The sequence below is a fragment of the Pyrus communis genome, chromosome 12 (assembly GCF_041283825.1).
Source record: "Pyrus communis isolate YQ-2024b chromosome 12, ASM4128382v1, whole genome shotgun sequence".
NCBI lineage: Eukaryota > Viridiplantae > Streptophyta > Magnoliopsida > Rosales > Rosaceae > Pyrus > Pyrus communis.
Window position 1 is genome coordinate 17,012,066 of NC_142576.1, and position 72,089 is coordinate 17,084,154.

The window sequence follows — 72,089 nt, forward strand, 5'->3', positions numbered from 1 at the left end:
GAGTAACTGTTATCAAGAATGATGAGAATGAGCTCGTGCCTACACGCATTCAGACTGGATGGCGGGTATGTATCGATTACCGGAAGCTAAATGCCATGACTAGGAAAGATCACTTTCCTTTGCCATTCATCGACCAGATGCTCGAAAGGTTAGCCGGTCATGCTTTTTACTGTTTTCTTGATGGATACTCTGGATATAACCAAATTGTGATAGCCCCGGATGATCAAGAGAAGACCACATTCACATGTCCCTTTGGAACATTTGCTTATCGTCGCATGCCATTTGGCTTATGCAACGCACCAGCCACTTTCCAAAGGTGTATGGTAAGTATATTTTCCGATTTTGTTGAAAAGATCATTGAGGTTTTCATGGATGATTTCAGTGTATTTGGGAGTTCATTTGATAATTGCTTGGATAATCTGACCTTAATTTTGAAACGATGTGTTGAAACTAACCTTGTCTTGAATTGGGAGAAATGTCACTTTATGGTGAAACAAGGTATAGTTTTAGGACATATTGTTTCAGAAAAAGGAATTGCAGTAGATAAATCGAAAATAGACCTTGTACGTCACTTACCCTCTCCTACTTCGGTTAGAGAGGTACGTTCGTTTCTTGGCCATGCAGGGTTCTATAGGCGTTTTATCAAGGACTTCTCCAAGATGTCCAACCCTCTTTGCCGATTGCTTCAAAAAGATGTGCCATTCAAGTTTGATGAAGAGTGTAATTCGGCATTTAACCAACTCAAGGAGAAGCTAGTCTCGGCCCCCATTATTGTACCTCCAGATTGGAGCCTTCCGTTCGAGCTCATGTGCGATGCATCCGACTATGCATTAGGAGCTGTTCTAGGACAAAGAAGAGACAAGCGGCCGCATGTCATATACTATGCCTCTCGGACTCTCAATGATGCCCAATTGAACTACTCCACGACGGAAAAAGAACTTCTAGCTGTGGTTTTTGCTTTAGATAAATTCCGTTCATATTTAATTGGTACTAAAGTAATCGTTTATTCTGATCATGCAGCTTTGAGGTACTTGCTCACGAAAAAGGAAGCAAAGCCGAGGCTTATCCGTTGGATTCTTCTTCTTCAAGAATTTGATATTGAAATCCGGGATAAGAAAGGAAGCGAGAATGTAGTGGCTGACCATTTAAGCCGAATGATCCACGAGGAGCATGAACATGCCGTACCTATCCCTGAAACTTTTCCCGATGAGCAGCTACTTTCCATTGAGGTAAGTGAACCATGGTATGCAGATTTAGTGAATTACTTGGTGGCTAAACAAATTCCAAATGAACTAAACAAGCACCAACGTGATAAGCTTAAAAATGATGCACGTTTCTATGTTTGGGATGACCCTTATTTGTGGAAGTATTGCTCAGATCAAATTATACGTAGATGTGTGCATGATTCTGAATTTCACTCAATTCTAAGCTTTTGTCACACATATGCATGTGGTGGTCATTTTGGCACACAACGCACTGCCCTCAAGGTTTTAGAGTGTGGTTTTTATTGGCCGACTATATTTAGGGATGCTAGAACCTTTTGTATGTCTTGTGATCGTTGCCAACGAATGGGTAACATAGGTACCAAGGACCAAATGCCGCAAACCCCTGTCTTTAATGTTGAAATTTTTGATGTTTGGGGCATTGATTTCATGGGCCCTTTCCCTCCATCTTATGGTTTCACTTATATCTTGCTTGCCGTTGATTATGTTTCTAAATGGGTGGAAGCAAAAGCCACCCGTACTAACGATTCTAAGGTGGTTGCAGATTTCGTGAAAACTAACATTTTTGCTAGGTTTGGAATGCCGAGAGTAATCATAAGTGATGGAGGGTCTCACTTTTGCAATCGGACCATTGAGGCGTTGCTAAGAAAGTACCATGTCAACCATAAGGTCTCCACACCTTACCATCCTCAAACAAATGGCCAAGCCGAGGTGTCTAACCGAGAAATCAAACAAATTTTGGAGAAGACTGTTGGACCAACAAGGAGGGATTGGAGCTTACGTTTAGATGATGCACTGTGGGCATATCGTACGGCATACAAAACACCCATTGGGATGTCACCTTTTCGGCTCGTCTATGGTAAGCCATGTCATTTGCCCGTAGAGTTAGAGCACAAGGCACATTGGGCCGTGAAGATTTTCAACATGGACATAGATGCAGCGGGAGTTCATAGGAAGCTCCAATTGAATGAACTTGAGGAGATTCGGAATGAAGCCTATGAGAATGCCCGGATGTACAAAGCCAAGACCAAAGCATTCCATGATAAAATGATTCGAACCAAGACCTTCACAGTTGGGCAGAAAGTGTTACTTTTCAACTCTCGCCTACGTTTGTTTCCTGGTAAGTTGCGTTCTAAATGGATTGGCCCGTTTGTTGTTACTAATGTTTTCCCTCATGGTGCAGTGCAAATCAAAAGTTTAAGGACGCAGCAAGAATTCAAAGTGAATGGGCATCGATTGAAGCCCTATTACGAGATGTTTGAGGAGCATGTCGTGGAGGAGGTACCCCTCCATGCCGTGGAACCTAGTCAAGCTTAAACGGAGGTACCGTCCGGCTGCAAGACGTAAAAGAAAGCGCTTCGTGGGAGGCAACCCATGCATCCGAATAGAGAAGAACTTGGAAACCCCTTTAAGAGACTTATTTTTATTCCTTTCTTTTTCTTTACTGCCTTTACTTTGCTTTCTTTCTCGTATTTGTTTATTTGCTTGCTCTGTTGTGACTTTCTGCTTAAAACATTGAGGACAAAGTTTGATTTAAGTGTGGGGGGGTAAACAATTTGTATTTGCATGAATTTCGTGGGATTTATTCACCTATCACTTAGAATGTTGTTTCTTGCTGTTTTAAGCGTTTTTAGAGTGTTTTATAGTGTCTTGGTATAAAACTTCGAAAATTTGATAAAAATTAAAAAAAAAAAAAAAAAAAAAAAAAAAAAAAAAACTCTTCTCTTTGTTGCTATTTCGTTTCTGCCTTGTTAGGTTGTTTAGTTGTTATTGTTTGTTTGTTTATTAATTGTGTGAGTCTATGATTGTAACATTGAGAAAATGTTTGATTTATTGATAGGCACTGCTAAACAAAGAAAGATGGTGCTTCACAAAGGTTGTTTGCTTGAGGCCCCACTACGTGGCTTTACTCTTGAAGCGGAAGGTGTAGGAACAGAAGGCATCGGAGCGGAAGGCGTAGGAACAGAAGGCATCGGAGCGGAAGGCGTAGGAGCAGAAGGCATCGGAGCAGGAGGCATCGAAGATAGAGCATTCCAGGCCTCAATACTTGGCCAAGCGCTGGATGAGCCAGGAAAAAGGTGCCTCTGGAGGAAAGACGAAAACCTTTGACGGTCACTGTGAATCCGACCTTCAGACTCTTGCAGCTCATCAAGCTTCCTCTTCATGCCCGACGAATAGTTATTTGCAAGCACATGCAAACTTCTATTCTCATACTTCAGCTGCTGGATCTCCTGCTTGAGACTTTCCACCTCTGCCATCAATGATTCCACCTGACGGGAGCGGGCAAGCAGGCGTTGGCCCATGTTGGACACAGAACTCGCACACTGAACACTAAGTGCGAGGGACTCTTGAACGGCCAACTCATCGGACCGTCCTGACAGCAGCCTACTATCTTTTGGTGTGAGGAGGTTCCTAGCTACTATTGTAGCTGTTGTGGCGTCCTGCATCACAGAGTCTTCACCTGAAAGAGGACCGTTAGAAGAAAAGAAAGAAGGACGCCATACGTTACCTTGACGCGGCGCGCCCGTATCACTGCTAAGGCTCAATTCCAAGCTAAGGTTCGATGAGTTTGCCATTTTTCAAAAGTGTTCAAAGAGAAGGGATGGAGTTAAATTTCAAAGGGCCGGAGTCGATTTTCTTCAGAGTGTGTTTGTTGTGGTGATCGATAGCTCAATAAAAAAGCCAAGGCGACGCGTCCACCAATTCAAAAAGCCGGAATTTCCGGCGTAAGTTCGGCGACGCTTTCTCGGCTTTTCAGAAGGCGCGTTCAACTTTGTCAAAAGATTTCTTCTTTTCAGACAACACGTGGAGGCCATCACCGCAACTACACATCTTTAGCCGACAAGCGCAAAGTTCGGCGACGCTTTCTCTGCTTTTCAGAAGACGCGTGCAGCTTTGTCAAAAGGAGCCGCATCTGCACTACCACGTGTCGTTCAGAAAGCGAAGGGGCGCCTGCTCAGAAATCGAAGAGGTGTGTTCAGAAATCGAAGAGGTGTGTTCAGAAATCGAAGAGGCGTGTTCAGAGATCGAAGAGGCGCCACTATTTCAAAAAGCCAGATTTGCGGGATCAAAACGTTTGTCGACAAAGGTAAAAAGTACCACCACTTGATATTATCTCTATATATGTCGACCTTCGTCTTTTATGGCAGGGCAAACCTGAAGAAAAATGCCCAACTCTCCCTTACCTCTGAGGGCGTACTCCCAGCAAAGCCTTTCGAAAGACTCAATTCTTTCTTCTTCCCCAAAGATGATACCAGATGCTTGGAGTACATATGACCCAGGAGGAAACAACACAACAAATACATGTGCTGATTCATTCACCGCTTCTTCAAAAGCAAAGGTATCTCATATCATCAAGGTCAAAAGCAAAAGTATCTCATATCATGCTCTTTCCCTGTCTTTTTCTTTGTCCTTGTTCTTACTCGCATGGCAAAGTAAAACAAGCAATCAGCCGGCACTTGGAGTCAGTCTTCCGATCTGGAGCCAACTGCCTGGAATCTATTCCTGATTGCTTACCTAGCGTTGCTCTCGAGTAGTCATCTTCAACGGTTGATACACTTCCGGAGAAGGGACCACTTCTGCAAAGGGGAGCGAGTAAGGCAAGTGAAAATGATACATTGAAGCATGTGGAGACAAACATAGGCTGAGTTATCCTCCAACCCTTTTCAATACGAATTGGAAAGATTGAACAAAGAAACAGACCAAAGGGGTAGGCTCAGACCTTCGGGGGAGACCAAAAGAACCATCCTGCTGCCCAGTTCAAGAAGTAGCACAAAGGAAAATCAACGATGGGCAGAAACCAGTTCAAGAGTAAGCCTGTGGAATCATCAAGATCAAGCCTCAATGCAATCAACAAAGAGAAGATGGAATTTACACTCTATAACCAGATTTGCGTCTCTAAACTCTTCTCTTTGTTAATTACATTATGCCATGTTTAGTATGTTTAAGTGCTTTTTGTGTATTTACTTATGCTTTGTGTGAATCTATGCTTAAAACATTGAGGACAATGTTTGATTTAAGTGTGGGGGGGTAACTAAGTATATTTGATGCAAATTCGTTGGATTTTATCATCTATCACTTCACATGTTGTTTCTCACTGTTTTAAAACTGTTTTAGTGTGTTTTGTCTTAAAAATTCGAAAATCCCATAAAAATTTGAAAAATTGTTTTGAAAAACCCAAAAAGAGTTGTTTTAAAGTTGTTTGTGTGTGTGTGTTTGTGTCTTAGGATACCTTCCAACACAATGATAAGGATTTGGTTTGTAATTGCATGACTGTTAAAAAGAGTTATTAACATAGAGAGAAGTTTGATTTACTCTTGGTATATGCTTGGTTATGGTTATAATGTATAACTTCACATGCAATCATAAAAGAAAATTTAGTTTTTGTAACATGCCTGAAGGAAGGAACTCAAACAAATGCTACAACCCTGAGAGACTTAAGCCTATAACGTTCTTTGGAGAGTATAATCTGTGATTTCTTGTTTTCTAAAATCGTTGCATGATCTCATTATTCTTTGCTTGGTTACTACTTAGAAGGCGTTTCATCATATAGTTACAAATGCTAGAACTCATGCCCATTTCATTCAAAGCATGTTATTGATTTGCATAACATATATCAAGATGAAGTTGTGTAGTTGCCACCATAGCCAAATAGCCTCGCTTCCCATATTTCGTATATGTTGTAAGTTTTACCCCCGTTGAGCCATGTTAACCCATGTTCTTTGTTTACCCACTTTATCTTCACCTAACCTAGAATATGACCGTCCTTACCCTTGTTCTTAAAAGATAGTGAGCATGACTTAATTGAATTCCTTTTGAGTTACATTATGAAAGAAAATAAGTGTGGGGGAGAGAATGTTTAAGTGTTTTTGTTTTGAGATTCAAAAGAAAAAAAAAAAAAAAAAAAAAAAAAAAAAAAAAAAAAAGAAAAAAAGAGAGAAAAGAATAAGTGATTGAAGAAAGGTTCCAAAACACCAATTCTGGGCGTAAATTGTCTAAATTCTCCCTTTTTGTTCAAAAGTTGAGTTTTCATTCAAAAGTGAATTCTAAGTTGATTAAAATGCTTTGCTCACTATTTCTTTAAGAACCTTTGTTTTCCATATCCCTTCTTTATCCACATACCCCAAGCCCCGTTACAACCCTTGACTTCTATCTTGAGTGTTGTGTATTTCAATTTGTGGAATTTGAACTTGGTATGAGCTTATGGTGTCACTGGTTCTCGCGTCTAAGTAGTAGCATTCCATTCATGAGATCATATCTAAACTTGATTATTAACTCCAGAATTTGCGTTCTTTGTGATACATATATGTGAGTGTCGTTTTCATGTTTACATCAATCTTCTCACATATGACTAGATTAGGGTGTGTAGTTAGAAAATCTGAGTAAAAATTGAGTGCATATCTTGAAAGGAATTGAGCAAATTCTCTAAGGCATGTTACTACATTCAAAACATGGTTTTAAATGCTTAATTGTGAACTAGTATATGGTGAATATGATTAAGAATGTACTTAAATGTGAAGATGACTAAAATCTGTGAGAATGATGATTTTTAACTTGTCATGTGCATTGGAAATCCCTAAGACGGTTGTTGGAAGGTTTAGGTTGTGTTTTACGTGTTTCGTGTCGTTTTGTTTATTTGTTTTTATTCTGTTTTGCTCGAGGACTAGCAAAAGCTAAGTGTGGGGGTATTTGATAGGAGCATATTCATGCGACTTAAATGGCTTGTTCTCGTGAATTTACGTTATGTTTCTCTCGTTATTTTAGTCCTTTATGCTTCTTTTGTGTGTTTTCAGGTTCTAAGGGCCTAGGGAGCAAGAAAGTGCATTTTGAGGCCATTTGGAGCATTTTTGGGCATGGATTGGATAGCTTATCCATGGAGCCAAGAGGATGGACGAATTTGAAGGCCTTGTATGCACTTGAAGACACAAAACAATGGCTCTAGCCCAATCAAACACATTATGCCATACAAACCAACCTATTTTAGGCCCATTCTATGTACTTAAACCCTAGCCCTTTAAACTAATTCATTTATCACTTATCAAACCATTCACTTATCACTCACCACATATCATTCACTTATCACTTAACATATCATTCATTTATTTCACTTCCATACTCCTCTTAATTCCACATGCATTCTCACACATGCACATCATTCACTCACATTTCCACCATTCATTCTTTATTCCTTTCCAAACATCTCACATGCATTTCCACCTTCCTACTTCATCATTTCACCACATTCTCCCTCTTTTACTCACATGCATTCATCATAATTCACAACACAAAACAACTTCATTGTCGTGGGTTCCCATTTCCTTTCCAAACATCTCACATGCATTTCTTCATTATTTCCTAACCCTACATGAATTATTTATTGCATCTTCACATGCATTCACACACACTTTACACATTCAAACCGTGAGCTCCCATTCCTATATGCCATTTTCAGATTTCCACCCACTAACCTAGTCATCAACACATGCACTTCCACCTTTCATCCACAATGATTCATGATTCATTCACTTTGCATCCTTTAAATCACATACTTTTCCATCATTAATTAGCCACTTGCATCTTAAACAAACAACCATATGTTCCCTCCACTACTCCTATAAATACCCTTGCATTCATTCATTCAATTCATATCTCATATTTCCATTCACAACACAAATACACATCCATTGCCGCAATTCCCCTTCCATTTTCTGTGCAGTTTTTCTCCTTCATTGCAGCCACTATCCAACCACTTCCCATCCCTCCAAAACACTTCACATAATCCCCAAAGCTCACCTTAGACCTTGTGCTACAACAACGAGGAAGAAAAGAGTGCTTAAACGTTCATACAATTCAAGTTTGAGTTGTTGGAATGTTTAGGTGTTTCTTTGATTTCAAAGTTTAAATTTAATTCTCTTTGTTTTGTACGTATGAGAAGGGAAGAGAAGAGTGCCTAAACGTTCATACAATTCACGTTTGAGTTGTTGGAATGTTTAGGTGTTTCTTTAATTTCAAAGTTATGAGGAACTAAACCCCCTTTAGCTAGGGGGTGATTCGAAACTATGTTTATATTTGCATTTTGAATTGATTACGTTTGGTTGGAATTTCATAAGTTGTGGATTCAATTCGTTTAACTGTTTGATTGATAACTTATTTATGTATGTTCATTGAGATTGCAAGCTTAATTTTCATGCATAAATATGACGCTAGAATATAAGTGAATTTCACCTATATGAACTTATATTCACAAGTAGTAGAGGTTGCTTATAAACAATCGCGTTAAACGAATTCTTGGCATAAGTTTCATGCGTATTCCATAGTAACGAATGCCTCGTCGATGTTTATGATTTCCGTTGAACTTAATGATATTGGTTAAATGTCTCTATCATGCGTATTCCATAGTTAGGGACTTTGATTAAGAATAATTTGGTTGTAATGCGTATTCCATTCAATCCAACGAATTTAGGGAAATCTGAAAGTTAATCTAAGCGGATCTAATTAACTTGGAGCATTGAGTTTCACAACTTATCGAAAGACCAACTGAGAATCAATTTTGTTTGCAAGTGTAACATGTGTGGAGAAGAACCCCTTGGCTATTCCATCATCCATATTTTTATCACATTCATATTTACATTTTGCCTTTAATTATATTCTGTCTTTTTAATTTAATATCGTCCAACCACAATTCCCCCCCCCCCTATTTTGTTAAGTCTTAATCATTCGTATTTGTTTTATTTTTGTATCTTTAAGCTTTTGGAGTCATAAACAATTGCAAATTCGTTTAAATCAAGTTCTAGCTTCTATTTGAGTCAATTTGATTGTTTTAGACAATTTGAGTTTTTCAAAGCCATTCTGAGTCATAGTAGTCTTGTTAAGAGTATTTTAATTTAGTTTTTATGTTTTTAAGTCAATTTAGAAGGTTTTAGCAAGCCCTCCTAATCCCCGGTCTAGAACGATCCCTCACTTATCCATTCTACTACAATTATCAAACGAGGGTTTAATTTGAGTGTCAAGTAAATCTCGCATCAACATTCCAGCTTTCCCTTTTATTTTCCAGCTTTCACATGTTGTCCTAGCTGTTTTTCCATCATTCCTCCACACAAACACCTTAAACAAACAGCCATATACATCTCCACTCCTCCTATAAATACCCTTGCATTCCCATCATTCAAGGATATCTCATATTTCCATTCACAACACTTCACACAACACAAACACAACCCTTGTGCCGCAAATCATTTCCATTTCTGTGCAGTTTTTCTCCTCCATTGCAGCCACTATCCAACCACTTCCCATCCCTCCAAAACACTTCACATAATCCCCAAAGCTCACCTTAGACCTTGTGCTACAACAACGAGGAAGAAAAGAGTGCCTAAACGTTCATACAATTCAAGTTTGAGTTGTTGGAATGTTTAGGTGTTTCTTTGATTTCAAAGTTTAAATTTAATTCTCTTTGTTTTGTACGTATGAGAATGGAAGATAAGAGTGCCTAAACGTTCATACAATTCAAGTTTGAGTTGTTGGGATGTTTAGGTGTTTCTTTGATTTCAAGGTTATGAGGAACTAAACCCCCTTTAGCTAGGGGGTGATTCGAAACTATGTTTATATTTGCAATTTGAATTGATTACGTTTGGTTGGAATTTCATAAGTTGTGGATTCAATTCGTTTAACTGTTTGATTGATAACTTATTTATGTATGTTCATTGAGATTGCAAGCTTAATTTTCATGCATAAATATGACGCTAGAATATAAGTGAATTTCACCTAATCGTTATGAACTTATATTCACAAGTAGTGGAGGTTGCTTATAAACAATCGCGTTAAACGAATTCTTGGCATAAGTTTCATGCGTATTCCATAGTAACGAATGCCTCGTCGATGTTTATGATTTCCGTTGAACTTAATGATCTTTGTTGAATGTCTCTATCATGCGTATTCCATAGTTAGGGACTTCGATTAAGAATAATTTGGTTGTAATGCGTATTCCATTCAATCCAACGAATCTAGGGAAATCTGAAAGTTAATTTAAGCGGACCTAATTAACTTGGAGCATTGAGTTTCATAATTTATCGAAAGACCAACTGAGAAACAATTTTGTATGCAAGTGTAACATGTGTGGAGAAGAACCCCTTAGCTATTCCATCATCCATATTTTCATCACATTCATCTTTACTATCTGTTTTAAATTATAATCTGTCCGTTTAATTTAATCTCGTCCAACCACAATCACCCCCCCCCCCCTTATTTTGTTAAGTCTTAATCATTTGATTTGTCTTATTTTATGTTTTTGAGTATTTGGAGTCTTTTAAACTTGTTTTGAGTCTTTTAGTTTGTCTTCGTGTTTTAAAAGTTAGTTTTATTTATTTGAGTCAAGTATTTAGCATCCCTAGTTAATCCCCGGTTAGAACGATCCCTACTTACATCATTACTACAATTGTCACAAATAGGGTTTAGTTTGTGTGCGTATAAATCTACGTATCAAATTTTGGCGCCGTTGCCGGGGATTGGCAAAGTTGCTAATCCCTTGTCTTGAGTCTTGTTTAAATTGTTTAGTTTAGTTTCTGTTTTGTTTTAATTTTTTTTTTGCACCGTGTGTATGTGTTTTTGTGCCGTGTGTGGCAACTTGTTTTCTTACTTGTGCCAAGTCTATTAAGTTGGTTACTTATCTTGTTTACTTTTGTGTGTAGATACTAGTTTATGACCCATAGCTCACAACCTGTTCGTGAGCAAATCTCCGACTTTGACGGTGATTTCGAGAGGACTTTGAGAAGGAACAAGAAATTGCAAGAGTCTAATCCTCCTAGTCCCGAACCTGAAGTAGAAGAGGAAGCCACGAATTGGGTTAAAGAGGAAGTACCAACCATGGCCGTGGACAATCGAACCATTAAAGAGCTTTCTGCCTCAGGTGTGGCCAATGCAGCCCCTCTTTGCATTCAATACCCCGCGGCTGCCCAAGACAAGACCGATGAATTCGAATTGAAGTCAAGCTTGTTGCACCACATTCCGAAGTACCATGGGCTTTCCATGGAAGATCCCAACAAGCATCTCAAGGAGTTCGAGGTGGTTTGTTCGAGCATGACCCCCGTCAATGTGGATGGGAGTATATTGAAGATGAAGGCCTTTCCATTTTCACTTATGGACAAGGCCAAAGATTGGCTCTACGAACTAGCCCCGGGAACTGTGACTTCGTGGGAGAGTATGAAGCGTGCTTTCTTGGAGAAATTCTTCCCTACTTCGAGAGTGATTCTCCTACGGAAGAAAATTAGTGGTATTCAACAGAATCATGGTGAGACATTCCCGGCTTATTATGAGCGCTTCAAGGGCCTTGTAGCTTCATGTCCTCAACATCAAATGAAGGAGGAACTTCTCCTTCAATATTTCTATGAGGGCCTCCTTCCTATCGAACGTCAAATGCTTGATGCATCAGCGGGAGGAGCATTGGTGGACAAAACACCAAGGGATGCCAAGATTCTCATAGCCAACCGAGCGCTCAACGCTCAACAATATGAAGGAGTGGGTCAAAGGGAAGCCCCACGACAACAAAGTGTAAATGAGGTGAGTGCTATTTCTGAAATTCAATCACAACTTGCTAATCTTACTTCTCTTGTTTCTCAGGTTGTGATTGGTCCAAAAGCACAAGAACACCAAGTTTGTGGCGTGTGCTCAATTCAAGGGCATCCATCCGACAAGTGCCCTCAACTAATCGAGAATGGTGGGTGGGAATCTGCCAATGCAATTGGTTTCCAAGGACAAAATCAAAACAACCCATACTCAAACACTTACAATGTCGGATGGAGGGACCATCCAAACTTCAAATGGAGGGAGCCACAACAAGCTGCCCAACAATGAGGATTTAGGCCAAACCCCCCTGGTTTTTATTCCAAGCCGTATGCACCCCAACAACCCCAACAACCCCAACAACCTTCGGCATCATCTAATTCAGGTACGTCCTTGGAAAGTGATCAAGCTATGCAATTACTAACCTCTATTTCGCAGGGATTGCAAAATCAAAATAACCGGATAGCAAATAACGAAAAGGAGATGATGGATATGAAGAAACAAATAGGGCAGATTTCTGAGTTCCTTGGACAGATTAGAGAGCAAGGAAAGCTTCCTAGCTCAACCACAGTCAATCCAAAGGGAGGATTCGAATCCGCCAAGGCCATCACCCTAAGGGGTGGAAAAGAAGTTGGGACCGAGCCAAACAATCCCAAATCTGCCCAGAAAGTAGATGAAGAGACGACACAACCTGAGGCAGATCACCCTAACTCGGCAAAATCAGGTAATTTAAGTTCAAATTCATGTACTTCACGTCCTAATCTGCCCAATGTACCTTTTCCTAGCAGGTTCATGCAAGAAAAAAAGGAAGAAAGCGAGAAGGACATTCTTGAAACGTTCCGGAAGGTGCAAGTGAACATACCGCTTCTCGATGCAATCAAACAGGTTCCAAAGTATGCTAAATTCCTCAAGGACCTATGCAATACAAAGAGAAGAAGGGCAAACAAAGAGGTAGTGAAGGTAAGCGAGAATGTGTCCGCTGTTTTGCAACGTAAACTGCCTACCAAGTGCAAAGACCCCGGTAGTTTCACGATTCCTTGTGTGATTGGACATAATCGTTTTGAACATGCCATGCTTGATTTAGGTGCATCCATAAATGTCATGCCTTATTCTATTTATGCATCTATGAATTTGGGTGAATTAAAACAAGATGGTGTAATTATACAATTGGCCGATCGTTCTAACGCGTATCCAAAAGGAGTTTTGGAAGATGTGCTTGTGCAGGTGAACCATTTAATTTTTCCGGCTGATTTCTACGTCCTAGACATGGAGGATTCAGCCCATTCTACATCTTTGCCGATTCTCCTTGGTAGGCCATTCATGAAGACGGCCCGAACGAAGATTGATGTATACAAAGGCACCTTGACAATGGAATTCGATGGGGAAGTGATTGATTTTAATATTTCTGAAACTATGAGATATCCCGTTGATGACCATTCTTGTTTTTCCATTGATGTTATCGATTCTTTGGCGCAGGTATACCTTGAAGAATTGAACGAGGACGCCCTGGAAACAACCATCACTAAGGCCATAGAGCGCAAAAATGAAGGATTTGGGCCAATGCAAGGCCACGGCAAGGAGGAGGAATTCTTTGCAATGGGTTCTAGTGAAGAAATAATTGAGGTTGTGGCAGCCCTTGAGTCATTGCCACAACAATATGGTAAGGTTCCACTCTCACTTTCAAATTCAGTTTCCACTAAGATGCTACCTTCTGTTGTTCAGGCACCATCGCTTGAACTTAAGCCGTTGCCGGACCATTTGAAGTATGTGTTTTTGGGAAAAGGCGAAACATTGCCCGTCATCATTTCATCAAGTCTCACGGCAATGGAGGAGGAGAAGCTTGTGAGGGTGCTGCGAAAGCACAAAACGGCCATAGGGTGGACTTTGGCCGACATTAAAGGAATAAGCCCTACCACATGCATGCACCGTATACTTCTTGAGGAGGGGGCTAAACCAACTCGAGAGGCTCAGCGCCGTCTCAACCCTCCAATGATGGAAGTTGTGAAAAAGGAGATTATCAAACTTCTTGATTGTGGAGTGATTTATCCGATCTCTGATAGTCGTTGGGTGTCATCGTTGCAATGTGTTCCAAAGAAGTCCGGAGTGACAGTGGTGAAGAATGCTAAGAATGAGCTTGTGCCAACCCGCATTCAAACAGGTTGGCGAGTATGTATCGATTACCGGAAGCTAAATGCCATGACTAGGAAAGATCACTTTCCTTTGCCATTCATCGACCAGATGCTCGAAAGGTTAGCCGGTCATGCTTTTTACTGTTTTCTTGATGGATACTCTGGATATAACCAAATTGTGATAGCCCCGGATGATCAAGAGAATACCACATTCACATGTCCCTTTGGAACATTTGCTTATCGTCGCATGCCATTTGGCTTATGCAACGCACCGGCCACTTTCCAAAGGTGTATGGTAAGTATATTTTCTGATTTTGTTGAAAAGATCATTGAGGTTTTCATGGATGATTTCAGTGTATTTGGGAGTTCATTTGATAATTGCTTGGATAATCTGACCTTAATTTTGAAACGATGTGTTGAAACTAACCTTGTCTTGAATTGGGAGAAATGTCATTTTATGGTGAAACAAGGTATAGTTTTAGGACATATTGTTTCAGAAAAAGGAATTGAAGTAGATAAATCGAAAATAGACCTTGTACGTCACTTACCCTCTCCTACTTCAGTTAGAGAGGTACGTTCGTTTCTTGGCCATGCAGGGTTCTATAGGCGTTTTATCAAGGACTTCTCCAAGATGTCCAACCCTCTTTGTCAATTGCTTCAAAAAGATGTGCCATTCAAGTTTGATGAAGAGTGTAATTCGGCATTTAACCAACTCAAGGAGAAGCTAGTCTCGGCCCCCATTATTGTACCTCCAGATTAGAGCCTTCCGTTCGAACTCATGTGCGATGCATCCGACTATGCATTAGGAGCTGTACTATGCCTCTCGGACTCTCAATGATGCCCAATTGAACTACTCCACGACGGAAAAAGAACTTCTAGCTGTGGTTTTTGCTTTAGATAAATTCCGTTCATATTTAATTGGAACTAAAGTAATCGTTTATTCTGATCATGCAGCTTTGAGGTACTTGCTCACGAAAAAGGAAGCAAAGCCGAGGCTTATCCGATGGATGCTTCTTCTCCAAGAATTCGATATCGAAATCCGGGACAAGAAAGGAAGTGAAAACGTGGTGGCTGACCACTTGAGCCGTATGGTGCATGAAGAGGATGCCGTGCCTATCATAGAGACATTCCCAGATGAGCAACTGATGTCCGTCAAGGTAAGTGAACCCTGGTATGCTGATTTGGTGAATTATTTGGTGTCTAAACATGTTCCTAGAGAATTACTTAAACACCAATGTGATAAATTAAAGAAAGAGGCACGGTTTTATGTGTGGGATGACCCGTATTTATGGAAATATTGCCCTGACCAAGTTATACGTAGGTGTGTGCACGATTCTGAGTTTAATGCTATTCTAACCTTTTGTCACACTTATGCTTGTGGGGGACACTTTGGCACTCAAAGAACAGCACTTAAGGTGTTAGAATGTGGTTTTTATTGGCCTACCATCTTTAGGGATGCTAGAACATTTTGCATGTCTTGTGATAGATGCCAAAGAACGGGAAATATTGGTCCTAAACAGCAAATGCCGCAAACCCCCATTTTTAGTGTTGAAATCTTTGATGTTTGGGGTATTGATTTTATGGGTCCCTTTCCTTCGTCACATGGGTTTATTTATATATTGCTTGCTGTGGATTATGTGTCGAAATGGGTGGAAGCAAAAGCCACCCGAACTAATGATTCTCGAGTGGTTGCAGATTTTGTGAAAACTAACATTTTTGCAAGGTTTGGAATGCCACGAGTGCTAATCAGTGATGGAGGTTCCCATTTTTGTAATCGAACCATCGAGGCGTTGCTCAAGAAATACAATGTCACACATAAGGTGGCCACACCTTATCATCCTCAAACGAGCGGGCAAGCCGAGGTTTCGAATAGGGAAATCAAGCAGATTCTTGAGAAGACCGTGGGGCCTACAAGGAAGGATTGGAGTTTGCGCTTAAACGATGCATTGTGGGCGTATCGCACTGCCTACAAAACCCCCATTGGGATGTCACCTTTTCGGCTCATCTATGGGAAGCCATGCCATCTTCCCGTCGAACTAGAGCATCGTGCACATTGGGCCGTCAAAACGTTCAATATGGACCTTGATGCCGCAGGTTTACATAGGAAGCTTCAATTATGTGAGCTTGATGAAATCCGAAATGAAGCATATGAGAATGCCCGGATTTACAAGGAGAAAACAAAGGCATTTCATGACAAGATGATTCATGCCAAGACGTTCTCTATTGGGCAGAAAGTGTTGTTGTTCAATTCTCGCCTTCGGTTATTTCCGGGTAAGTTGCGTTCCAAATGGGTTGGTCCTTTTATTGTCACTAATGTTTTCCCTCATGGTGCAGTACAAATCAAAAGTTCAAGGACGCAGCAAGAATTCAAAGTGAATGGGCATCGATTGAAGCCCTATTACGAGATGTTCGAGGAGCATGTCGTGGAGGAGGTACCCCTCCATGCCGTGGAACCTAGTCAAGCTTAACGGAGGTACCGTCCGGCTGCAAGACGTAAAAGAAAGCGCTACTTGGGAGGCAACCCATGCATTCAACAAAGGAAGACTTAGAAAGCACTCCAATTCCAGATTCCTAAAAACTCTTCTCTTTGTTGCTATTTCGTTTCTGCCTTGTTAGGTTGTTTAGTTATTGTTGTTTGTTTATTAATTGTGTGAGTCTATGATTGTAACATTGAGAAAATGTTTGATTTATTGATAGGCACTGCTAAACAAAGAAAGATGGAGCCTTCACAAAGGGCGTTTACTTGAAGCCCCACTACGAGGCGTCGAAGCAGAAGGCATAGAAGCGGGAGGCATCGGGGCAGAAGACATCGGGGCAGAAGACATCGGAGCAGAAGGCATCGGAGCTAGAGCATTCCAGGCCTCAATACTTGGCCAAGCGCTGGATGACCCAGGAAACAGGTGCCTCTGGAGATAAGCCGCAAGCCTTTGACGGTCACTGTGAATTCGACCCTCAGATTCTTGCAGTTCATCAAGCTTCCTCTTCATGCCCGACGAATAGTTATTTGCAAGCACATGCAAACTTCTATTCTCATACTTAAGCTGATGGATCTCCTGCTTGAGACTTTCCACCTCTGCCATCAATGATTCCACCTGACGGGAGCGGGCAAGCAGGCGTTGGCCCATGTTGGACACAGAACTCGCACACTGAACACTAAGTGCGAGGGACTCTTGAACGGCCAACTCATCGGACCGTCCTGACAGCAGCCTACTATCTTTTAGAGTGAGGAGGTTCCTAGCTACTATTGTAGCTGTTGTGGCGTCCTGCATCACGGAGTCTTCACCTGTGAGAGGACCGTTAGAAGAAAAGAAAGAAGGGCGCCATACGTTACCTTGACGCGGCGCGCCCGTATCACTGCTAAGGCTCAATTCCAAGCTAAGGTTCGATGAGTTTGCCATTTTTCAAAAGTGTTCAAAGAGAAGGGATGGAGTTAAATTTCAAAGGGTCGGAGTCGATTTTCAAGAATGGGAAATCTTCAGAGTGTGTTTGTTGTGGTGATTGATAGCTCTATAAAAAGCCAAGGCGACGCGTCCACCGATTCAAGAAGCCGGAATTTCCGGCGTAATTTAGGCGACGCTCCCTCGGCTTTTCAGAAAACGCGTTCAACTTTGTCAAAAGATTTCTGACAAAGCTGAAAACACGTGGACGCCATCATCGCAACTACACATCTTTAGCCGACAAGCGCAAAGTTCGGCGACGCTTTCTCTGCTTTTCAGAAGACGCGTGCAGCTTTGTCAAAAGGAGCCGCATCTGCACTACCACGTGTCGTTCAGAAAGCGAAGGGGCGTTGTTTAGAAATCGAAGGGGCGTCTGCTCAGAAATCGAAGAGGCGTGTTCAGAGATCGAAGAGGCGCCACTATTTCAAAAAGCCGGATTTGCGGGATCAAAACGTTTGTCGACAAAGGTAAAAGTACCACCACTTGATATTATCTCTATATATGTCGACCTTCGTCTTTTATAGCAGGGCAAACCTGAAGAAAATGCCCAACTCTCCCTCACCTCTGAGGGCGCACTCCCAGCAAAGCCTTCCGAAATACTCAATTCTTTCTTCTTCCCTAAAGATGATACCAGATGCCTGGAGTACAGATGACCCAGGAGGAAGCAGCACAACAAATACATGTGCTGATTCATTCATCGCTTCTTCAAAAGCAAAGGTATCTCATATCATCAAGGTCAAAAGCAAAAGTATCTCATATCATGCTCTTTCCCTGTCTTTTTCTTTGTCCTTGTTCTTACTCGCATGGCAAAGTAAAAGAAGCAATCAGCCGGCACTTGGAGTCAGTCTTCCGATCTGGAGCCAACTGCCTGGAATCTATTCCTGATTGCTTACCTAGCGTTGCTCTCGAGTAGTCATCTTCAACGGTTGATACACTTCCAGAGAAGGGACCACTTCTGCAAAGGGGAGCGAGTAAGGCAAGTGAAAATGATACATTGAAGCATGTGGAGACAAACATAGGCTGAGTTATCCTCCAACCCTTTTCAATACGAATTGGAAAGATTGAACAAAGAAACAGACCAAAGGGGTAAGCTCAGACCTTCGGGGAAGACCAAAAGAATCCTCCAGCCCAGTAGCACAAAGGAAAATCAACAAGTGGAGGAGACCAAAAGAATCCTGCTGCCCAGATCAAGAGTAGCACAAAGGAAAATCAATGATGGGCGGCAACCAGTTCGAGAGTAAGCCTGTGGAATCATCAAGATCAAGCCTCAATGCAATCAACAAAGAGAAGATGGAATTTACACTCCATAACCAGATTTGCGTCCCTAAACTCTTCTCTTTGTTAATTACATTTTGCCATGTTTAGTATGTTTAAATGCTTTTTGTGTGTTTACTTATGTTTTGTGTGAATCTATGCTTAAAACATTGAGGACAATGTTTGATTTAAGTGTGGGGGGTAACTAAGTATATTTGATGCAAATACGTGGGATTTTATCACCCATAACTTCAAATGTTGTTCCTTACTGTTTTAAGATGTTTTTAAGTTGTTTTAGAGTGTTTTAGTATGTTTGTTTTTATAACTCCGAAAATCACATAAAAATTTGAAAAAAAAAAAAAAAATGTTGTGAAAAGCTTAAAAAGAGTGTTTTGAGTTGTTTTTGTGTGTTTGTGTCTTAGGGAACCTTCCAACGTAATGACAAGGATTTGGTTTGTAATTGCATGACGGTTAAAAAGAGTTATAAGCATAGAGAAAAGTTTGATTTACTCTTGGTATATGCTTGGTTATGGTTATAATGTATGACTTCACATGCAATCATAAAAGAAAAAAAAAAAAAAAAAAAAAATTTCGTTTTTGTAACATGCTTGAAGGAAGGAACTCAAACAAACGCTACAACCCTGAGAGACTTGAGCCTATAACGTTCTTTGGAGAGTATAATCTGTGATTTCTTGTTTTCTAAAGTCGTTGCATGATCTCATTATTCTTTGCTTGGTTACTACTTAGAAGGCGTTTCATCATATAGTTCCAAATGCTAGAACTCATGCCCATTTCATTCAAAGCATGTTATTGATTTGCATAACACATATTCAAGAAGAAGTTGTGTAGTGACCACCACCATAGCCAAATAAACTTACTTCCCATACTTCGTATATGTTGTAAGTTTTAACCCCGTTGAGCCTTGTTTAGCCTTTATTCTTTGTTTACCCACATTTTCCTCACCTAGCCTAGTTTAGGACAATCCCCACCCTTGTTCTTAAAAGATAGTGAGCATGACTTAATTGAATTCCTTTTGAGTTACATTATGAAAGAAAATAAGTGTGGGGGAGAGAATGTTTAAGTGTTTATGTTTTGAGATTCAAAAGAAAAAAAAAAAAAAAAATGAAAGAATAAGTGATTGAAGAAAGGTTCCAAAACACCAATTCTGGGCGTAAATTGTCTAAATTCTCCCTTTTTGTTCAAAAATTGAGTTTTCATTCAAAAGTGAATTCTAAGTTGATTCAAATGCTTTGCTCACTATTTCTTTAAGAACCTTTGTTTTTCCATATCCCTTCTTTGTTATCCACATACCCCAAGCCCCGTTACAACCCTTGACTTCTATCTTGAGTGTTGTGTATTTCAATTTGTGGAGTTTGAACTTGGTATGAGCTTATGGTGTCACTGGTTCTCGCGTCTAAGTAGTAGCATTCCATTCATGAGATCATATCTAAACATGCTCATTAATTCCAGAAATTGTGTCTTTGTGATACATATATGTGAGTGTTCGTTTTCATGTTACATCAATCTTCTCACATATGACTAGATTAGGGTGTGTAGTTAGAAATTCTGAGTGAAAATCGAGTGCATATCTTGTAAGGAATTGAGCAAATTCTCTAAGGCATGTTACTACATTCAAAACATGGTTTTAAATGCTTAATTGTGAACTAGTATATGGTGACTATGATTAAGAATGTACTTAAGTGTGAAGATGACTAAAATCTGTGAGAATGATGATTTTTAACATGTCATGTGCATTGGAAATCCCTGAGGCAACGTTGGAAGGTTTAAGATTGTGTTTGGTTTGTTTCGTTTCGTTTTATTTTGTTTTTCTGTTTTGCTCGAGGACTAGCAAAAGCTAAGTGTGGGGGTATTTGATAGGAGCATATTCATGCGACTTAAATGGCTTGTTCTCGTGCATTTACGTTATGTTTCTTTAGTTAGTTTAGTCCTTTATGCTTCTTTTGTGTGTTTTCAGGATAATAAGACGTGTTTGACGAAAGGATGCATTGTGGAGTGTTTTGGAGCACTATTGGACTAAGGATGGATAGCTTATGCTTGAAGCCCAAGTGTTGGATGAAATTGAAGGCCTTGTAAGCACTTGAGGACACAAAACAATGGCCCTAACCCAATTACATTCACCTTGCCTTGGGCTTAACACAAACACCATTCCTTGCCATGCAAGGGGGAGCAATTTGGGTCCATTTCATGTACTTAAACTCTAGCCCAATCCACAATCACTTCAAAGCCATGCAAAACCTTTCAACACCCTTTAATCATTCCCCTTTAAGTTATGATTTTATTTCCTAACCCTACATGCATTATTTATTAGCATCTTCACATGCATTCACACACCATCTTCCCTTTTACAAAACACATTGCCGTGCATTTCTTCCCATTTTCTGCACCTTTCCTCCTTGCAATTCCACATGCATTCATCATTATAACCCACCTACATTCCATCTAATCCACATGCCTTCCCAACAATATAATTGAGTAAAACACATGCATTTCCAACATCAAAATCTGCCTTGTGCCGTGCCTTCCCTTCACAATTTCAGCTTTCCTCCTTGCAATTCCACATGCATTCACTTCATCATTACACCACCACTCATTCTTTAATCCACATGCACATTCAATCATTCACTCAAGCACCCTTGTGCCATGTTTCCCCCTTTGTTCCCACCCATCACATGCATCATCATCAAACAAACAACACTTTGCCGTGGGCACCATCCCACATTCCAGCTTTCCCTTTTATTTTCCAGCTTTCACATGTTGTCCTAGCTGTTTTTCCATCATTCCTCCACACAAACACCTTAAACAAACAGCCATATACATCTCCACTCCTCCTATAAATACCCTTGCATTCCCATCATTCAAGGATATCTCATATTTCCATTCACAACACTTCACACAACACAAACACAACCCTTGTGCCGCAAATCATTTCCATTTCTGTGCAGTTTTTCTCCTCCATTGCAGCCACTATCCAACCACTTCCCATCCCTCCAAAACACTTCACATAATCCCCAAAGCTCACCTTAGACCTTGTGCTACAACAACGAGGAAGAAAAGAGTGCCTAAACGTTCATACAATTCAAGTTTGAGTTGTTGGAATGTTTAGGTGTTTCTTTGATTTCAAAGTTTAAATTTAATTCTCTTTGTTTTGTACGTATGAGAATGGAAGATAAGAGTGCCTAAACGTTCATACAATTCAAGTTTGAGTTGTTGGGATGTTTAGGTGTTTCTTTGATTTCAAGGTTATGAGGAACTAAACCCCCTTTAGCTAGGGGGTGATTCGAAACTATGTTTATATTTGCAATTTGAATTGATTACGTTTGGTTGGAATTTCATAAGTTGTGGATTCAATTCGTTTAACTGTTTGATTGATAACTTATTTATGTATGTTCATTGAGATTGCAAGCTTAATTTTCATGCATAAATATGACGCTAGAATATAAGTGAATTTCACCTAATCGTTATGAACTTATATTCACAAGTAGTGGAGGTTGCTTATAAACAATCGTGTTAAACGAATTCTTGGCATAAGTTTCATGCGTATTCCATAGTAACGAATGCCTCGTCGATGTTTATGATTTCCGTTGAACTTAATGATCTTTGTTGAATGTCTCTATCATGCGTATTCCATAGTTAGGGACTTCGATTAAGAATAATTTGGTTGTAATGCGTATTCCATTCAATCCAACGAATCTAGGGAAATCTGAAAGTTAATTTAAGCGGACCTAATTAACTTGGAGCATTGAGTTTCATAATTTATCGAAAGACCAACTGAGAATCAATTTTGTATGCAAGTGTAACATGTGTGGAGAAGAACCCCTTAGCTATTCCATCATCCATATTTTCATCACATTCATCTTTACTATCTGTTTTAAATTATAATCTGTCCGTTTAATTTAATCTCGTCCAACCACAATCACCCCCCCCTTATTTTGTTAAGTCTTAATCATTTGATTTGTCTTATTTTATGTTTTTGAGTATTTGGAGTCTTTTAAACTTGTTTTGAGTCTTTTAGTTTGTCTTCGTGTTTTAAAAGTTAGTTTTATTTATTTGAGTCAAGTATTTAGCATCCCTAGTTAATCCCCGGTTAGAACGATCCCTACTTACATCATTACTACAATTGTCACAAATAGGGTTTAGTTTGTGTGCGTATAAATCTACGTATCAACAACCGGCACTCCTCGGTTACGTCGAATCCTTATGATAATGAATTCAGAACAAAATCACGCTAAAGCTAGGGCATCACTAGTAAGTGGTGCGCTATGTGGCCCAAGCACAGTGATAAGTGAGCAAGGGTCGCTGTATCTCCATCGGCACCCGGATGCAGTGCTAAATGAGCAAGGGGTCCATAGAAACTTCTTTTTGAACGACTCCACTCAAAGTTGTTTGGAAGCATATGCTCCTATCAACTTTCCACAAGACATGCAAAAGAAGTACTTTGATCTTATTAAACGGGGGAGGGTGAAGAAGCTAGGACAGGAGGGTAGAGTTCAAGAGAGTAGAATGCGTTTAGGAACGTGGAATATAGGAACCTTAACGGGAAAATCTATGGAAGTAGTGGAAGTTATGGTGAGGAGAAGGATAAGTATTATGTGCCTACAAGAAACTAAGTGGGTTGGTCTTAAGGCAAAGGATCTAGAAAACTCAGGTTTTAAACTTTGGTATTCGAGAACAAATAGAACGAGAAATGGTGTTGGCATCATCGTGGACAAGACCTTGAGACAAGATGTTGTAGATGTTAAGATGGTAGGAGATAGAATTATGGCAATTAAGATTGTAATAGGACAAAAATTCATCAATGTGATTAGTGCGTACGCACCTCAAGTAGGGTTGGATACGAGTTTGAAGGAGAAATTTTGGGAAGATCTTGGTGACTTGGTGCAAGGAATCGCTCAAATGGAGAAGGTATTTATAGGGGGAGATTTAAATGGACACGTGGGCAAAGAGACAGGCAACTATGGAGGTTTTCATGGTGGCCATGGTTTTGGGGAGAGAAACGAGGATGGGGAAGCCATCTTGCATTTTGCAATGGTATATACTCTCTTCTAAGCCAACACCTTCTTTAAGAAGAGAGAAGAACAAGTGATCACCTACAAGAGTGGGTCGTCAAAAACACATATAGATTTTCTTCTAATGAAGAAGGGGGATCATATAACTTGTAAGGATTGCATAGCTGTACCGAGAGAGAGCTTGGCTAATCAACATCGCTTGTTGGTGATGGATGTACATATCAAAAGTGAGAGAAAAAAGAACAAGACCTTGAAGTGCCCAAGGACTAGATGGTGGAATCTAAAATTAGAAAATCAAGCCATTTTCAAAAAGAAAGTAATCACCCAATGCATGTGGGAAAGAGAAGGGGGAAGCTAGCCAAATGTGGGATTCCATGGCTAGTTGTATCCGAAAAGTAGCAAAGGAGGTATTAGGAGAGTCCAAGGACTTTGCTCCACACCAAAAGGAATCATGGTGGTGGAATGAGGAGGTACAAACAAAGGTTAAGGCTAAGAAGGAATGTTGTAAAGCCTTATACAAAAATAAGACCGATGAAAATGGTAAAAAGGTATAGAATAGCGAAGCAAGAAGCGAAGAAAGTTATGAGAGAAGCTAAGCTAGCGGCTTATGATATGTATAAATGACTAGATACCAAAGAAGGAGAGTTGGATATCTATAAACTAGCTAGAGCAAGGGAAAAGAAGACAAGGGACCTAAACCAAGTAAGGTGCATCAAGGATGAGAATGGAAAGGTTATTGCTACATAGAACGCGGTCAAAGACAGATGGAGAGGTTATTTTCATAACCTTTTAAATGAAGGACATGAAATGAGTACTTCTTTGAGGGAGTTGAGTAACTCAGAAGAATGTAAAAACTACTCCTTTTACTGCAGAATTAGAAATGAAGAAGTGGTTGTGGCTTTGAAAAATATGAAGCATAGAAAAACAGTGAGCCTAAATGATACACCGATTGAAGTGTGGAAAGTCTTGGGAGAGATGGGTATAGCTTGGCTCACAGACCTTTTCAATAGGATTTTGAAAATGAAGAAGATACCAAATGAGTGGCGAAAAAGCACTTTGGCGCCTATCTACAAGAATAAGGGCGACATACAAAATTGCATGAACTATAGGGGTATTAAGCTAATGAGTCATACAAATACAATGAAGCCTAGGAGAGAGTCTTTGAGCATAGACTGAGGCAAGAGACACTCGGACAACCAATTCAGGTTCATGCTAGGGCGCTCAACCATAGAGGCAATCTATCTCTTACGAAGATTGATGGAAAGATGTAGATATATGAAAAAGGATTTACACATGGTCTTTATAGATTTGGAAAAAGCGTATGATAGGGTCCCAAGAGACATTCTTTGGAGGATTTTAGGGAAGAAAGGAGTACGAGTAGCATATATCCAAGCTTTAAAGGATATGTATGATGGAGCAAAGACTACCATAAGAACTCATGAAGGACAAACCAAAAGTTTCCCCATAATTGTGGGGTTACATCAAGGCTCATCTTTAAGTCCTTACCTTTTTGCATTGGTAATGGATGAGTTAACGAGACATATTCAAGATGATATTCCTTAGTGTATGCTTTTCGCAGACTATATAGTGTTGATAAATGAAACTCAGGAAGGGGTAAATGCGAAGCTTAACCTTTGGAGAGAAATGTTGGAATCTAAAGGTCTTCGCCTAAGTCGATCAAAGACAGAATATATGAAGTGCAAATTCAGTGCAAATAGAGACCCAAATGAGTTAGAGGTAAGGATTGGAGACCAGAAAGTACCAAAGTGCGACCGCTTTCGCTACCTAGGATCTATCTTGCAAAAGAACGGAGAATTAGATGGAGACCTCAACCATAGAATACAAGCTGGATGGATGAAATGGAAGAGTGCATCCGGCGTGTTATGTGACCGTCATATGCCACTGAAGCTCAAGGAAAAATTTTATATGACGGCAATAAGGTCGGCAATGCTGTATGACATGGAATGTTGGGTGGTGAAGCATCAACACGTACATAAAATGGGTGTAGCGGAGATGAGGATGCTTCATTGGATGTGTAGGCACACAAGAAAGGATAAGATTAGGAATGAGGATATTCGAGGTAAAGTAGGAGTAGCCGAAATTGAAGGAAAGATGAGAGAAAATCAGTTACGGTGGTTTGGACATGTGCAACGAAGGCCTACTGATGCTCCGATTAGAAGATGAGATTACGGGATAAAGGTTTAGGGTCGAAGACGTAGAGGAAGACTTTGGAAGAGACTCTAAGAAAAGACTTAGAGTACTTGGATCTAACGTAAGACATGACATAGAACCGAGCGCAATGACGTTCTAGGATTCATATAGTCGACCCCACTTAGTGAGAAAAGGTTTTGCTGTTGTTGTTGTTGTATGTCATTCATGTCCATTGGGAAAAATCAAGAAACTATAATTTTCTTCATCTGATTCCATTTATAAATGTCCTTTACACTTAATTCATTTTGATGTTTGGTCTTCACCTACTTTATCAATTTCTAGTTTTCATTATTATGTCATTTTCATTGGTGATTTCTCTCATTATACATGGTTAGTGGCCTTTAAGGTTAAAATCCGATGAGTTTCCCACTTTCATTGAATTTAAAATTGAAATGGAGAACAAGTTCAATTACAAAATTAAAACATTTCAAGTTTAATTGCAAAACTAAAACATTTCAAACTAATGGGGATGGTGAATATATCAATAATATGTTTAAAATCTATTTGAAAAAACATGGTATTCATCCTCGTTACAGTTGCCCTCATCACCGTGAACAAAATGGTATCACATAATGTAAACATAGACGCTTGGTTGAAACTAGCTTAACACTTATAGCTCATGGTTCCCTGCCTCAATCCTATTGGGCTGAAGCTTTACATGATGCTAATTTTTTAGTTTAGGTTTAATTTCTCTATTTACCAAATTATTCACATGGGAACCATCATATGATTAGATTTTGGATGTGCTTGTTTTCCTTATTTGCGTCCTTATAATTCTAATCAGATACAATTTCGTTCATGAAAATGGGTTTTCGTAAGTTATTCCCTGAATCAGTTAGGTTATAGGTGTCTTGGTCATACAACAGGTCAAATATTTTTGTCAAAACATGTTGTTTTCAATGAGCATTCTTTTCTTGATAGGCCTCGGCTCTAATATCCAGTGGACATTGAGATCGAGTCGTGTTGGCCGATACTTGTAAGGTGCTGTAAGCCAAAACATGCATTTATAATTGTAAAATGGAGTTTATAAATGAATTCTACCAGAAATTGTATCAAGAGTACTAGTAGTACTACTTCAGCTATGCAATCTATGCCTTCATATCCAATGCTGATAAGTGCATGGATTTCAAGATCAGAATCGCACATCTTTGGAGACGGATAACAGTTAGTGGATTTTAATCCTTGCTGATCGAAACTTGTACCAATGCTTAGTTTTTTCTTCTCTTTGAGGTCAATAACGAATGTTTAGTTTGATTGATTGGTCCAACTTCTCATTTAATGTTTTGCTTGAAGAAAGTTGAAGTTCCATTAGTAAACCAATTGACGATATGGTGAGTAACTTAACTAGTTATAACTTATAAGCACATGTAAGGTCCCTTCTTTCTTAGATGTGGGATTGATACTTCCAACACGCTACCTCACGAGTGACCAAATTTCAAGTTTAACACGTGAACAATACAAATCGGGTAACATGGAGCACGTATGACCATTAGGCTTCACATGCGGGACAACCTAATACCATAAAGAAAGTTGAGGTGGGATTACAGGAATAGGGTTTTGATGTTGTGGTGGGATTACAGGAATAGGGTTTTGTTTATATGATGTGGTACTCTAATTCTCCGTCATTCGAGAATGTCGTCGCCTTCCGTCATTTGTGAATTTGGATTTACATGGTCAATGAGTGGCGGCTTATGGCAGTGGCTTTCCTCCTAGAATGAAGAAAACATAAGTGGTGATCTCTGTGGCTGTGAAAATGGAGCTTCGTGACCTGCTCTTTTTATATGTTGACATATGATAATGTTGGATTTATTCCAATGTAAATCAACATATAATAGGAATGTAATAGTGGAGATTAATGTAGATATTGATTTCTTAGAGATATCAATCTTATATTAGGTGTCTTGTAATACAAGTAAGATTGACAAAGTCATTGATTTTATGTGATTATGATACTTAACTGATAAGCTAAAAAAGTGCGATTTGGGATTCCTTTTTGGACAGAACCTTATGCTTTACCTAGTATAAATACTAAGGTCCTTGCAAACCCTATGCTTCCCATAAAGTAGTTATCCGGCTAGGTGCTTTGTAAAAGACTTTGGTGTTGCCGCAACCTACATCGTCTCTGCTTGGTCTCCAATCGCTATCGCTTCGTGATTAGGTCAGCCAACTTTTTCATTTGTGTTTTAATTATATAATCACATAAAGTTTACATGTGGTATCAGAGTCATTGATTATATAATTAAAACCTATTAGAGTAATTGATTACATATGGTTAGGGAAGGAGCCAAGTGGAGCATTTAAGTACTGATTTAAAGCTCATGTTGCACGGATGGGGGTTCTTGAATCATTTGATCAGTGGGAGTGATTTGTTGTTGCATCTTGACTGTTGGTTGTTGCTATAAGAGCTAGTGCAGTGATGAAAACAGGTTTTATGTTTTTCAATAAAGCCTAAGGCTAGTACTCAATTAGCTAGTTTTGTTTTATTTTATTTTCGAATTGAGACATGTTATAATGGTCTAGTGTTTTTGAAAAATAAAGTTTGAGATAGTTCATTTGATGCTTTTATGACAGATTGTCTATTTAAGCAGTTGTTGAATTATTGATTCATACATTATTTGAGGCAATTATTTATCTTAAATCTTTGTTGTCAAGGATGTGAAATAGTGGGAGGAAATAGTTTTGCTTATCTACTGGTTTGAATCGAGTTCACAATGATAAAGATACAAATTGGATGTATGTAACTCTTGAAAACTGTTTTGCGTTATGGTTGTGATAAAGTTTCAAAGTTCTGCATTTTGAAATGTATGTAAGATTGGTTGCGATTGAAAACTTTTGTTAACAGGGCTTAGTGATCACTTCTATCTGAGTATGATTGAATAAACTGAGTGCTTGAAACTGTTCTCATACTCAATTGGAAGAATGTAAGAATATGAGTATGAGAAAGAGAAGTTTTAGGACCGATTATAGTTAATCAATTTAGATAGAAAGTCCTACTGATGAAAGGAATGCTGATCCTTGATAGAAAAGGATTTTGGTTAGCATTGAGATCAGATTGCAGGACACGAAAAAAAGTGTTTGTTTCCGATGAGGATTTTGATAGGAAATCCTGATCTAATTTGGTGAAGTCTATATGTATATATATAGTGGCCTCTCTTCTCACAAAACTAAAGCTCATATTGGACCATAACCTATCCGTGAGTCGAGCTCTTGATAATTTGCAATGGCTTTAAGTTCTGGTGCTGCTGCAGGTATGTTTTCCTTTCTGTTTTCTTGTGTGTACATAATTGGGTTGGTTCTCTTTATGTTTGTAGTTCATGTTTTGGTCTTGGTGTTTGATTGATTCTATTTTAACAGCAACCACATATAATTTTTAAAAGCCAATTTGATTAGTCAAATTTGATTACCACCTATAGTTCTGATAAAGGGATGATAAAGAAAATTTGATTAGTCGATTCATTAGATTAACAACTAAAAACCATGAAATATTTCAGAGTTTTTATTTCAATTTAATGCTAATATTTCGGTTGACCATGTACTATTGATGTATAAGTTGGAGCCGTGGAGGTTGGGGTTGAGCCCCACTGTAAGAAACGCCTTTTTACACAGCCAGCGGCTGCGGCGGTTGGCCACAAGGGCTTCAAGGTGGGCTCTATTATGCCATCTCCAACAGAAAGGGCTATGAAGGGGTTATGTTTAGCCCCCATTCAAATTATAGCCCTGCAATAATTTATTTTTTAATGAACAGTGTCAGATCATATTTATATATCAACTCTAATCGAACGGGACTATTTTTTAGCCCCATCAATATTATAAGTTTGTCATTTAATTTTATTGGTTAACTGAATTAAACTACCATATTAAAATAAGGTTTCTGAACATATTTTGAGTGTCCCGCTAAATGTTGTTTTAAATTTCATGTTATTTAAGTTTCATTAACCAGATTAAACTCATGGTCAAACTACAAGACCCTTGCTAAAAAAGGGGTTAGTGATAGTTCCAATTAGTGCTAATTAATATCAAGATTCTAAAAGATGCTAGGTCTAACGACGTGATAGACCTCCTGTGCTAGGTGCGTCCAAGGTGAACAGTGACAACGGCCAAATACGGGTCAATGCCTAAGGTCACAAGTTCACATGACTAAACTTGACAGAAGTATAGGTTATATACAATTATAATCTAGTTTTTATTAGCATGTGGATGTATTACATTTGTTCTAACTTTGCATTGAAAAATTTCTTGAGATCCCTCAGTTGAGCAAGCCCAATGAAGAGGTTCGTATATACATCGGTATATGCAATTTTGGTATGATCTTTTCTTTTGGTCTTCATGATAAATTATATACAAAGAATGGTTGTGTTGGATTCAAGAAATGTTAAATTGTTCCTGCAAAACTCAACCATGTCATCATATCTTTCTGATTGTAGGAGACGGAGTTAGTCATGTTCTAGAATTTATCAATACTATTGGGATATATTGTGCCTATGTATATGATTGTGATAACATAACATAAAGTTGCATTGCAGGGATGGATATGCTTAGTTTATATAGTCTATAATTGAAAGTAGTTCAATATAAATTTTAACAACATTTGTTATTGCGTTTATAGCATCACGAATATGGCTATTTGTGTAATATCCCACATCGCCCAGGGGAGTGATTCTTAAATGTATATTTTCATCCCTACCTAGCACGAGACCTTTTGGAAGCTCACTGGCTTTGGGTTCCATAGGAACTCCGAAGTTAAGCGAGAAGGGGGCTAGAGCAATCCCATGATGGGTTACTCACCGAGAAGTTGCTCGTGAGTTCCCAGAAACAAAACCGTGAGGGAATGGTAAGCCCAAAACAGACAATATCGTGCTACGGTGATGGAGCGGGCCCGGGAAGTGATCCGTCCCGGGCCAGGGAAGTGATCCGTCCCGGGCCAGGATGTGACAATTTGATTCAAGGATGTGTAAGGTGACACAATTTTTTCTAATTTTGCCGAGACTGTGGCATATGATAAATTGTAACTATTTGCTTGAGCCAATTTTTCATGAGATGTTGCTAAAATTTTATGCCATTAACAGTATGAGAAATCTACTTGACTAATCAATTGGGTTTATCTATAATTTGCTTTCCTATCTCGGTAGTCATTTAATTATACATGACTAGTTAACTGTGAAAATTGATGTATGACTTATGGTTGACTGAGAATGATACAAAGCATCCAATTACAAGAACAAGGACATTATACAAATGAATGGGGTTTGTAGTAATTATGTGACAACTCTCACTTGTATTTTATCAATTCTTATATGAGAATTATGGTTGGTCATGCAATTATATATATATATATATATATATATATATATATGTTTGTAAAGAAGTGGTGAACATATGAAGGCATGAGGTATGTAATTCATTCAAAGTATGTGACTTAATTGATGAGTATGAATTTTCAAACATTTATTAATGTTATGCCTAAAGAATTTAAAAAATGCTTAGGTTAGTCAGTGTTTTTGTGTCATAAGGGGAGAAGAAAAGAAACTTTTTCAAGGCTAATGTATGGCATATATTATAGATGTTTTCTTTGGAAGAAAATAATTTTGGGTGTTCCTTTTATTTAATTTGGTATTTACAAGGCTAATGCATGATTTTTAATGCCATGTTTTAGTAGTTATGTACTACGGAAAGAATATACAAAAGGAAAGGAACCTGTTTGACTTAAGAAAGCATCTAGGTGATATCATAATTGAGCTTTTGAATTAAAGGGACTGTATTGTTTATATAAAGTGTTTCTATTTTGAATCAACACTAGTAGGAAAAACTACATGCGTGACAGAATTTTGCGCAACAAAGCAAATTCCGTCGCACAATGACTCCTCGCGCAACGATGAACATACCTTCGTCATGCAAGGGTGGTGAATGCTGTGCGATGGAGAACTTGGTGTCGCAAAAACCTTTTGCACGACGAAAAAAACATGTTCGTTGTGCAAAGCCAACAAGAAGGCGGGAAAACTAATGTGCGACAAAGATTTTCCCGCTATATCTTTGCACGACAAAGTCTTCGTCGCACAAAGCTTGTTCATTTTCTAGGACAGAACATTCAACGCTTGGGAAACCGAGGAACACTTGCGCAACAAAGGCTTCATCATGCAAGTTATAGTCAGTTTTCAGTCAGAGCATTCAGTGCATGTGAATCAACATAATCTGCAATGTATTTAGTGAGGTCTTTGTGCGACAAAGCCTTCGCACACACAAATGCCCTAGCCTTCCTATAAATATCCGCTTCTATTCTCCTTTTTCTTCACAATTCTGTTCTCCTTATTCTGCACAATTCTGTTCTTGCTCAGATGGAGGATAAAAACAAGGATCATAGCGTGATCAACGCCAGGCCGAATGATTTGAGTCAGCATTTTCAGTTCGCACATGCGATTGTTGTAGCCATGGGTAACAATTGTATTACTGCTAAGTGGCGTTCTTGGAAAGATGTGCCGGAGAATGCGAAGAAGGCAGTGATGGATGAATTATTAGTAAGTATACTCTTGATGGATCAATAATTAAGTTTGTGAAATTTTTGTTATATGTTAGAATTAATTATTTGCATATATGTGTAACAGTGTAAGTATACTCTTGATAATGATATGAACGAACAATTTATGAAGTAGATGGAGGGTGCGTTGGAGGGAGGTTACAACAGGTGGCATTATGAAGTCCAGTGGAATGGAGGACCATCGAAATCGTAGTTTTAAATTTATGTTTTGTATGACAATATTTAAATTTGAGGTACTTTTTATAAGTTATGTGTGACAACCCGTTCCAAATTTTACGTTTTTATTTTATTTTAAAAGCGTGAATTTACGAAATTGCCCTAGAGGTAAGGACTTTGACTTCTGTTGACCATCGTCTAGAGAGACGTATGATTTATTCTTTTAACATATTCTCGTAATACAAGTGGATGTGAACACATAGACGAAAGTCGTTTCCTAGTCCGGATTATAACGGTACAGTTACGGACGTTCGAAATTGGTTATTCAAGGTTTAGTGTTAATTAAATTAAATCCCCAATCAGAAATTGGTTATTTAAGGTGAAGCCCAATCAGAAATGGAGAAATAGAAAGAAGAAAAGGAAAAAAAAAAAAAAAAAAAAAAAAAAAAAAACCAGCTTTCCCGTGGGTTTTTCTAACCCGCGACCACCCATCTTCCAAGGTCGATTCCGGCCAACTCCAGTGGAGTTTTTCAATGCCACCACCACCATCTTGAAGCTCTCATTCCCCTCTACAAAACCCACCCAAGAACCACCTTGATTAACCATGGTATGTGGCGGTTTGAGGCCACGAAAGTTGACGAAAATCAATGGTGCTCCGGCCACCCTTTTCAATTTTCCGGTAAATCGGCAAAGCGATGGCTGATGCCACCACTTGGGCCTTGTAGCCCATCATCCCAGGAGCAAAACCCAACCAACCTCGACCCCGTTGGACCACCATAGACGACGAATCGACGTCGAGAAGTTTTAGGCACCTGCCAGCTTTGTGGGCAAAATTGACCATCTTCCGTCCACTTTTGGACTTCGTGGTAGGTATGAAAGTTGCTCCACTCACTGAGATCTTCATTTCTGTGAAGTTTGAGAATTTTTTGAAATAGTTGGATTTTCCGGCAAGTCGGGGCGGCCAACCGCCACCCGTGGCGGCGCATGCGGCGGCGCGTGGCGAGTGAGCCGCCAATGCTATTTTTAGGCTATGTAAAATGTCTTGAATTCAGTTTTGTCAGTTGAATGACGTAGGTTGATAGTTGGAACCTAAATTCGTTACGATGCGTTACTTGATAAAAATGTGAATCGATGATCCGACCGTTGGATCATCACCAAAACTGGATACATTATAATACGTAATATTTAAAGATCATAGGAATTTATGGATCGGGAATCCAACTTACGGATCTTCCTGAATTGGATTTGTAAGTTAGTAAAACAAATGTTCATGACCACTTGTTTTAGGCAATTGGCGGAGATCTGACCGTTGGATCGTAATGAAATTTTAATATGTTATTCTACAAACATATTTTGGATCGTTGGGAGTTTCGGATTGGAAATCTGATATGCGGATCTTCCGGGTCAAGTTATACAGGGTTGTAAACCCTACCGTCAATCTTTGATCGACAGTTGACTTGTGGTCAATGGGTCTCAGACTATTTTAGAATGTCGTTGAGGTTGTGTTCTATGTGAATTACATATTCTACGAATAAGAGTTCTGAGATGTGATTTGATAATTAGTCACAGGGACCAATCATTCAGGACGCCTCGATGCGTGTGCTAGAGAATCATAGCGTGGACTCCAGGTGAGTGCATCTTTTCATTTTTATCGTACATATTATTGAGAGTTCTATCGACAATTTTAAATTGATTAGGCATATTACTTTCATATATAATTATTGTGAATGCTTGAAGTACTATATGAACTACGAATGGCTTGATCCCTGTTTAGGGTACGTAGGCAGTCTAACAAGACGTTAGATGCAGCCATAAAATATTTGAGACAAAAGCCTTGCTTGGGAAATTGAGTAATGCGAAGGAAATTGGTAAAGGCAAGTTTTAGTTTTATGAATTAGTTAGCTAAATTAGTGTTAATTAGGTCGTCATGGATAATTATCCCTGAAAATATGTAGTTCGGGAGTAGGGCGTTATTGATTGTACACTTCACACCGTATTGTTTATAATTGAGAATGTTTCGACATGGTTGAGTATTAGATTGCATCATGGTATATCAATATGTATATTACTTGCATATAATTATTGGGAATGCTTTCAAGTGTAAAGGTGAACTCATGACACCCAGGTAAGTTCAGGTGAGTTTATGGTACTAGTTGAATCGATTGCGTTATAGCATGACTACAGTTATGTGTTAGGCAACTTCGACACTGTCGTACTAGTTGCCATGAGTTGCATATGTTATATTGAGATGCATTGAGAGCTCATAAACCTGCACCCCGGTGTTAGTGCTCCCGCCCGTGGCCAGGGCACAGTCCTTCACGTGATGTTCACCTCCCGCACCTTACGCTCACCTTGGATTCAAGGTAAGTGCACAGTCCTGTCGTACAGACCACTTTAGGTGGTTCCGACTCGTAGGTGACCCGCGATTATTCGCCCAGTCTTCACGTGATCGTAACATTTGAGCGTATTTATTTACACCCAGTCCTGTCGTACAGACCGCTTTAGGTGGTTCCGACTCGTGTGCAGGTATACTTATTGAGCTATTGGCTAGCCAGGATTGATGAGATATGGATAAGTCGTACAGGTCACTATAGGTGACTCCGACTTATATGCTAGCCATGATTGATGAGATATGGATAAGTCGTACAAGTCACTATAGGTGACTCCGACTTATATGCTAGCCAGGATTGATGAGATATGGATAAGTCGTACAGGTCACTATAGGTGACTTCGACTTATATGCTAGCCAGGATTGATGAGATGTGGATAAGTCGTACAGGTCACTATAGGTGACTCCGACTTATATGCTAGCCATGATTGATGAGATGTGGATAAGTTGTACATGTCATTTTAGATGACTCTGACTGATATATCATTTTATATTGATTTAGTTCATTTGGCATACTTATTAATGTATGGTGGAGTTGATGGCAAACCGTGGTTTTGGTCATTTCTGAGTATGATTTGGATATATGTATATATGTTGTACTGTCTTATGGAAAACGATACGGGTTTTACATTTAGGGGCATTACTTTTAGAGAGGTAATAACTTTGGGAAGCTTGGTTTTATTGCTTACTCACACCTTCTGTTTGGTGTCCTCCAAGTTTTAGCTGCTGAGTTTGTATCGACAAGAATCTGTGGCGAATCTTAGTATTGATGGATATTTCTGAGGGTATGATTCTTACCCACACTACTGTACCTTACCTATGCTCTGACATCGCGTGTGAAATGGGTTCGCTCCCACTCGTAGCGCACTTTGGTACTTAGACACTTTTAGATTCAAATTTATTCACTTTTTATACACTATCACATTTTATGGCTTCGTCACCTTCCAGGTGTCGGCCAGCACAGCTCAATTCAGGGTCCAAGTGGACTTTCTGGGTCGGGGTGTGTCATTATGTATTTGAACTTAATTATGTTTTAATTCATGTTTGGTTATTTAAATAATTGAATGGAGTATAATATCAATTTATTTAAGGTATTAATTGAATGAAATATAATACCAATTTATTTAAGGTATTAATTATTTAGTGTATTAAGTGAATGGAATATAATATCAATTTATTTAAGGTATTAATTATTTAATGTATTAATTGAATGAAATATAATGTCAATTTATTTAAGGTAGTAATTATTTTTAGAATACATATTATAACTGAAAATTTGTTGGTAATTATAAAGTTTACGTAAACATAAATATCTATGTTTACGTAAACTTTATAATTACAATAACTTCGTCACTAAAACCTTTGCGCGACAAAGGTTTCGTCGTGCAATTGGCATTCAGTTTTAGGTCAACATATTTGGTGCATCTGAATCAGAGAAATAAATACCGTATTTACTACATGTGTTTGCACGACAAAGTCTTCAATTCACAAAGTCCCTAACCTTCCTATAAATATGCGTTTATGCTGTCCTTATTCTTCATACTTCGTTTTGAAAACGCTTTGGAATTCTAACAATTATAATCAATTCGTTCTTTGAGTGTTGATACAATGGCCAACAAAGGTGCACGTTTATCAAAGGCAACGAATGGAGAAGGTTATGGAAAAGGTTTGCATTGAAATTTTTGCATTTTGTATAAATTTTTTATTTAGCTTTAGTATTATGAAAATATTTTTTGTTGATAGATAAGAAGAAAAGACGTGACAGCCCGTCCCGAATTATTCGTACCGTAGGTGTGAAATGACGTTTTTGCCCCTAGTGGTTATTTGTCGTTTGTGTGGTTGTTTTGAGGTGTTTGTTTTGTGGGCTTGTTGGCTGCATCTGGACCACACACACATTTTCATCCCTATCTTCTCCCGTATACCTTCCCTGTCCCGTCTCTCTCTCTCTCTCTCTCTCCTTCTTCTTCTTCTTCTTCTTCGTACGGACAAGTACCAAAACCCGTGAAAACGTTGTAGATCGAGGTGGAAAACTATATCTTTGTGTTCGTGAGGATCTTACGAGTTCAACCATACCCATTTCAAGTAGGAAATCCTTCGATTTCACGTTGAACCATGGAACCCCGATTATGGTTACTGTTCATGCACACGTGAAATGTTGTTTTTTAGGGAATTTGAAGCTTGTAGGAAGCTTAGTGAGGTCCTTAGGAAGCTTGGGGTGGTTCGTTGGAAGGTTTTGGACGTCGGGATCGTGAATTTCAGGGCTTAAAAGTGGTAAGGTTCTATTCTACTTGTTGTAAGCTTCATTTTGATACCAATTTTATAGAATTTGGTTGAAAATCGAGTGACAAAAGAAGGTTTGAAGTTTTTCTGATTTTCCCGCGACAGCGACGGCATCGGAGGTATGCCGGAGAAGAAAACGAAATATTCTATCAGTTTGGATGGAATATTCTTAACGGCGTTAGGTTAACTTTAACGAAATCTATTAGTTTTAACGGAATATTCCTGACGGCGTTAACTGATGCCGTCAATGTGCTTGGCACGTGGAGGCGCGTGGCCGGTGTGTGGCTGCGCGTGGGAGGTCAGAAAATTATTTTTAAAATATAGGGATGTTCGTGAGGTTGAGTAGATCACGTTGGTGTTTTCACACACCCCATTTGAGCATTGTATAAGAAGCTATTACCTAATTTTGGTTATGTGCTTTAAATTGACGTTTTTATAGTTGTTTCGCTTATAGGTGAGACCTATCCAGAGGACGAGCGCAGTCACTCGAGACAAGGGGGTTACGACCCTTCCACATGCTAGTGAGTAGGCTTTTGGATTTTCGTATATACCTATATACTGTGGTTTTTCCTAGAAAATGAAATGGAATGTTTATATGTTTTAAATGTCATGCGCTACAACGGAGGGTCAGGAGCTTAGGGAGTGTAGCTTTGCACGGGCTGTTTGGCTTACATCTCCTCTAGGCTTACGTTCGTTGACCATTCGCAACAATTTGATGAGGGAGTGGCTGTTTTTGTTAGTGGACCAAAAAAATTTGACATTTTTTGTATGCTTCTTTGGACGTTGTGGCAAGAGAGAAATGCTATGGTTTGGGAGGGTAAAGCACGGGCAGCAAATGGAGGTAATCTAAGGCCATTTCTAACCGAAATGGCTAAACATAGTCACGTCTAGAACTATAGCCCTGCAAGAAAATATTTTTAAATAAACAATGTCAGACCATATTCATATATCATCTTTAACTGATAGGGCTTAGACCCTTTCCTAATTTATTAGTTTTAAGTTTATAATTCAAATCTATTGGTTATTTTAATTAGGCTAGCGTTGAACGTTCTTAAATCTAGTTGTTGAGTTTGAATCAATTATTATTGCAGCTGATGCCCCTTTGGCCAAATAATGGCCTAGTGGGCTCCCTAGAATTATAACCTAGCCATCAATTGGAGATGAATTTTTGGACAAATGAGGCTATTATTTGGCTTTTAGACCTTTAGCCCTCTCCATTGGAGATGGTCTAACGTGTTCTCAGTTGACATCAGGCCTTCTAACTGGCCAATCCTAAGCCAAGGCTCCCTAAAAAGCGGATGCAAGCTAAGTGGATGGTGCCTAGGGAGGAATGGGTAAAGATTAATGTGGATGAAGCTACACGATTTGCAATTAATTTGGGTGGTGTGGGGGTGGTAATTCGAAATTGAAATGGGCACTTTGTTGCTACAAGGGCTTGGAGGAGGGAGGGGATTGGGTCGGTGCTACATATAGAATTACTAGCAGTGATGGAAGGTCTTTGGCTTGCACAACGCTTGGGTGTACATTAGGTTGCAGGGGAGAGCGACTCCACTCAGGCTATGGCTACGATCAATGCTTACTCTAGTAATGTTTCTGCATTGGGTCTGCTTGCAGAGGACGTATGGCAGGTTGTGACTGCACTCCATCCCACATAATTTGTGCATGTCCCTAGAACCTGTAGGTATAGCCATAAAATAGCTCATGTCCTTGTCCAAGATTTGATGTAATCTCCATTTGAGTTTAATATATCGTCGGTTCTTAAAGCAAAAACATCTCTTTTACAAATGCTCTAAGATTTTTTTTTTTTTTTTATCTAAATTTCGGTAAAAAGGAGAGGATATTGTGATAAAAAATTAATAAAATTGTGTGCAAAAACAGTGTATAAAAAACAAATTATTATTATTATTATTTTTTAGAAAAAAAAAATAAATAAAAGAAGTTTTAACGAAAGGTACACTGTACTGTTTACTTTAACGAAAAATCATATTTTTACACTAAAAGGTCAATCTTGATACTATTCACTTTATCCTTTATTTTATCTTTATTATTAAAACTTAAAGGCCCAAACCTTTTTCCTTAGTTTTTTTTAAAAAAAAAATCCAAAAGCAATATCTTCCCTTATCTTCCCTGTTTAGTTTGTGGGTTGGGGTGGGATTAGAAAGTAGAAACCGAAAGGGTTTCTCACCTCCTGTGTCTCCTCGTTTTCCCTTGTAAATGCTTTCAGACCAATAACACCCGCTGTACCTCTTCTTCCTCTTTTTGACCCGCCCAACAGAGGACAAGAGAAGAAGCAAGAGGAATCCTATCAATCATTACAACCTTCTTTTCTCTTCTATTCTCTTCTATTCTAGAGAGAGAAGAGAGAGAGAGAGAAACCAGCTCTTATCCTATCCATGGAATCCTCATCTTCTTCAGCTTCCAGCGATGGCCTTAACCTCAAAGAAGGGTCAATCGTTGACCCCTTCTTGGTCGAGGCTCTCCAGAATCCTCGTCACCGTCTCACCAGTAAGTTCTTTTTTTGTTTAATTTTATCTAATTTTTTATTATCTCTTGTTCTAAACCCTAGTTTAGTGTTGGATTTGGTTTTGCGTTTATGGGTTTTTCTTTTGCTTTATTTGTGTGTTAAATTTTAATAATTTTGGGTTTCCGATTTCGAAGTTTATGGGTTTAAGGGCTTTTTTTTGTTTAATTGTGGTTTTGGTTGAATTGTTGGATTAAATTGAATTTGTTGGATTTGAATCTGGGTTTTTTGTTATCTTAGATCTGGGTTTCTTATTGGTACCGCGTGATATGATGTTGAATGTTTTCTATTCATGCTGATTTCTTCTTTTTTTTTTTTTTGTGTAATTTTGGACGGATCTGTTATCGATTCCTTTATCCTCCCAAAACATGTTTATGAATAAATATGAATTTGGCCAATTATCTCTTAATTGTTTCTTATCTTGTCAAACCTTGATATGATTAAATCAAATCCCAGAGTAAGCAACATTTAATCTATATGATTAACCTAGTCGTCAATTGTCCCCCTACGCGTGCTCTTTTATGCATTTGTGTCCTAGTTTTTGGCGACGGTTTCTTTGAATAGTTTGATATTTTACTTTTCTAATTAGCGGGATGTCTTTTCTTTTCAGTTTTGCGAATGGAACTTGATATCCAGAGGTTTCTGAAAAGTCCTGATCAGCAGCTGTTTGAGTTCCAGCATTTCCCTACATCCTACCTTCGACTTGCTGCACATCGTGTTTCTCAACACTATGGCTTGCAGACTATGGTTCAGGATTGGGGCCCAGATGGTCAAGGGAATAGGATTTTGGTGAGGAAAACAGCAGAAAGCAAATACCCAGCAATTCAGTTATCCGAAATACCGGCTAAGCAGTCAGAAAACAATAGACATGAGCAGATTAAAATTGTCATCAAGCCCAGGTCTGATAAAAATAATATGAATGGAGCTAATGGAGCTGGGATCAAACGAAGTCCTGTGAGAAGTGTGGAAGAGAGGAAGGAGGAGTACGATCGGGCACGGGCTCGCATCTTTAGCAGCATTAGCAGTTCTGATTCTGATGATACGCCTTTTCAGTCCCTTACAGATGCGAAAAATGCATCCTTTAGCAGGGATGAGAATGAAGGTTTTAGGAACTCTGTGGTTGATACAGAAAAGAATTTAAACGTGAAGGATCTTGGTTCTTCATCTCGAGTTGCCATTTTTAGAGATAGGCAAAAAGACCGTACTGACCCAGATTATGATCGAAATTATGAAAGGTAGGCATCTATCTATTATATCAAAGTTGATGTGAGGAAACTACGGTCTTTGCACTGCTATATCACGTGTCCTTTACCTTTCTATTTCTTGAAATGCTTGTAAACTTTGATCTGGTCACCACCGGCTACAATGTTTTCATATCTTGTCATTGTGGAACTCTTTGTTTTATGAAATACAAACATAATAGATTTTACATTCTTGGAAAAGTAATATGTACAATTTTGTTTTGGAAATAAATAAATTATTAACTGAAAATGTTTAATTACACTACTGATACAGGTATGTCAGGAGTCTTCCTACCAATCAAGGATTTAACTTGGCACCTTTCAATATGCAAAAGGTTCAACCGCAGTTTTTGCAGTACGATGCTGTTTTCTCTCAGATGCCGAGGCATCAAGCTTCAATTAGTTATGGGCCTCCTTCAACCCCAGCTATGAGCCCTTTTTGTGCTGTGGGATTCAATCAGACATCTAGAGATGCTACGTACATGCAGTGGCCAAGTGCTTCAATGATGTATGCACATTCGTATGATCAGTTTAGGCAAGCTGTTATCCAGGTAACCAAAACTTAATACATAAAATGGTTTGTTTGGAATAAATTACAGATAGCTTTAATGTTAAGTCTTTGAAGTTGTGTTGCACTTTAAACTTGCATGTTTTCAAATAGCTCCTCTTTTCCATGGTTGTTTTATTATTTCAATTTTTGTCCGCGTCTTTCAGTTTACTTGATACTAGAACATAATATCCCTCTATGTGGGGTCACTTCTCTTTAAAATGTATTTGTTAATTAGTGCACAAAACTGAAGTGTTTTGAAGTTTCAAGAATCGGTAGGAATTTTGACAGTGCACCTCAGGAAAATGTGTTACAGAAACATTTGGTGTACAAAGGCTTAACCTCATGCCTTTGAACCTGGTGTACACTTTTGGGTGTTGTATCGTTGAATATTAATCTTTAAGCTAAAGTGGCTGGGTCTTGGTTACTCTTAAAAAAAAATTGAGACATCACCCCAATTCTTATGTCATTTTCCCTTCCCGAGGTCTATTCCACTGTTGGCAGCTTCCTAATGTCATAGTGCAGCTGGGCCGTCATCATACCTTTTGAATGTCTTTTTTACACTTTTGTTTTGATTGTTGCGAGTTGCCAGAAGCAAAGGAGATTCGTAACCGAACTTTTGTTGGAGAGATCTCCAGTATAAAACTGCAGGGGCTGTTTGATACTCATTTAGTTTTTGGTTTTTAATTTTCATTTTTTTGACCTTAGAGATAGAGGAGAAATACATGGGATCTATAGATATAGAGAAATGAAGGATGGTGGGAGAGGTGTAGAAAAAATGGAAAAGGAAACGCACACTAAAAAAAAAACAATTTAAAAGTCGTTTTCACATCTAAGATTTTGTTTCCATTCATTCATTCTTTACTTCTTTCCCTCTCTCCCATCACCCTTTGTCATCCCGCATTTCTCCCATATACATTCTTCATATCTCCAGCACCAAAGAGTGATTAATCAGGCCCTTATTTTGGGCTATGAAGCATTTAGCGGAATACTACCTGTGCGTGTAAATCTGCTGTGCTTGTCTTGATTTTGCTACTGAACGTGCGTATGCTTTTACTGGTCTCTTTGCAGGCTCCATTCTGTCACCAACCCCTGAGCTTTCATTCACAAAACCATTAATCCAGGTTTAGGCGGGGATTTTACAGTGGAGATGCAAGCAGAATTCTTTGTTCTTCTAGGATTAAATCAGAGTTAGGTCATTGTATTGAGACTTGGTGCCACACAAGCTCGTTCCCTTTGTAGTTTGTGGTGGTGTCTGCTATTTTTGATCTTTTATATAGCCGAGGACTCTATTGTATTGTAATGACTCTTGTTTCGACTATTGCCTAGCAACATTATACTATTCATTTGGTGAGCCCTACTCTTTGTGATAACTTTTGATGTGTTCTTATTTTATTTGCATTGAGCTGTTCAGTTTGTTTTACTCGAGCCTCAGGACATGTCGATTGCGTTTTCAGTGTGTTCGGTTCTTCAATGAAATTTGCAATTTGATGCCGATTTAGATTTAAATTTCAGTGAAATAAAGGTCAAGTTTCAGCTGTTGGAAATTTTTTGGTTTAGGAATCCATAGAGGGAGAGTTTGGACTCGCTTTTGCGCGAGGCTCGCTAGGTCTCTTCTTTACTACAGTCACTGTCTGGCAGAACAATATAATTCATATATATATATATATATATATATATAATTACTATTTGACCGTTGAAATGGTGATTATATTAAATACATGTAAGTATTTTAGTTAAATCTCAAAAATAGATTCAGAAGTTTTAAGTGTTGAACTTGTGGGTCTCAGAAATTGCACACAATTGGATAGAAATTACTAAGAAAATAATTCACCTTGAGTTTTAAATGTTAAACTTGTGGGTCTCAGAAATTGCACACAATTAGATAGAAATAACTAAGAAACAAATTCACCTTGATTTAAATAAAATATTAATACGTAACTACTCAAACTTTTAAGGTGATTTAAAATTGATCTAAACTTCTTAATACATTTCAAATAATTACATAACGTTTTGGAAATAATCAATCGTTAGGTGACTAGCATTAAGTGATGATGTCACTACCATTAATTAATGACCTAACACTCTTCCAGATCATCACTTAACACTAGTGACCTAACGAATGTTTAGTTTTAAAACGTTAAGTAGTTATTTGGAATGTTTTAAAAGGTTGAGACCAACTTAAAATTACTCCTAAAAGTTGAGTAGTTATCTCCCCTCAAAACTTGGTTGAAATAGCTTCTTCATACTTCCATCTCAAAATCTTTGCACCTATTTTTATATCACTCCATCTCTAGATATCTCCTCATCTCTCATCTCAACATCAAACTCAAGCAATGGAGTTGTAAATGTCCCAAACCCGTTTCCTTTTCATCTTCCTTTTTATTGAACTATTTGATGGTTCATCGCAGTGTCATTGTTCAACTATTGATATGCCATATTTCCAGTCGTGCACGTCATTGCGTGCGACCCACTTGTACAAAGTCTCATTAACTTAATGCAAGGGATCACAGATAGGCCTATAAATATGAGGCTCCATAACTAATGAGTGACCTTTTAACTAACAATACAAATGAAGGAGCGACCGTTTAGATACAATATTATCTGCCACTAGTACTACAGTCTAGTGGTACTCCTCTTCACTTGTAAATGAGAGGTCTTAGGTTCGATTATCACCAAAAACGAATTTGAACCACATTATTTCTAGCCCATTGTGAGGCTTAGTCTAAACCCCCCCCCCCCCACCTCCTTAGTGTAGATAATATCATGTGTTCAAAAAAAAAAAAAAAAAAAAAACAAACAAACAAACAATATTATCTACACTAGGGGGTGGGGGAGTGATCTTTGGCGAGAATTGAACTTAAGACCTCTGACTTACTAGTATAACGAAATATCATTAGACCGTACTACACCCCGAAGGTGTTACCTTTGAGTATACCTATGATCCTCCATACATTTTTGGCATAATAAGACCTTTCAAGAGGTTATGGAATCTGAAGTTTCATATCTAAGTTCAACCTTGTGCTTTGTTGTACTTAGCTCATTGCGTTAGATAGAACATCTCCTTCGCTGTTGATATATTGGTAAATATGCAGCACCACGCCTACATGCAACTACTGAATTGGTATTGAATACGTCTTTCCGCTACCCTAAAAGGTACTACAGATTTGGGCTAATCCTAACGCATCCCTAAAGGATTCAAACCCCTTGATCCTCAGAATGATGTTTGCCTTGTTTGTTATGTTGACGCTTGTTACTTATCAAACCTGCACAAAGCACATCCCCGAATGGTTATGTCTTCACCGTTAGGGATATTGCAATATCTTGGAGGTCCATGATATGACCTTAGTTGCGAAATCTTTGAATCGTTTGAAGTACTTGTTGTTCATCTATCGTTGAGTCCCGACAACGATCCATGTAAACTATGCCACATGTATCCACTCGACCAAGACATGATACATCAAACAAAATCAACGCTAAGACATATTGCGTCTACATCACATCATCGAAACATCAAGAGATTGAAGTCATGTAAACTGACCCCATATAACCTTGCCGACCTCCACACGACGTCACTGCCGAAGTCAACCTTACAGAAACTTGTCTGAGGAATTAGTATGCCTAACTATTCATGTGCAATACTTGTAGTTCTCATTTGGAAGTTTTGTCAAACTCAGAAGGAGTATCCAGAAGTATACTCACTTGATCTTAATGTATTTTTTTCCCCTATGATTAAGAGCATTTTTCCTACTTGATTTTTGCTACCTAACTAGGTTTTGACGAGGCACCCATCCTAGGCTGATGATTCCCTTATGAGGTTTTCTACTTGAGTCTTGAAGACGTTTAGTTTTGACCTAATACAACTTCTCACTTTTCTACTTAGTCTACGGGTTTTTCTCCCACCTTGGGTTTTACCACAGTGAGATTTTGCGAGTTTTACCTTTTATGCATTCTTTCGTTGATTGAGACTCACATTCACTCATTATGCCGACGACTTCATCAACTGTACTTACTTCATTGTTGAAGACCTGATGTGTCATTTACTTGAGTATTTACACACTCAAGGGGGAATGTTGCAGTCTTATTAGATTAGGAAGTGATCATATAAATCCTATCATATCTAGAATATCTCTTAGACTAGATATTATCCTATTAGAGTTGTAATCCTATTATGGTAAGGAAATTTCCTTCCCTACTACTACTATAAATAAAGGCACAATAGGGTAAGATAACACACACCTCACAATGGCACATCTCTCTCTTTCTCTCTATGCCAACGTACACCCTCTCTCTTTATCCTTTATATTGTTTAGTAAATGAGGCATATAATAAAAGAGTCATATTTCTACACGTTAAACATTTGCCCATATTTGTTTTGTCATCTCCTCTCATCTTTTCGAAATTTTGACAAGTTTTTGAATCCTTTATATGGTAGGAAATATGAGAAATTCATAACATATGATATGCCCATAATGCAATTAACAACAACTAGCATTTGGCAAGACATAAGAAGGTTGCTTTTTTTGCTTGGATTGAATAATAATAATAATTCAACCATGTGGGCTGCCTATACTCAAACAAAATTAATATCACATTTTCACTAATGTTTTATTTTGTGGGTTATTCAAATGGCAATGTTTGGAGGCTGCTATTGTAGGAGAGATTTTTTTAGTGTGTCGGGCACCAGCACACTAAGTGTAATCATAATATAATTAGTTGAAAACTTGAAAAAAAAATTCAATTAATTATATTATGACACCTGGTATACTAGGCCGTGTTCTTGCATATTGAAAATTTTCTCCTATTTTAAAACAAGTAATTTTTGGTGTAGTTAGAACACGGTCATGTAATTTTACTGTGTCACTTAAATTATAACACATGAATTTTTTTTTCTATTAATATACTCTAGAAGTAGGACATATCAACATTATAATCTATTCTTCTTATAACATACTAGCCTGCACGCGCGTGCAGAAGACATTGTTTGAATCATGGCGTGCTATGCACAACTTACACGTTTTAAATGTATTTATTGCGTAAATTGACAAAAGAAAAGTCAAATATTTGAACTAAATGAATATTCTTAGATCATGCTAGAAGAAATCCCTCATAAACCAATTAAAGCAGCTGTATTCACATAATAAAATCGGTCTCTATTGAATTTATATTAAGAATAGAGAAAATAATATTTAATAAAGAACTGATTGAATCACATTATTGCTAGCCCATTGTGAGACTAAACCCACACCCTCCCCCTTAGTGTAGATAATATCGTTTGTTAAAAAAAAATAAAAATAAAAAAAAAAAAAATATTTGACAACTAATTTAATCATATTATTACTATCCGCATGCAAAATACCTTTTTCATAATCTGTGACATCCCACATCGCCCAGGGGAGTGATCCTTAAATGTATATTCCAATCCCTACCTAGCACGAGGCCTTTTGGGAGCTCACTGACTTCGGGTTCTGTAGGAACTCCGAAGTTAAGCGAGAAGGGGGCTAGAGCAATCCCATGATGGGTGACCCACTGGGAAGTTGCTTGTGAATTCCCAAAAACGGACATCCCACATCGCCCAGGGGAGTGATCCTTAAAGGTATATTCCCATCTCTACCTAGCACGAGGCCTTTTGGGAGCGCACTGGCTTCGGGTTCCGTAAGAACTCCGAAGTTAAGCGAGAAGGGGGCTAGAGCAATCCCATGATGGGTGATCCACTGGGAAGTTGCTCGTGAGTTCCCAAAAACAAAACCGTGAGGGAATGGTAAGCCCAAAGCGGACAATATCGTGCTACGGTGGTAGAGCGGGCCCGGGAAATGATCTGCCCCGGGCCGGGATGTGACAATTGGTATCAGAGCCTAACCCTGGCCGTGGTGTGCCGACGAGGACGTCGGGCCCCTAAGGGGGGTGGATTGTGACATCCCACATCGCCCAGGGGAGTGATCCTTAAATGTATATTCTCATCCTTACCTAGCACGAGGCCTTTTGGGAGCTCACTGGCTTCGGGTTCCGTAGGAACTCCGAAGTTAAGCGAGAAGGGGGCTAGAGCACTCCCAGGATGGGTGACCCACTGGGAAGTTGCTCGTGAGTTCCCAAAAACAAAACCGTGAGGGAATGGTAAGCCCAAAGCGGACAATATCGTGCTACGGTGGTGGAGCGGGCCCGGGAAGTGATCCGCCCCGGGTCAAGATGTGACAAATTGGTATCAGAGCCTAACCCTGGCTGTGGTGTGCCGACGAGGACGTCGGGCCCCTAAGGGGGGTGGATTGTGACATCCCACATCGCCCAGGGGAGTGATCCTTAAAGGTATATTTCCATCTCTACCTAGCACGAGGCCTTTTGGGAGCTCACTGGCTTCGGGTTCCGTAGGAACTCCGAAGTTAAGCGAGAAGGGGGCTAGAGCAATCCCATGATGGGTGATCCACTGGGAAGTTGCTCGTGAGTTCCCAAAAACAAAACCGTGAGGGAATGGTAAGCCCAAAGCGGACAATATCGTGCTACGGTGGTAGAGCGGGCCCAGGAAATGATCTGCCCCGGGCCGGGATGTGACAATTGGTATCAGAGCCTAACCCTGGCCGTGGTGTGCCGACGAGGACGTCGGGCCCCTAAGATGGGTGGATTGTGACATCCCACATCGCCCAGGGGAGTGATCCTTAAATGTATATTCTCATCCTTACCTAGCACGAGGCCTTTTGGGAGCTCACTGGCTTCGGGTTCCGTAGGAACTCCGAAGTTAAGCGAGAAGGGGGCTAGAGCACTCCCAGGATGGGTGACCCACTGGGAAGTTGCTCGTGAGTTCCCAAAAACAAAACCGTGAGGGAATGGTAAGCCCAAAGCGGACAATATCGTGCTACGGTGGTGGAGCGGGCCCGGGAAGTGATCCGCCCCGGGTCGAGATGTGACATAATCGGCATTACACACATCTTAAGATGTTGAACATGTTTAAAAATAGAGAGAATATTATTTAATGAACAACTAATTGAATCATATTATTGCTAGCCCATTGTGAGGTTAAACCCACCCCTTCCCCCTTAGTGTAGATAATATCGTTTGTTCAAAAAAAAAAAAAACATTTGACAACTAATTTAATCATAGTATTATCTGCGTGCAAAATACCTTTTTAATAATCGGCATTACACACATCTTAAGATGTTTTGAACATGTTTAAAAATAGAGAAAATATTATTTAATGAACAACTGATTGAATCACATTATTACTAACCTATTGTGAGGTACTAATTATTAAAAACAAAAAACAAAAAAAAACTGTACAAATAAAATTAATTATTAAAAAAACACTATTAAAATGACGAAAATACCCTTACCACATTTGATGCATTATTTTGGGTTGCTTTTGAAGTTTTTGTTTGAGGGGCATTTTTGTCCAATTGTTTTTGGTAAACTTGTGACACAAAAAAACATTATTCATTTGGCCCTTGGCTTTATATATAAAGATGTAATAATATACTATATGACTTGTATTCTTAATACCCATAAAATGTTTCTCCCAAAAAGTTAATACAACATTTCTCACTAAGATTTGAGCTTGTTTGGAGCTCGTTCGGTCTGTCTTCCCTTGGAGTGTATGAAACTTTCTCATCTTTTGCGAAAAATCTTCTTTTCATTATGCGATTTTTTTCACTTCTCCAAAAACATTTTGAATTAGAAGACTCATCGTAGAGGCGTCAAGACGTGATCTTATGATCCTTCTCCTCTTGCCTTTCTTGCGTCTTTTCTCTCGCATTTACTTCATCTCTAGTCTCGTCTTACTCATATGTTAACCTGTCTCATTCCATATCTAGTGCATGTTGGCGAACTAATTCATCAACTATTTTCGAATAATCATTATTCGGAGAACTCCCTCTTATCGCTCTTTTTTTAGCAATCTTCTTACCAATAGGCCTCGGATCACTTGGGTTTCTTAGGTCTCCAATGTCACCTCTAATGGCAACACTTCAGTAGTTGACTCGTGCAATGGAGTCTCGTTCAACTCAACTTGTGGACCAATAGGCAGCATGTTGTACTTCAACATATGCTTCACAACGCTCCAACATCCGTGCCTTGTGAATGGTTGCTTGTTATCAAGATTGAACCACATTTGTGTAACAAAAAAAAAAAAAAAAACATTAATTACATTTGAATTTATTAATAATAATATAATAGTATCACATCGCCTGGATTAGTACCACTAGCATAAATTCCTTCCGCTTTTGCAATGGCTTCTTACCAAACTTTCAAATCTTTATGTAGACGTTTGTGCTTACTCAACAGAGATTGCTTGGTCCAGGATGTGCCTTGAATTACCTCGACAAATTGTGCATGAATGTTCTTCCACATATGTTTCAGTCTCATCTCATTTCCAATGATCGGATCATGAGTAAGACACACCCAACCCTCAAGCAAAGCAAGGTCTTCTACGATCAACCATATTGCCTTCTCACCCATTTTTTCGGACAAAAAAAAAAAAAAACAAATTTGGAATGTAGAAAACAAATATTGTAGATTGTAGTAGGATTGAATATTGAGTTGTGATGAAGAAATGAAGAAGATGGTTGGGTATTTATAGAACAACAATATATAAATAAAGAAAATATCATTTTTAATAAAAATAAGTTCTATTTTTTTTTAACCTTTGGATTAATCGTGGCCATTGATTTTTAAATTGATCTAAAATGCACGCACCAGATTGTCCTGCGTGTGGCGACAGTAACATTTTAAATTTGTTTACCATTGGAAATCCTACGATCCAGATCATTTGACCGTTAGAAACCCATAAAACTACTAAAATACCCTCGACGTTTCAAAATTCGTAAAAATTTCATCTTAGCTCCGAATTCAATTCCGCTCATGCCCATGCATTCATAGCGATGAGTACTACACGAATATGCTAAAAGAATAATTCATATTTGTTAGACATGATAGCAATGCAAGTCAACCGTTTCTCCACTAGGGGTATTTTCGTAATCTTACACCATTAATAATATAAAAACCGATAATTTTGGGATGGCCTATACAATTTGGGCTGGCAGTGGTGGGCCCACCACTTGCCTTTGGTTTATTGGACAACTGAAGATGATTTTTTGGTTTGGAGGGCAACATTGTTGTCATTACCCTTACCTTCCACCAAGTGGTAGAGATGCTCTAAAAAAGCAATGAATCCTAAAAAAGCATATACAAAGTACTCTCTACTTGTCATGTTCCAAATAGCATAATAACACTCCAACAGTACGTAATTACTGTACTTTAAATTTTTCAATATTACCATAGCCCCCGAAAGAAAAACTTCAATAAGGTAGTCTAACTATCGAGATGGTCATATAATCTCATTTATTTACATATTGTTTTAGCACACATAAGTACAATTTTCTGAAAGTTACCTTACTACCACAGTCATTAGCTCGCTGCCAGAACTTTTACGAAAAGAAAAAGACAGTTATCCCGAGAGATATATTCCTCCCTTTCGATATATGACTAATTAGTAAAGATTTTATCGACTTTTGGCTAAATAACTTTATTTTTTAAATTCTTTAAAATAAATAAAATTTTGAACACACGTGATTTTCATGGACTTTTTAAAAGTCATAAAGAGACTTTATTCATAGAAGTTGACTTTTATTGTCTTTTTAAAGACTATCAAGAAATGATAAGGAGACTTTTTTAAAATGATATTTTCTATGGACTTTCTGTCACGTTAAAGTTTAACGTTAATTCTTGTACCAACATTACAAATATCATAAAACTATATCTGAATATACTTAGATTTGAAAGTCAAACAAAGCCATTAAACTCCATATACAATACAAATCCTAAGATTTTTTTTTTTTATTTTTGGTAAAATATAGGATTTTGTGACAAAAAAAAAAGTATTATTATTCACACACATTGACACACCCCGACTGAAATCAAGGCATGCTGGCCGTCATGTGAGGGTGTCGTAGCCATGTGCACAGTGCGGAAGCAAAAGATAATAATAAAAGTACGAATAAATAAAAATCAAACTACTAAATAAACTAGTTAAGGTAACACACTAATGTAAGACTACGTGTGATAAACAATATTCAGAGCACAGAAAGCCTATTGCAGTCCAGAGGAACAACACTAACTAAACACACCCAGAGGTGGTCCTACACTGGAGATAATCTGTCAGATATGCCGTGGATTCCTTGTAAGCCACCAAAAGAGCAAACCAAACTAGAACTTGGAGGGGCGCAAAACAGAAAGTGTGAGTAGGCAAAAACAAAGTTTTTCAAAATCATTTCATTATCAAAAGTTCTAACCCCTCGCTGTAAAACCTGTATAGCTCCCAGAAAATAGAATATACACATATATCGAAAACATGCTCAGAAATATGCCATGTTGAATGCCTCCACATAAAATGTAAGTAACCCAGGTAATCTCAATCAATGCAAGTAACATGTCAGCCAGAGTTACCTAACGTGACCTGTATGACTAAATCTAAAGCTCAAATCCCCAACTCACTAATTATACCTGCACACGAATCGGAACCACCTAAAGTGGTCTGTACGACAGGATTGGGTGTAAATAAATATGCTCAAGTGCTACAATCACGTGAAGAATGGGCGAATAATTGCGGGTCACCTACGAGTCGGAACCACCTATAGTGGTCTGTACGACAGGATTGTACACCTAACTTGGATCCAAGATGAGTGTGTGGTGCGGGAGGTGAACATCACGTGAAAGACTGTGCCCTACTCTGGGCGGGAGCACTAACACCGAGGGTGCAGGTTATGAGCTCTCCATTCATCTCACATAACCACTAATTCACAATCATAAACCATAAACTTACCTGGCACTAACCTGTGCGTCCACAGCACTAAACATACATATATGCAACTACTAATGTATAAATAAATAGGCAAACACAATGCATGACATTTAAAACATATAAACATTCCATTTCATTTTATGGGAAAAACCACAAGTATATAGGTATATACGGAAAACCAAAAGCCCACTCACTGATATGTGCAAGGGTCGTAACCCCTTTGCCTCGAGTGACTGCGCTCGTCCTCAGGATGGGTCTCACCTATATGCGAAACAACTATAAAAACGTCAATTTAAAGCACATAACCAAAACTAGGTAATAACTTCTCATACAATGCTCAAATAGGGTGTTTGGATATACCAACATGATCTACTCAACCTCACGAACATCCCCATATTTTTAAAATAATTTTCTGACCACCCACGCGCCGGCCACGCGTGAGCACGTGCCTGGCACACGTGTGGTAACCCTAACGGTGTTAGGGAATATTCCGTCCAAAAATAGAATATACCGTTAAAACTAACCTAACGTCGTTAACTGCCGTTATGAATATTCCGTTAATCTTAACGGAATATTCCCCTTTCTTCTCCAGCTAGTCGCCAGACTCCGTCACCGTCGTCGTCGCTGGAAACTAGGAAAAACTTCAATTCGTCAAATCTCACTCGTTGAAACTAGGGACCCAATTTGGGGACCCAAAACCTTACCAATTTGGGGACCCAAAACCTTACCAATTTGGTAACCCAAAACCAACGGAATCTCGTCGGTAAAACCCATGATATTCCAGCTAAACCTGCAACTCACTGAAACTGGGCTTCCCGACGTCCAAAACACTTCAACTTTCTTCCCCGAGCCTCGTGAGAGTGTTCTAAAGCTCCTTATGACCTTAAAAACTCCTAAAAACTTCACGATCATGTGTGCATGAACAGTGCATGAAATCTGGGGCTAGGGTTCTCGAGGTTTTTGAAGGTTTCAAGTCTCACAGATGGTATAAATGAACTCAGGAACTTGCAAGGAGTTCGAATCTTACCTTCTAGACGTCGATCCGTGTGTGAAAGGTTGGTTTTGAAGTTCGTCCATACACTTGAGAAGGAGAGATAGAGAGTGTTCTAGACAGATGATGGTACACGGGAGAAGATGATGGGGATGAGGGTGTGTGTCTGGTCCAGATGCAACCAGCCAAACAATAAAATAACCACCCCAAAATGACAAATAACTACCAAGGGCAAAATTGTCATTTCACACCTGCGGTACAAATAATTCGAGGCAGGCTGTCACACACACATTTTTATTTCTCTTACACTCTTCTCAAATTTTGACTGTCGAATCAAATGAATTGGAGAAAATCAATAACCAAAAATTAATAAGTCTTTGAGTAATAAAATTTGGCAGGCAGATAACACTATAAAAAATAGTGTGTATAAAAATATAAAGAGTTAGGATCGATAGACCAAATTTCTAAACCATATTTGCTACCAAATGATGTGTTTTCAATAAGAAAAAAACATGTTAATTAATATTAAATAATAATTCAATCATCAACGACCACACTATTTTGTTTATAAAATTTATTATTCTTAACATTATCGTAATATATAAAACCGCGTATGAAAAACAAATTAAAATAAATAAAAAATCTAAAAAGCGATACCTCCCCTTATATTCCCTGTTTAGTTTGTGTGTTGGGGTGGGATTAGAAGGTAGAAACCGAAAGGGTTTCTCATCTCCTCTTTCTCCTCGTTTTCCTTTGTAAATGCCTTCTGACCAATAACACCCGCAGTCCCTCTTCTTCCTCTTTGACCCGCCCAACACTGGACAAGAGAGAAGAAGCGAGGGCAATCCAATTAATCATTACAACCTTCTTTTCTCTTCTATTCTCTTCTTTTCTAGAGAGAGAAGGGAGAGAGAGAAACCGGCTCTTATCCTATCCATGGAATCCTCATCTTCTTCAGCTTCCAGCGATGGCCTTAACCTCAAAGAAGGGTCAATCGTTGACCCTTTCTTGGTCGAGGCTCTCCAGAATCCTCGCCACCGTCTCACCAGTGAGTGTTTTTTGTTTGTTTAATTTTCTCTAATTTTTTATAATCTCTTGTTCTAAACCCTAGTTTAGTGTTGGATTTGATTTTACGTTTGTGCGTTCCTTTTTTTTTTTTTTTTTTTTTTTTTTTTTCTGTTTCCGATTTCGTAGTTTTTAGGTCTAAGGGCTATTTTCTATTTAATTGTATGTGGTTTTGGTTGAATTTGTTGGATTTGAAACCGGGGTTTATTGTTATCTTAGATCTGGGTTTCTTATTGGTACCGCATGATATGATGTTGAATGTTTTCTATTCATGCTGAATTCTTTATTTGTGTAATTTCGGACAGACGACTCCTTTATCCTCCCAAAACATGTTTATGAATAAATATGAATTTGGCCAATTATCTCTTAATTGTTTCTTATCTTGTCAAACCTTGATATGATTAAATCAAATCCCAGAGTAAGCAACATTTAATCTTTATGATTAACCTAGTCGTCGATTGTCCCACTACGCGTGCTCTTTTATGCATTTTTATCCTAGTTTTTGGTAACGGTTTCTTTGAATAGTTTGTTATTTTACTTTTCTAAGCCGGATGTCTTTTCTTTTCAGTTTTGCGAATGGAACTTGATATCCAGAGGTTTCTGAAAAGTCCTGATCAGCAGCTGTTTGAGTTCCAACATTTCCCTACATCCTACCTTCGACTTGCTGCACATCGTGTTTCTCAACACTATGGCTTGCAGACTATGGTTCAGGATTGGGGCCCAGATGGTCAAGGGAATAGGATTTTGGTGAGGAAAACAGCGGAAACCAAATACCCAGCAATTCAGTTATCCGAAATACCGGCTAAGCAGTCCGAAAACAATAGACATGAGCAGATTAAAATTGTCATCAAGCCCAGGTCTGATAAAAATAATATGAACGGAGCTAATGGAGCTGGGATCAAACGAAGTCCTGTGCGAAGTGTGGAAGAGAGGAAGGAGGAGTACGATCGGGCACGGGCTCGCATCTTTAGCAGCACTAGCAGTTCTGATTCTGATGATACGCCTTTTCAGTCCCTTACAGATGCGAAAAATGCATCTTTTAGCAGGGATGAGAATGAAGGTTTTAGGAACTCTGTGGTTGATACGGAAAAGAATTTAAACGTGAAGGATCTTGGTTCTTCATCTCGAGTTGCCATTTTTAGAGATAGGGAAAAAGACCGTACTGACCCAGATTATGATCGAAGTTATGAAAGGTAGGCGTCTTTCTATTATATCAAAGTCGATGTGAGAACTTTGCAGATGGTTTCTCTCAGCCTAATAAGGACACTACAGTCTTAGCACTGCTATATCACGTGTCCTTTCTATTACCTTTCTATTTCTTGAAATGCTTGTAAACTTTGATCTGGTCACCACCGGCTATCACGTTTTCATATCTTGTTATTGTGGAACTCGTTGTTTTATGACATACAAACATAATAGATTTTACATTCTTGGCAAAGTAATATATACAATTTTGTTTTGGAAATAAATAAATTATTAACTGAAAATGTTTAATTACACTACTGATACAGGTACGTCAGGAGTCTTCCTACCAATCAAGGATTTAACTTGGCACCTTACAATATGCAAAAGGGTCAACCTCAGTTTTTGCAGTACGATGCTGTTTTCTCTCAGAGGCCAAGACCTCAAGCTTCAATTGGTTACGGGCCTCGTTCGACCCCATCTATGAGCCCTTTTTGTGCTGTGGGATTCAATCAGACATCTAGCGATGCTACGTACATGCAGTGGCCAAGTGCTTCAATGATGTATGCGCATTCATATGATCAGTTTAGGCAAGCTGTTATTCAGGTAACCAAACTTAATACAGAAAATGGTTTGTTTGGAATAAATTACAGACAGCTTTAATGTTAAATTTTTGAAGTTTTGTTGTACTTTAAACTTGCATGTTTCCAAATAGCTCCTCTTTTCCGTGGGTTTTTAATTATTTCAATTTTTTTTCTCGTCTTTCAGTTCAGTTGATACTAGAACATGATATCCCTTTAAGTGGTGTTACGTCTCTTTCAAATGTATTGTTAATTAGTGCACAAAACTGAACTGTTTTGAAGTTTCAAGAATCGGTAGGAATTTTGAGGGTGCACCACAGGAAAATCTGTGACAGAAATGCACGCCGTATGTGTGTTTGGTGGAAGTGTAAAGTGGCTTACACCTTTTTCCGTGGCTGTACACGTTTGGTGCAGAAAGGCACACCCTCTTGCCTTTGTCCCTGGTGTACATTTCATGGGTGTTGTATCATTGAATATTAATCTTTAAGCTAAAACGGCTGCGTCTTGGTTTACTCTTAAAGAAAAATTGAGACATTACCCCAATTCTTTAGCCATTTTCCCTTCTCGATGTCTATTGCACTGTTGGCAGCTTCCTAATGTCATAGTGCAGCTGGGGCTTCATCATACCTTTTGAAAGCCTTTTTTACACTTTCGTTTTGATCGTTGTTAGTTGCCAGAAGCAAAGGTGATTCATCCCTTTGTAGTTTTTAATTTTCATTTTTTGGCCTTGGAGAAATACATGGGATATATAGATATAGGGAAGTGAAGGAAGCATAGTGGGAGAGATGTAGAAGAAATGTACAAGGAAACGCACACTAAAAAAAAAAAATTTTAAGTAGTTTTCTCATCCAAGATTTTGTTTCGTTCATTCATTCTTTATTTCTTTCCCCCTCTCCTGTCACCCTTTGTCATCCTGCATTTCTCCCATATGCATTCTTCATATCTCCAGCACAAAAAAAAGTGATTAATCAGGCCCTTAATTTGGGCTATGAGGCATTTAACGGAATACTACCTGTGTTTGTTTGTTTGCTGTGCATATCCTTTTTCTGCGATTGAATGTGCGTATGGTTTCTTTGCAGGCTCCATTCTGTCACCATCCCCTGAGCTTTCATTCACAAAACCATTAATCTACGTTTAGGCGGGGACTTTACAACGGAGGTGCAAGCAGAATTCTTTATTCTTCCAGGATTAAACAGAGTTAGGTCATTGTACTAAGACTTGGTGCCACACAAGCTTGTTCCCTCCCGTTGTAGTTTGTGGTGGTGTCTACTATTTTTGATCTTTTATATTAGCCGAGGACTCTATTGTAATGTAATGACTCTTTATTTGACAATTGCCGAGCAGCATTATGATTTTCATTTGGTGAGCCCTCCTCCTTGTGATAACTCTAAATTATGTGTTCTCATTTTATTTGCATTGAGTTGTTCAATTTTTTTACGAGCTCGAGTTGGTTCTTGTGATGCTTCTCGTACAAGTTGAGCTCGAGATTCAGGACATGCCGATTCTAAGCGTTTTCAGCGTGTTTGGTTCTTCAATTAAATTTGCAATTTGATGCTGATTTAGATGTAAACTAGCTATTAGTATCCGTGATGCTGCGGATTTATAAACAGGATCAAATACTGTGTATGCAGAGCAGCAATTCGGAGAACAGAGATAAACATCACAGTTATTCATTGGACTGCGGCAGTTCCATCCATCTTTGGATCAGAAGGATCACATCCAGATACAAAAATTCAGCGGATGCTGTCATATGGAGATACCAAAAATATTACAGTCCCATAAGCTCTGAAAGCTAAACCAGCATTTGCATACAAAAAATTAGGAAATGCTGGTCTATGGAGGTGCAAAAAATGTTGTCTAATTCTGAGCAGAAAAATATATTTGCAGGCCGTAAATCATTTTAACGAGTGTTTTACTATGCTTTGCACAAAAACATATTATCCTGCAAAACATCTCATCTGTACCACCAATTAAAACGTGTGTCAAAACATTTCACAGATGCTTTGCATAAAAACATATCATCCTGCAAAATGTTTTATCACACATTTGTATGATAAAGAGCAACAACATAAATTTTTGTCAAGCACGGAAAAATGTAGGCACATGCTTTTAAGAAAAGATGACAACGCATAATTCGTTTTTATACTTTATGCAGATCAGGATCTACAAAGGCCAGCTCATCTATTGTTACTCTCCTTGCAGTCAATTTCAGCTTCATTCACTTGCCTTGAAGGAGGCAGTATTTTTACAGGTTGAAAATCTGCAAGTTTAAAACACATCTTTCTGGGTTCAAACAACAAGCACGGCTTTAGATATGCACTCACACTGATTTGTATGAGTTAACTTCTGGGATGTCTGGATCAATGAAAAAAAACAAAACGAGGACCAGTATTGTTCAAAACGATCTTCTCTGCGGATCCCCAAAAATAATAAGAAATTATAAAACAGACATTAGTAATTATTAGACATCATGCATGTTTAAAAAGTGAGAGAATAGATTTAAAAGCCTGGTCAAATAATTTCAACATGTATGTTTAAAAACGGAACACAAATTGTAACGAACAGAGTTAAACACTTGCAATTAACGAATGAGAAACAAAACAAATACCGTGCCATAAAGGACAGGAACCTAATACAGTAAAATTATAAAACAGTGGAGTATTTTATACCAAGTAATGTAAAAAGATAGAAAAAATGGGTTTCAATTAAATGAGCTACCTCGGTAACTTGACTTTTAAACTTGTAAACACAACAACAATCGGCAAAGACGACGTCTCTACCGATAAAGAACAAAAAGTTTATGCAACATCTACCCATAACGTAACACGCAACTCTTCTTTTCTATGCACAAAACAAATGAGAAACAAAGGCTGAAATTTTTTGCCACCCTAACAAAAGAAAGGCTGTGAACAATTTAGAACTGCATTGATGAAAACAAAGGAACAACCTGATATTCTCAGTGTGTAGGTCACACTTGTGTGCTATTCTCTGATTAATCTATTTTGGTTCCAAATGCTGGACCGCAGTTATATGGCCAATCACTTCTTACAATTTAAAATGTTAACACAAAAAGCTTGTCAACATTCATTTCACAGAAAAAGAACATAAATGTTTTTAATTCATGCACACATGCGCGCGCGCACACACACATATGCAAAGACAGATATACTCGTATTAACATTACTTGTAAGAATTTCAACTCTCTTGAGACGGAGATAGAGCGTGTTAAAATCATGGAGAAAGAACTGGTGTCGAGGAATGGGTGGAAACACACTAGAGAGTTTTTTGAACATTGTTTTAGCAATGAATATAACCTGGTTATCGTGCGGCACACTTTATGCTACCCTCTGATTCTAATAATGCGAAAATTCATGATCTCGTCGCAACCGTCAGCCTCAATCTTTGAAGCCACAACTTCATAATCAATGTCCAACGTAGAGGCTTCAACTGCATTGTTCTTCACAATCGACCACGCCCGAAAAAAAAAAAAAAAAAAAAAGAAGGGAAAAAAAAAGAAAAAGAAATATTATATTTTGATATAGGCAGATTCAATTGCCACAACAGGCAAATACACTGACTGAAAAAATAGCTAAACTATGTGAACCAAGATTTATAAACCACATGACACATGTGAAAAAATCGAACGCAAAAAATATAACAATCTAAATACAAATTAACAAACTAATAATTGGGAAAAAAAACCATGACACAACTATTACTGTTATAATCCCTAATTAAAATGATAAGACAATGACCACTCACGATTTCATCAACCAAGATAAAGTGTAATGTCGCGTATTTCTGAACAGTTCCGAGAATGCTAGATTTCCATACCCTACACACACGCATCTTTATTTTGTCCGCTTTTAGTGTACAGATGCAATTGAGCAATAGAGGTCACCTCTACGCCTTCCATTTAACCTGCCCAAAGCGAATACAAATTTTATAAACTCATGAATCACCGTAATACAAATTCGAAAACAAATATGAGAGTAAGGAGTGATTTGTTCCATTCCTAATTCAGCAAATTGTTAAACAATTTCCAACATCACTGTTACAAAATTGACAGCCACAGTATAAACTGCCAACTCCCAAAACACAAAGGACTCCAAAAAGAAATAACCCAGCTAAAAGCAATTTAAGAACTAAATTTCACAAAAAAAAATGCACTCGACATTACGACAGCAACACAAGCCAACACATGTTAACAGATGAGAGATACAACGACTATTATCAAACTGTCAACATTTTACGAAAGCAACAAGGCAGTCGTTGCAAAACCCAAACTCTAAAAGACGCTAGATATTACAAAGACTAAAACATTACTGACAAAAAGCAGGGTCAAGGAGATGATCAACAACTTTCCCACACTGCAAATGCAAGGCTCCAAGGCAAATGAGCGACCTTTCAGCTACAGTACAAACCAAGGAGAGACTTTTCAGATACAATACAAACCCTGAAGACTCAAATTTTCTGCATTGTTCATCGCTCTCGAGAAGAGCCACAAAAGACGTACCAAAGTGCCAACTCCTTCACCGCCAAAATCAAACCTCACACTTTGTTGTTTTCATACACCTTTGGAGATCAAATTAAAAGATCAATTTTGTAAATAATTTACTCAAAAAGATTGTAATCCTAAACATTCATTTAATAAAAATTTATTATTTTGCAGACGTATTATTGTTTCAATCAAACAAGAACGTTTGAATTTTCAACCAAATTTAAATAATAGAACATATAAAACATAAACAATAGAACGCAATTCTTGAAGACGGTCAAACATAAACATTTTCTTTGAAGTTGGAACCCAATGTCTCAATTTTTTTTTCTATTGGTTTAAACAAAAGATATTATCTATACCAGAGAAGTGGAGGAATAGATTAAGTCTCACAATGAGCTAGCAATAATATGGTGACCCTCTGGGAAGTTGCTCGTGAGTTCCCAGAAACAAAACCGTGAAGGCATGGTCAGGGCCCAAAGTTGACAATATCATGCTACGGTGGAGTCGAGCTCGAGATGTGGTGTGAGCCCGAGCCGGGATGTGACACAACACAAAGTAAAAACTTATGAATATGAGTTTGAATTACAAATTTAATGCAGGGGGCACTGTTTTAAAAATCCCCGCCTAGCACCGCCTAGGCGCTAGACGGTTGGCGACCGTCTTGATTAATTTCTCAGCATTTGAAAATTAAGAAATGGTGCCTAGACCTGCTGAGGCGCCCGCCTAGACCACTTAGGCACCCGCCCAGACCCGCCTAGATTGCGACTCACTTAGGCAGAAAATAGATAACTTTCATTTTGCATTTATTTTTTTCACTAAATTGTAAGAGACTTGTTGAATACTTAAATGAGCACACATTATATGCTTGTTCCCCATTTTTTCATTATGTTCCAGTACTTCATAATATATGTGTCATTCTATTTTGTAGTTTATGATGAAATTATATATATTTTAAGTATAAATAGACACTTATTTACATGAAATATAATGGATTTAGTTAAATCGCCTAGTCCGCTTACGCGCCCGCCTAGACCCCACCTAGCCACCTAGGCACTAGACCCCAACTCGCCGCCTGACTAGCGTCTAGCGTCTTTTAGAACCTTGGCAGGGAGCAACATGGCGGGAAATAAAATGTTGGAATTAATATAAATTAAACAAGAGTAAGACACTTAAAATAAGTTTACAACTCAAATTTCAATATTACAATTCAAACAACTTCTACATCTCTTTTTTGTGTTATAAATACATATATTTATAGGCTTATAAATACATGTATTATATCTCAAAAAATGCATGCATTTCACGCTCTGATACCAACTAATTCAGGGAGCAACGTGGTGGGAAATAAAATTCTAGAACTAATGTGAATTAGAATGAATAGATATGAGAGATAGATATGATCCACCATCTTCAAGTGTGAGGGGAGACCTCAAAACCACAAACCATGTCTCTAGTACTAGCCTACAACGTAGACAACTATAAATAAAGTAACAACTCTTAAACAAGAGCAAGGCATTTGTAATGAGCTTACAACTCAAGTTTCAATATTATAATTCAAACAACTTATATCTCTCTTCTGCTTTAAAAATACATGTATTTTTAGGCTTACAACTTAAAGTGAGAAACATGAAAACACAAATGAAATAAAAGGAAATTTAGATTAAATATCAATTTTAATATAGGTTTTAAAGGAAAATATAACTTTAAGGAAAACTACCACAAATGAGGATCCTCTCCGGATCTTCTTTGTGAGGATCCCGGGGATTTCCACATCGTGTTCATTTATCATACATCATGCGACCAATTTTTGTCAAGTACTATTCATGTTTAATTTTAAATAAAAATATTTAAAATGATTTCTGATCGCACAATGTACAATAAACGAACACGATTTGAGAATCCCTAAGAACCTCACAAAGAGCATCTGGATAGGATCCTCATTCAACCACCACTCCCTTCTCATTCTATTTGGATAAAGCACAAAGACATTTCTATTTTTGTCCAAATTGCACATGACCGACATTCTACCAAGGTGGTAGTGCCATAAATTGTCGTCAACCACCATCATTGTGGCCGAAATTCTTTTCCGGTCATCGAAAAATTTGAAGTCCCTAAACAACATGTACAACTTTTTCATCTTCAATTATGTTTTGTTGTGTGAGTTTATTGGTTTTTTTTTTTAATTTTATGTATACACAATTAAATTAGGCCCAAGCAGCCCAAAAGTCTTCCACAATTCTGATTCCACGTAGATCTAGTGAACTTCCATAACCATTCACATCACAAACCACTCAGCAAGCTCTATTAAGTGACTTCAGCTCATTTAAGCGTGGCGTATGCATGGCGTGACTTGTGATAAATATTTGTGATTTGTACGGCCTTGGCGTTCAATAAGGTATTGTTTATTGGCAGGCATGTTTATAAATTTGCATACTCTTCATTTCGTACTTTATGCATAGATAAAAGCTTGGCTTGTGACGCTTTCACAATGATTGAGCTTTGGGTCATGCTTGGGCTTGTAAGTGATATTTTTAGGCTCCAACATTAGTCGAAAAATCGTGTTATGATTGTGCAACAACCATGTAATTATTGTGAATTATATTTAGTATTTATAGAATTATTTTGGTTGACTTTTCCATAGGTACCTAAACTATAAACATGATGGTTTCAAGGCGGTTTCACTCAATGGCCAAGACCTTTCTTTCTTTCTTTAATTAAGCACTCTGAAATATATATAGCATCAAACTGTGTGAAAAAGAATCCACACATAAACGAGCAGCGGATCAACAAGCCAAGCCACGGAAGTTTTTCTGAAGGAATACATGCATTCATGGAAGTTGCAGCATACCAAGGGGAGTAAAGAAGCACCAGTTAATAATTCAAGCTTCTCAGAGGTTCACCGTCACATTTGGTTTTAACAATCTAATAAATCATACGACTGGAACTCTGAAATATCACGCATTGATGTACCTGTCTAAGTTAGAGTTATGGGGTGTAAAGGAGAGTTTCAGATGTGAATTTACCTCCATTCAACAGCTGTAATTTCTTCCTTATCTCATGAAAGAAGCTTGCACTCATAAAACACCTTCCATCCACCACCCCGATTACAACGGAGACGGAAAGAAATTACAGACCCCTAATAAAGCACCAACGAAAGATGTAGAGGCAGAATTAAGATAACCTTGTAATAAAATCAGAATTGTTTCAACAGACCCCTAGCATCAGGGGGTTTAAGTTGTCCAGAAACATACACAATAAGTAAAACTTACCTCTATATGATACTAAACTCAGAGATACAAGGCATAACTCCCAAAAGCCAAGAAAAGCGGTGCCAAATGTGTTCAAACACAGTTACCAACTGCATCTTTAGATATCTAGAGAACCTAAGGAGCACTTGCTAGCATTATTTATCCTCGTTTGCAAAGCTCAAAATTAGTCAACTGTTGCTTCTCCCACTCCTACCAGGCTACCAGCCATACCAATAAGAAAGCCTTGCCAGCAAGAAAACTGAGTTGAAAGAAAACCCAGTTGATACCTTATATAACAAGGTAGAAATGAACGTCTAAGAAAGCTGGATTCATCGACCATCATCATACCACTACGATTTTTACCAAAGAAGAGCTTGAATTAATGTCGCTCGAATGATATCACAATCATTATCCCCCCAGATATAGATTAGAGACTGCAACCAGCAACATACTTACACAAGTAGCACTCCAGAGAAAACCTAACACTACTCAACTCGTAAGGATAGCGAAACAAACCCCCGAGGCAACAAATGAATAATAACCTGAAATTTTGGATCTGCAAAAAGGATTCCCAGATCTCATCTGAAGCCCAAACGACCCGCTAACACAACAAGGGAATCTAGTGTATCAAAGCTCTAACAAATACAACTAGACACCAATTTTCACATGACCCAGAAATTAAAATGAACTTAGCGGTAGAAAGATGGAATGAGAAGAAAAAAAGAAAAAGGAACAAAGTGATGACATTTACCCAAAATTCAATCATCCCCAGTTGGAAATAGAGTAAGAACTTTCCTGCCACCAGTTGCATTTGCTGATTCCAAGTCCTCTACATAGCCTGGCACTGAATTGTGCAGCGGTGCCCCCATCCTATGAACCGGCTGTGACGACTGCCTCGCCAAGAATGGGTGCTCAAGTTGCCCGTTTGGTGGCGACCCAAAATGCCCTACCTGCCTGTGGTACTGCGGATGGGCTGCCACTGCCGCTGCAATCTGCTGCTGCTGCTGCTGGTGATGGTGGTGCTGCTGCAGAGCCACCGGCACAAACGGCAAGAAATGCTCGGAATTGGGCCGGCCCCCAGGGTGCGGGTGCAGGAAATGAGCCGGAACTGGGGAGCTGGCGAACAAATGATCGGTGGCGGGGTCGGCAGAGGCGGCCAAGCCAGCGGCACCCCCGCCGGCACCACCTGCAGAACCTCCAGACAAGCCCTGCATCCGCTTGAGATAAAGACGATACTTCTGCAGATGGCTGGCAACATTCTCGCGGGTGAGGCCGTCGACACTCATGAGCTGCATTATGGTCTTGGGGACGGCGTTCTTGATGCCGAGGTGGGCGACGGCGTCAACGAAGCGCTTGTGGAGCTGGGGGGTCCAGACGAGGCGAGGGCGCTTGAGGGTACGGGCGGGCTCATCGCCGGCGGCACCGGAGCCCAAGTCAGCGGAGTCGGCGAAGTCGGCGGAGGAGTTGGGGTGGGTGGGGGTAGCGGGAGGGAGGGAATTGGGAGGAGGAGGAGGGGGAGGGGGTGTGTGGGGGGGTTGAGGTTGGGGTTGCGATTGGGAATGGGGAGGAGGAGGGTGTTGGTGGGAGATGTCAAAGGCGAGGGCAAGATCAGGAGTGATAAGGGTTTGGGATAAGGGCATGAGTTCCTCAGGAGAAGGCAGCTCTTCTTCCCACCTTGAGAACCAATTCGACTCATCATCTTCCCTCATTATTCAATTCAATACAATTCAATGGGAAATCAGTCACGCAGTCAGTGAGTGGGTGAGGCCTCGGATGATTGATCCGATCGCCTCCTCCTTGGATCTCTAAGAGACAGACTCACAGCAGCTCACTTTTGCTACTTTGCTAGTGCCTACTGTATGGTAGAGGAGAGAGAGAAGTTGAGGGATTTGGATTTGGGATTGATTGATGATTGATGAGGTTAGGAGGAGGACGGAGGAGAGAGGAAAGAGGAGAGAGGTTCGAGGTGGATCCTGTTTTCTCTTTGTTTCTTGTTCCTGATTTTTATTTTATTTTTTATTTTTTATTTTTATTTCTATTTTCCGGATTTGGAGGAGAGATAGTGAGTGTTACAAGAAGCCAAAGATCTAGACTTGACATTGTTTCTTATTTATACTCTTAATACTACGGTCAAATAATATTATTTTTTATTTATAAATAAGAGCTTTTAAGTTCGATTCTCATCAAAAACAAATTTAAATCATATTATTGTTAGAGCTTAATATACATTGTTACCTTACCTTAGTTTGTAGTGCGCGAGATTGTCGAGATGGACGCTCTCCTGTCATTCCATAGCCAGCCAGAGCAAGTGGTAGTAGTACTTAATTACCCGCTCTTTATGGTGAGTTACACAATTTACTCGCATCCTTAGGACAAGAGAAAATTGTAGAAATTGTCTTTCAACTTCAATCCAATTGGAGAAATGGTTCTTCAACTAAAATTTCATGAACATTGCTCCCTTAACTCATCAAAATATGCAGTTATGATCCTTTTCACAACTCCGTCAGAATTCCGTCAAAATGAGTCATGTTGGATTGCTATAATTTGGTTAAAGTTAAGAGATCATTTCTCCAATTGTGTTAAAGTTGACCTACCTTTTTTTTCTCATTTGGTTTTCCATATTTGTCTCTTGATTCAGTTTTTCGTGCGTAGCATGTGACTTATTTTTACAGAAGTTCTACCAAAGTTGACAAAAATGACCATAGTTGCATGTTTTAATGAGTTAAGGAACTAATGGTCATGAATTTTCATTTGAGAGACCATTACTCCAATTGAATTAAGATTGAATAACCATTTCTACAAGTTCCTCTTAGGACAAAGGCACATTGGATTTGCGATTTCGAGCATAGTTAGATCATCTCCTTTGTAGGCAAATAAAATAGGTAAAATTATATTATAATGGTTAACGCGAGAAGTTACTTACTCAACTATCTCGTAAAAAAAGTGTCACTTTAATGATAGTCAAACAAACTAGGCAAAATTTTATTTTATTACACTCACTTTAGAAATTTAAATTTCACCACTTAACGCCCTAAAATTCAAATTTTACTCCCCCTTGAAATATATTTATTGCAACTAGCATTAGCCCCATTTTTTTTTTCAAAAATATATATATGGGAGAGAAATGTGAAAAAAAATGTGGAAGTGGAGAGAATTTATATTTGTATTTTATAAAATTGGAGATATGCTATGATACATGTGAGTGAAGGAAGAAAAACAACAATAAAATTTTATTTTTGTAAATTTACATTACTATCTATGATTTTATTTTGTTATAAAAAACCAAATTATATTTTCTTGATAATTTTTTTTATTAATCTGTAGCTTATGTGTTCTAAAAGAAAGAGTATTGTAGTTAAAATATTGAAATTATTCATTAAATAAAAGAATCGCAAATTTCAATCTCCTCCCCTCTCCCCACTGTCCCTACCATCTCTTACGTTACGCATGAGGGCATTACTAAATTCATAACTGCAATCTATCCAACTTCATGAATGATGAATAATGGTACAAGAATTATTGAAAAATATGGTATGCAATAATTCTTCCCATCTTTGTGGAGAATACTTATAATTTCATTTTTTTCATCACACAAATATTTTTTTTCTTTCTTTCTTTTATTTAAAGAAAATGGATATTGAATTATTGAGATAATTAGAGCAATAGTTTCGTAATGTAGGGAGCAGTGTGGTGGTAAATAAAAAAAGAAATGAATAGGATAAGTATAAAAATAAATAAATAAATGATAAATAGGCAGGATCCACTATCTCCTCAAGCAAAAAGAGACTTGAAAACCCTAAGAATTTTGTTTGTAGTGCCTACGACGTTGACAACTAGAAAAACAAAGTAACAAACTCTTAAACAAGAGCAAGGCACTTAAAAACGGAAAAGGATTCTCGCCGGATCCTTGTCCTAGGAAAAGGACAAGGATGAACGTGTGAGATCACGGGATCCCTAGGAAAAGAATCCGGCAAGGATCCTTTTCCCTTAAAAACGAGTTTACAACTCAAGTTTCAATATTATATTTCAAATAACTCTTCCCTTTCTGCCTTACAAATATGAGTATATATAGGCTTACAACTTAAAATGAGAAATATAAAAATACAAGAAAACCAAAAGATTTCAAATATCATAAACCACAAACTTAAAGAGGGATACATGCATTATAGCTCCAAAATGCATGTATTTTATTATAATATTTAAATCTCAACTGCCACTTATTAATATAATAATGTCTTTGGCCCATGCCTAAGTCATTCTCCCCTTCTCACAAAAAACTTGTTCTCGAGTTTTGTTTGGTCTTACTCAATCTTTCGGATGTCCAACCATTTTCCACAATAGCCATGAAAAGTCTTGACATAAAATGCTAGAATTAATATAAATTAAACAAGATCAAGACACTTAAAATAAGTTTACAACTCAAATTTCAGTATTACCATTCAAGCAACTTCTACATCTCTTTTTTGTGTTACAAATACATATATTTATAGGCTTACAAATACATATATTAAATATCTAAAAAAATACATGTATTTCATGCTCTGATACCAACTAATTCAAGGAGCAACGTGGTGAGAAATACAATTCTAGAATTAATATGAATTAGAATGAATACATATGATAGATAGGTATGGTCCACCATCTTCAAGTGTAAGGAGAGACTTAAAAACCTCAAACCACGTCTCTAGTACCAACCTACAGCGTAGACAACTAGAAACAAAGTAACAACTCTTAAACAAGAGCAAGGCACTTTAAATGAGCTTACAACTCAAGTTTCAATATTATAATTCAAACAACTTACATCTCTTTTATGCCTTACAAATACATGTATTTTTAGGCTTACAACTTAAAAATGAGAAACATGAAAGGACAAATGAAATAAAGGCGAATAAATATCAATTTTAATATAGGTTTTAAAGAAAAATACCAACTTCAAGGAAATCTACCACTCCCTTTCCCATTCTATTTGGATAAAGCACAAAAACAATTCTATTTTTGTCCAAATTGCACGTGACCGACACGCTACTGGTGTTAGTGCCATAAATTGTCGTCGACCACCGTCATTGTGGCCAAATTTTTTTTTCCGATCGCCGGAGAATTTCAAGTCACTAAACAATATGTACAACATTTTCATCTTAAATAGTGTTTTGTTGTGTGAGTTTATTGTTTTTTATATGTATACACAAAAAAATTAGGGATTTTGTTACAATACTTACATGCATTTAATACAATTACATATGTCACATCCCGGCCCGGGGCGCACCACTTCCCGGGCCCGCTCCACCACCGTAGCACTATATTGTCCGCTTTGGGCCCCGACCACGCCCTCACGGTTTTGTTTTTGGGAACTCATACGAGAACTTCCCGATGGGTCACCCATCCTGGGAATGCTCTCGCATGCTACTCGCTTAACTTCGGAGTTCCTACGGAACCCGAAGCCAGTAAGCTCCCAAAAGGCCTCGTGCTAGGTAGGGATGAGAATATACATTTAAGGATCACTCCCCTAGACGATGTGGGATGTCACAACATACCCATTGTCAAATTGTGATTGTATTAAATACATATATTCACATGAATATATATTAGATGATGAATGTATTGAGTACATGTAAGCATTATAGTCAATTCTTGAAATTAGAGAACTTATGAGAAAATTCATTACTTACAATGGTTTTTTTTTATGGTCACTGTTGGACAGTGACACTAAGACCTAAAATCTGATTGGCTGATCGCCGAATAAATTGATCAACCTGTCGCAAAAAAAAGTTAGATAGTCGAAAAAATGTGTTACAATTGTGCGACAATCATGTAATTATTGTGAATTATATTAGTATTTATAGAATTATTTTGGTTGACTTTTGCATAGGTACCTAAACTATAAACATAAACATGATAGTTTAGCTCAAGTCAATGCGGTTCACTCTGCATACAAGTTTCCAATGCAAAATTAAAACTTAAAACTCAATGGCCAAGGCCTTTCTTCCCTTGTTTGGATTGGACCAGCCTCAAAGGGAATCTTTGCTTAAGTAAATATTAACTATAATGTCGATCTAATAATGGAAGGGATCCTTTCGATAAAAAAAATGGAAGGGATATCCATTTTTTTCAAAAAATGAGATTACTTGGAAGACCAACCCCACTTCGAACTTTAACAATCCGAATTATCTGTTTTGTAAGTCTCAATTCATAAATCATCCTAACAAAATTCAATTCAATTTGAAACATTTCGATAAAAAAAATGGAAGGGATATCCATTTTTTTCAAAAAATGAGATTACTTGGAAGACCAACCCCACTTCGAACTTTAACAATCCGAATTATCTGTTTTGTAAGTCTCAATTCATAAATCATCCTAACAAAATTCAATTCAATTTGAAACCATTTGCCTGTTTAATTTCTTTGAACTGAATTAGATGCCTCAAATATTTCTGATTTAGCTAATATTTTGTGAGGATGATCTATGAAGTGCATCTTGCAAATAAACGGTTCAGATCGTTAAAATTCGATGTAATGTGGATCTCACAATTAAAGCTCATTTTAATAAAATAATGGAATCCCTTCTTTAAACACAATATATATATATATATATATATATATATATATATATATATATATATATATATATATATATATATATATATATATATATATATTGTGAGATATGGCGTGCTTTCCACCCGCCTGTAGCTCAACATGTCTCTTGGTTGGCATCTGCTAAAATCTCAATGTAAGGCTGTCAAAGGTAATAAGATAGTATACTTGCTAGCTAGGAAAATCTTGAGAAACTTCATACGATTGCAAAGCAAAGAGAAAAGTTTAAAGCACCGCACCAATAATATCCGTCTACGGTCATTAAAATAACATCCACCAGTTAAAAGTCCATCATCATCATCAAACCGTGTAAAAAAAAAAAATCCACACATAAAGCAGCACCGGATCAACAAGCCAAGCCACCCAAGTTTTTCTAAAGGAATACATGCATTCATCGAAATTGCAGCATACCAAGGGTAGTAAAGAAGCACCAATTAAGAAGAAGAAGAAGGAAAAGAAAAGGAGGACGGGATATGTTATCGCTATTCCAACACTAATATAACATTGTAGGTGTTCGAATCCAGAGATTCCAGAAGCTTCAAGCAAGTTTCAAATCAGCTTCTTCTTTCTATGCAGTTGCCAGGTTAAAGAAAACAAAAGGCTCTAGTGAAGTGGAGTACATGAGATAATTCAAACTGAATAGATCAAACTTAATAATTCAAGCTTCTGAGAGGTTCACCGTCACATTTGGTTTAACAATCTAATGAATCGTAAGAGGAAAACAAGATGGAAGTCTGAAACATCATCGCATTACTGTACCTGTCCAAGAGATATGAGCTATAAAAGAGAGTTTCAGATGTGAATTTACCTCTACAATTAGAATCACATACAACTTCAACATCAGTAATTCCTTCCTGATGGCCCTCTCATGAAAGAAGCGTGCACTCATAAAAAATAATAATAATAACCCTTCTATCCACCACCCAGATTAAGACACAGACGGAAAGAATGTAGCATACAATAATTACAAGATTATGTAGATTTCTCTTCATTCTAGGCTTAACTACAATATCAGGTTGCAAGCTGGACAGGTAAGCCAAAACGGGTGGTAAGTAAGACGGATGTAATAAGATGCACAGTTCAAACTTTTGCCTAACTAAAAGTAATCTCATGGAATTAGAAACTAAAAACGTAATCCAAACCTCAAATCTTACATAGGAATACTAGGATAACTAGTGTCCATCTTCTTTCACTATGCCGTTACAAGAACTCAGACAGAATATCATCACTGAAATTTTATAACAACCCACTGAAATTCTATAGTTTGAACCTTGAAGTTTTTGAACTTTCATTTTTAAGCTGATAAATTATGTGATAAAGAAGTAACTCTACTAATAATTATCATCAAGCTTAATGTTTAAACGGGGATCTAATACTATAATATTTTACTGTAAATGCCATTCCCAATCCATTTGCATAACATCTAAATTTGGTCACTTGCATTACAAATTTACAGGCAGTAACTCAATGGGACTCTCACATATTTGTCATTTCAAGGATGCCGCTCACTCAACTAATCCATTCATAAAAATAAAAATTCTATTCACTTTTGTCTAAACTGTTACGATGTTAACCAAAAAGAATTGAAACTCTATTCACTTTTGTCTAAACTGTTACGATGTTAACCAAAAAGAATTGAAACTGAGT

The 72,089-nt window shown here is 38.2% G+C and overlaps 4 protein-coding genes and 1 pseudogene across 5 annotated transcripts in view; 3 read left to right on the forward strand and 2 right to left on the reverse strand.

The window, feature by feature from the left end:
• The first annotated feature begins 22,821 nt into the window (after positions 1-22,821).
• On the forward strand, positions 22,822-33,530 carry LOC148692403 (uncharacterized; annotated as a pseudogene).
• Positions 33,531-39,280: 5,750 nt separating this feature from the next.
• On the forward strand, positions 39,281-42,874 carry LOC137745679 (uncharacterized). Its single transcript, XM_068485679.2, has 4 exons — positions 39,281-39,697; positions 40,324-40,948; positions 41,229-41,505; positions 42,573-42,874. The coding sequence occupies exons 1-4, from the start codon at positions 39,586-39,588 to the stop codon at positions 42,618-42,620; spliced, it is 1,062 nt and encodes a 353-aa protein (XP_068341780.2). The 5' UTR covers positions 39,281-39,585; the 3' UTR covers positions 42,621-42,874.
• An 11,002-nt stretch (positions 42,875-53,876) lies between these two features.
• Positions 53,877-57,461, forward strand: LOC137745599 (uncharacterized). Its single transcript, XM_068485575.2, has 4 exons — positions 53,877-54,323; positions 54,909-55,533; positions 55,852-56,128; positions 57,183-57,461. The coding sequence occupies exons 1-4, from the start codon at positions 54,212-54,214 to the stop codon at positions 57,228-57,230; spliced, it is 1,062 nt and encodes a 353-aa protein (XP_068341676.2). The 5' UTR covers positions 53,877-54,211; the 3' UTR covers positions 57,231-57,461.
• A 6,303-nt stretch (positions 57,462-63,764) lies between these two features.
• On the reverse strand, positions 63,765-65,896 carry LOC137745449 (transcription factor MYBC1). The gene is made up of 2 exons (XM_088681850.1): positions 64,604-65,896; positions 63,765-64,202 (listed from the first exon to the last, which is right to left on the reverse strand). The coding sequence occupies exon 1, from the start codon at positions 65,559-65,561 to the stop codon at positions 64,611-64,613; it is 951 nt and encodes a 316-aa protein (XP_088537976.1). The 5' UTR covers positions 65,562-65,896; the 3' UTR covers positions 63,765-64,202; positions 64,604-64,610.
• A 3,689-nt stretch (positions 65,897-69,585) lies between these two features.
• Positions 69,586-72,089, reverse strand: part of LOC137745200 (transcription factor MYBC1) — a 4,871-nt gene continuing 2,367 nt past the window's right edge. Inside the window, exon 2 of one of the 2 annotated variants that reach the window (XM_088681716.1) lies at positions 69,586-69,602. The gene's annotated coding sequence lies outside the window, so the exon portion shown is untranslated. Of the gene's footprint in view, positions 69,603-70,543; positions 70,563-72,089 lie in introns of those variants that run through there. The other variant, XM_088681715.1, reaches the window with a different exon arrangement.

What these genes read in the sequence shown, in the direction of transcription:
- LOC137745679 (XM_068485679.2), top strand. Translation starts at nt 39,586, where the DNA reads ATGGAATCCTCATCTTCTTCAGCTTCCAGCGATGGCCTTAACCTCAAA. An exon ending in TATGATCGAAATTATGAAAG is followed by an intron (nt 40,949 to 41,228) that starts GTAGGCATCTAT and finishes CTACTGATACAG; the next exon opens with GTATGTCAGGAGTCTTCCTA. An exon ending in TTAGGCAAGCTGTTATCCAG is followed by an intron (nt 41,506 to 42,572) that starts GTAACCAAAACT and finishes GTCTCTTTGCAG; the next exon opens with GCTCCATTCTGTCACCAACC.
- LOC137745599 (XM_068485575.2), top strand. Translation starts at nt 54,212, where the DNA reads ATGGAATCCTCATCTTCTTCAGCTTCCAGCGATGGCCTTAACCTCAAA. An exon ending in TCCTCGCCACCGTCTCACCA is followed by an intron (nt 54,324 to 54,908) that starts GTGAGTGTTTTT and finishes TTTTCTTTTCAG; the next exon opens with TTTTGCGAATGGAACTTGAT. An exon ending in TATGATCGAAGTTATGAAAG is followed by an intron (nt 55,534 to 55,851) that starts GTAGGCGTCTTT and finishes CTACTGATACAG; the next exon opens with GTACGTCAGGAGTCTTCCTA.
- LOC137745449 (XM_088681850.1), bottom strand. Translation starts at nt 65,561, where the DNA reads ATGAGGGAAGATGATGAGTCGAATTGGTTCTCAAGGTGGGAAGAAGAG.